Source organism: Muscardinus avellanarius (assembly GCF_963383645.1).
Source record: "Muscardinus avellanarius genome assembly, chromosome: 9".
In the NCBI taxonomy this organism is placed as follows: domain Eukaryota; kingdom Metazoa; phylum Chordata; class Mammalia; order Rodentia; family Gliridae; genus Muscardinus; species Muscardinus avellanarius.
Window position 1 is genome coordinate 52,278,341 of NC_137795.1, and position 72,089 is coordinate 52,350,429.

The 72,089-nt window shown below is 36.7% G+C and overlaps 1 protein-coding gene across 4 annotated transcripts; it reads left to right on the top strand.

Annotated features, from left to right (window-relative positions):
* Positions 1 to 16,025: 16,025 nt before the first annotated feature.
* On the top strand, positions 16,026 to 51,248 carry CD36 (CD36 molecule (CD36 blood group); the record flags this gene model as incomplete). Of its 4 annotated transcripts, none has more annotated exons than XM_080701782.1 (12): positions 16,026 to 16,151; positions 32,376 to 32,536; positions 36,675 to 36,822; positions 37,688 to 37,867; positions 40,140 to 40,231; positions 42,604 to 42,650; positions 45,807 to 45,876; positions 46,958 to 47,145; positions 48,038 to 48,156; positions 49,612 to 49,685; positions 50,247 to 50,301; positions 51,084 to 51,248. In XM_080701782.1, 12 exons carry the CDS (start codon positions 16,032 to 16,034, stop codon positions 51,246 to 51,248), a joined length of 1,419 nt encoding a protein of 472 aa, XP_080557908.1. The 4 variants fall into 4 exon arrangements, with proteins under 4 accessions (XP_080557908.1, XP_080557906.1, XP_080557907.1 ...); XM_080701780.1 differs by having other exon boundaries at positions 16,032 to 16,151; positions 32,478 to 32,536; XM_080701781.1 differs by lacking the exon at positions 37,688 to 37,867 and having other exon boundaries at positions 16,032 to 16,151.
* Between the last annotated feature and the right edge of the window lie 20,841 nt (positions 51,249 to 72,089).

Consider the following 72,089-nt stretch of genomic DNA (forward strand, 5'->3'; position numbering starts at 1 on the left):
ATGGAACCCAGGGGCATTTGACCTCCAAGCTACATCTCCTGCCCTATTTTTTTATTCTTTATTTTTGAAACAGGGTCTCACTGAGTTGCGGAGGTACTCACTAAGTAGCTGAGGCTGTCCACAAACCAAGATCCTATATGGTCTCAGCCTCCCAAGTGCTGGGATTACAAGCGTTCACCACCACACCAGGCTTCACTGTAGGGTTTGATAGATTATTTCAAATCCTTTGAAAACTATTAGCAGAAGCTGCTGGGTCATTCAAATGCAGGGTTTATGCCAAATGGTTCTTTGAACTTTCAAGGTAGAAGAACTATATGTCTCCATTCCAAAAGCCAAAAATGCCACACACACACACACACACACACACACACACACACACACACACACAGCAGGAAGAGGAAATTTTCAGAATTATATTGTTTTCTATGTGGTGAGTTTTGAAGTAGGCTATTGTTATTTAATAGGCTTCTTAACCTTTCTCAGCTTTGCAGATAAGTCTAATTGGGTGTGCTTTGTGTGTCTGCAAACTGCGGGTGTGCATGAACACTCCCTGTATAATGCATTTATCTCTTTCATGAAGCTAATGTTCTAGTGTTGTGTCTTGAAATGTAAGATGACAGAAGGTACAGATGTTGATATAATTAAGTTTTTATTTATATATATATGTATATATATATATATATATACATATATATATATATATATATGTATATATTTGTGGTACTAGGGGTGGGAACCACCAGAGGCTTTCTACCTCCAGGGTATACTCCCAGACCTATTTTATATTTTATTTGGAAACAGGGTCTCACTAAGTTGCCAAGAGCCTGGCTAAGTTCCTGAGGCTAGCTTCAAACCTGTGCGATCCTCCTGTCTCAGCCTCCCAAGCATGAGGATTACAAGTGTGCACCACCATGCCTGGCCTATTATTTATTTATTTGTTTGTTTGTTTGTTTGTTTGTTTATTGGTGGTACTGGAATTCCTGGAAACCCTTCTACCTCCGGGCTACATTCTCAGACCTATTTTATATTTTTAAATTTGGAAACAGGGTCTCTTAAGCCAGGGAGGCTGGCTCTGAACCAGCGCAATCCTCCTGTCTCCGCCTCCCAAGTGCAGGGATTACAAGCCTTGCGCCACCACCCCCGGCTATAATTAAAATTTTAAAAGATAGACTTGCTAGTCCTTTTTAAAAACCTTCATTGGTGCTTTGTATTTACATCACGAGAGGTTCCAACTTGGTGTGTTTCCCTCAAAATCCCAGCCCACCTCATCATGTTAGTGCGATTGGTAGTGATCCTTGCATAGGTGGACACGGCATTATTTGAAGTGTTTCCTTCATCAGTTCTGTTTTTCCACCTCCCCACCTTCATCCCCAGATCCCTTTCCATTATTCTGCTGGTCCCTTTCCTCGTTTATCTGAAGGGGTGTATTTGGATTTTGTATGTTTTTTTTTTTTTTTTTATCTTTGATAAGACATAAAGAATGCAGTGACTACATCTAGCCCAGTTCACCATCTCTCTTGTGAGTAAGGCTGAGGCAGGACCTTGGGTCATGTGATCCCTCTCCTAGAACTCTTGTAATATATCTCTCATCCGCTTTTCAAGTGTGTAGTAATATCTGTTACTCAAATTATACTTCTCTTTTACTTTATAAGAATCAAATTTCATGAGTCTACTCATCTAATATATTCAGCCATAAAGAACAAAGTTATGTCATTTGCAGCAAAATGGATGGAACTAGAGAATATTATGTTAAGTGAGATCAACCAGTCTCAGAAAGTCAGGGTCTTAAGTTCTCTTTCATAAGTAGAAACTAAAGAGAAAATAGGAAAATAAAAAAAGGACTTCAGATAAATGAGAGAGACCAATAGAATAGCAGAAGAGGACTGAGGAAGGAATGTGGGGAGGGGAAAAGGATTGAGGAAGAAAAACAGTCCAAACAGTGCGATGTTCATATGTGAAGGTCTTACAGCCAATCTTGCCAATGTGTAGAAGGAAAGAGAAGGATGAGTGGGGAAGGAAATATATCAAGTGATGTGTGTGTGTGTGTGTGTGTGTGTGTGTGTGTGTGTGTGTGTGTGTTTGCAGCACAAATCTCACTATTAGCTGGGTGTGGTGTGGTGGTACATGCTTGTAATTCCAGGACTTGGGAGGATCACACATTCTCAGCCAGCCTCAGCTATTTAGGCCTTAGGCAACTTAGTGAGACCCTGTTTCAAAATAAAAAAATAAATAAATAAATAGAGCTGGGGTAGTAGCTGGAAGGTAGAATGCTCCTGGGTTCAATTCCCAGTTCCACAAAAAAATTTAAAAAATTACATCTCACTATATGTGTTGTTACGGTGCACCAATAAAAGTATATTTTAATAAAATACTGCTACAAAGGGTTTTTAAAAATTGTAAAATTACTAAAAGAAAACCGTATTTTTCATATTCTTGGGGTTCACAAAGCAATTGGAAGCAGGACACAATTCCTTAAAAGGAAATGACCAAGAGATAATGGAATAAAACTCTAAAAATCTGTATTTTAAGCATATAGTAAAAATAAAGTAAGAAACACACTTGACATTTGTCAAGTGTTTAAAAAGTACAAATGTCAGCAGACTGGCTATTTCCTTTATTAATTACTAAGGAAAAGACAAGCCAACCTCTAGGAAAAAAAGATGAACAAGGATATTTTCATAAATGTTGTAAAATAAAAAGGCCAGTATACTTTAGAAAATAGGTTAAACTTGACTCAGAGTGTTTAAAAAAAACACTAGTGTATTCCTTAAAAATGTTAAAGTTGAGTATAAAGTAGTGTGAATGATGTATGAAGACAGACATTTTCACAGATTTTTGTGTACTTCCAGAAGAAAAAAGAAGAGCAGAGGAGAAAGAGTACAGACTTTGTCCTAGAAATTTTACTTGCCAATTTTTACTGGTTTCTAGCACAGGTTCATAAAGATATAGGTACAAGGTTTTTTTTGTATTGCTTCTTTAAGAACAGTAAACTAGAAATGATAGTATGTTCTCTGTTCATAAGTATGTCACTTGTTATTTAAAAGGTAATACATCGTTCACTATGAAATATTTTGAAATAATCAAATCTAATGGTAATATGAAAGGACCTCCAAGGCAGATAATGTGAGAAAGAGGCATGTTACAGAATATATGCTTCAACATATATTTTATCTCATATATATTTATATAAGTTTAAAATTATTATATTTTGGGGGGTGTGTAACTTAAACTGATTATTTCTGTGGAACAGGATTAGGGGTTGAAAGAGAGTTCTCACTTTAGACCTTTCTACAATTTTCAAACTTCTTGCCTTATTTAATACATTTTCTAAAATAAAAATTTTGCTCACTACCAATAAGTCTAGCAATGATCTATTAAACAAAAACTGTTAGGCTTTGTGTTAAGTCCTTCCCATTATCACCCATAATCTTTATAACAGTTCTGTGAAGGATATTTCCATTGTGCCTAGGAGAGGCAAAGTGATTAGCAACAAGTCACATACTTAAGAAAGTAATGAGTTCAGTGGGACCATTCACATTCTTAGCAGTTCTTAATCCCAATCAAATCATTGCTTCTCTGTGTATGAGTAAGTTGCACAACAGCCTCTCATGTCCGTTAATTCTCATTCATCGTTATGACTATAAGAATCAGCGTATGTCTTATTCATTCAACTAATTAGCAACTGTGACCCTTCTCTGAACTCTTGGGGTTCAGACTTGGAGTGGGCGCATACGTTCCCTTTCTCAGAGACCCAACATTCTAGCCAGTGCAGAAAGAACAAAACCATAATTGCGGAGTTCACCCAACACTGATAAGTGACCTGTGGAAAGTAAAGGAGGAGGAGGAGGAAAGAGGAGGCCTTCGGGGAGGGGGCAGAAAGAAGGGGAGCACTCCTGGAAGTGAGTAGGGGTGAAACCACTGTCAGGCACCACAGCCTTATCAACTTATTGAGTTCTTCTTACCATTCTTAGTTTTCTCCTTTTTGTTTACTAAGAAAATAGGAGCCAGCCCGGCGTGGTGATGCACACTTGTAATCCCAGCACTTGGGAGGCTGAGACAGGAGGATCACACACGTTCGAAGCCAGCCTCAGCTACTTAGTGAGGTTCTCTGCAACTTAGTGAAACCCTGTTTCAAAATAAAGAATAAAAAATAGGGCAGGGGGTGTAGCTCAGTCGAATGGCCCTGGGTTCCATCCCCAGACCCTCAAAAAAAAAAAAAGTAAGAGTAATGGATATGCTAATTAGTTGCAGTATGTCAATCATTTCACAAAGTATATGTTTATCAAAACATCACATACACCTTGTTTTCTTTGGCAATTATACCTTGGTTAAGCTAAAAAAAAAAAAGAAAAGTCCACAATCATAGTAACTCATGTCCAGCAGCAGCAGGGTTCAATTACTGTGTGATCTTTAAAAACAAAAACAACAAAAAAAACAAATTAAGATTTTTTTTTTGTAAGCCGGGCGTGGTGGCGCACGCTTGTAATCCCAGCATTCAGGAGGCTGAGACTGGAGGATCACGGTTCGAGGACAGCCTCAGCTACTTAGTGAGCCCCTTTGCAACTCAGTGAGACCCGGTTTCAAATTAAAGAATAAAAAATAGGGCAGGGGGTGTGGCTCGGAAGTCGAATGCCCCTGGCATCCCCAGACCCACAAAAAAATGTATTGCAGCTATTGTCATTTTAATAAGTTTGTCTAGTGTTATAGTAGATTTATGTAAGTCAAGGCATACCCTCAGATAAAACACATCCTTCCAAAATATGGTGAGTGTATACTCTTTAAGAATGAAAACCCAGCCTTCATTCAAATGGGTGCATAATTTTGCTGCTTTTCTGTTAAAGGTGTCTATTCCCCTCACTCCACAGCTGTTGATTTGATTCAGCAGTGTGCTTTCCCACTCTTAAATGCTAAGCTACTCAGGAACTGTTGTCTAAGGAACTGAGCACTTAACAGTTGCCTCTGGGAATGTCAATTTGATTCCTTGGAGCTCTTGGGAACATGTGACATTTTCCTCTCCAGAGACAGTCAGAAGATTTGGATGGCATTCTCTACTGATTAAATAATGACCCAAGTAAGTTCAGTGTCTATTTAGGCATGTGTTTTGCAAGTACTTTTTCTGAAATACCTTTCTCTGTATTCACATTTTCATCTTAATTCAACTATGCTGTCAATATGTTTAAAATATGCACTTTAAAATAGATCTCATCTAAAGCGTGTTGGCAAGCTGTTTCTAAATTGTATTGGTTTGTGTGTATGAAGAATGAGTGAGGTTTGAGAGCAAAATATATCAAAGTGGCTTAAATATGCGCTAGATATCTGTTAACTATGTATTTGTAATAGAGGTATGTCTTAAATTAGCTGCCATACTACCTTTTTATATCATACAACCAGGATAAATGGTCAATCATAAAGGAATTGTTGTTAATTTCCTAAAATTCCTGTAAGTTGTTCTCTTGAAATGAAATGGATAGATCATGAGATTTCCCATGGCTATTTCAATTTTATCCTAATAGTCTGAAACTTGAAAAATAAAATACTAATCGATCTAATGTATTTTGTGACTTCTTATTAATTTTTAAATAAACATGTCAGTAAAAACAGCCTGGACAAATAAGCAACATTTGAGGGAAAAAAAAGGTTCTAGGGGTTAACTTCCAGTTGTATTATACTGATCACAAAGGAGAGGAATCACTGGGTGTAACATGCCCAGAAAAGACAACCCAGTAACTAATGATAAGGACTGGCTTAAATATGATCTAATGAAATAAATAGATTTTGGACCATTATTCTTAGGTTACTTTATTCCAAGAGCGACTGAGAGGCATTTATCCAGATAGCCTATCAGATCTATGACAGTTTAGCCATCTGAAGATTTTGCCAGTGGAATACTGAGAATCATTTTAAATTTAAAATTAAGAATTCTATTTTCCCCAATGTGTAGCACCTTCTGTCTTGATTTAATATAAATGAATTTTTTTCTTTGAAAGTGACTGAAAATACTTTTTACAGCAAAATATCATTCTCAATAGTATTTCAATTGAAATGTTATTTAGTAGTCATAGTTTGACTGACTTAACAAGCTTAAGGGATTTATTATTTGTAGAAGAATTTTGTGGTATTCATGAAACTTCTGTTAACACTAACAGTGATAAACCATTAAGTTCCATCTAGAACAATAGGCTGTTTCCTTTTGAAGTCTGTTTGCCATCCTTCTTAATTGACAATCCCCAATTGTTTTCAAAATTATTAATCTCAAGGTATCTGACTTATGTCAGATAGTGTAGAAAAGTGCATTTTTAAACTTCATGAGTTTTCAAGTTCAGGAATGACAGGCAAGTGAGAATATGATTCTGTTCCCCAGGGTACCCTTTCTACCCCCATCTCAGTTCAGTGTCTGGAATAGTGATTGTGTAGTCATCAAACACATATTAGCGGTGGCTCAGCAAGTCAGTTCCTTTTGTTTCTCTGGCCTCTGACTTACTTGGATAGGAAGATGGCCAAAAAAAAAAAAAAAAAAAAAATGTGCTACTGAGCATCTCAGATATAGGTGATGGGTCTTCACCAGACCATAAAAATAGACTCATAGCAGTAGCGTGATACGTGAGGGTTTTTTCAGTTCCTCTGGCAACAAACCACACACTGGGATCTGACGTTGTAGTTTTTTTTTTTTTTTCCTTTTTGTTAAAGCATATTTAAACTCTCCACACATATGTAATAAGAGTTTCAGGGTAGGATTTTTCTGCAGAATGTCATGGTTGGTCCTGTTAAGAATTGTCTATTCAAATGTTGCAGTATTTCACTGAAATTTTCTTCTTAAACTTTTTAAAGGTAAGTCATATGATTTTTTTCCTCAAATAAAATTTATGAAAAGATTTTCGATCTCAAAATGATAGGTGACATTATTTAATAAATATTCTTAATGTTATATAACAAGATCAAAAAAGTAGTTACTGTTTTCTCAAAATTCTAGGCTTTATTTTAAAATCAAGTTTGTATTGTTTTCCATGTTGTGAATATTGTTATATTTTATGCTTAAATAGTATTAAACTGTTCAATGGTCATTGCCATTTAACTTCTTGATATTTAATATCTTGTGCTTATCTGTAAAAATTATTTGTTTAAAATGATTTGTAAATCAATTTGGATTATGGAAAAGCTTTCATTTTATAATTAGGCAATATATATGATTAAATTATGATTAAGAACAGTATAATAATATTAGTTTTTATGAATGGCTTAAACTCTTACATCAATATTCTCTCTAGTATGCAATTATTAACTACTTACTACTTTACAGAGTCATTAGATTGTCTAACTTTCAGTCTGACTTGCATTTTTTTGGTGAAACTGATTTTGTCTACATGATAAACGCAACATAAATTTTGGATGTGCTTATTAAGCATTTTTCTTTCATGAACCATACTATTGTAATTGCTATAAAGAATAGGAAAATATCAATTTAAAGCAAGGGCCCCAAATATAATGTAAAATAAAATTTAGTAGTAAAATAAAAGTAAGCCAAAATTAATATTTTTATAATTTATGAAGCTTATTATAAGCATTAGTGAATTATTATCTTAAATCATTATACCAAACTTAAGGACAAATAATTCTAGAATAAATTATAGTAATTTTATAAATAACTATAAATGGCATAAATTTCCTTAATAAATTAGATATTTTCTGAAATCATCAAACAATATATTAAAAGATGTTTTGTAAAGGTTTTAAGGACTTTCCAGTTTTTCCTTATAGGATTTTAAGTCAGTAACATCTGTTGAAGTTGAAAGAAAATACTGCTTTAAATAACAGTTTGCAAAGAAGCCAAAATAAATTTTAAAAAAATTTTAAGGAAGTGAATCTATTGATCGTTAGGAGTTTATAAGAGAAAAAAACACGTAGAAATCTTTTAATCTCCCCAAATTATTATTAAACTAGAATGATAAACCAAATCCAGTACCATCAGATAACAGGTTAGCCTGGAATAAATATTTAAAATTACAATGAAAGAGGTACATGTACAGGGCGTACTTGAAATGTTGAAATTAATGCTGGAGTTTGTAGTTGTTGCCCCTGTTTTTTTATGAAAACTTTGTCCATGTTCATTCAAATACATTTAAATAATGTGCTTTTTTTCTATTTCCAGAATAAAATTAATTCTGTAACTATTTTTTCATTTAAACACAAGATATTTTAAGTCACTGGTCCAATATGTGGCTAAAACTTTCAAGTAGAACTTTCCTAAGCAGTTACTTTTCTGTTTGCATGATTTCCTATTTTTACATATATACAAAATATTATATATAGTTTCTTTATATGTATTTGTGTAAAATTATTTTTAAATATTACTATTTATGTAATATATATACCTTTATTTGATTTTTCAAAAAATATTTATTGGCAATATGGAATAATACTTTTGTGTTATAGTTGCTTAAAGTAATATTTCAGGGGCAGACCTTTTTCTCACATGTGTGGGGTATGGGGTGCTGTTTTTGTTTCTATTTCCTTAACTTAAAGTTTCATATTTCTTAAAAAATAATATTTCATAACAACATTTCAAAATAGCGATAACATTTTATATGGTAGGTATTTTTAATTATCATTTTATTTAAAAATTTCATTTTATTTAACATGTGTCACCTTACTTGATATATAATAAAGGCATATTAGAAAAGATAATATCTCCCATACAAAGACCCAGACTTGAATTCATATTTTCTAACTCAAAGTCTAGAATTTTGACCACTGTAAATCTTATACTATTTTTATGTTTACAGTAGAATTTTGTGAGGGTAAGTTATTATTATTATTATTATTATTATTATTATTATTATTAGTGGTACCAGGGATGGAGCCCAAAGGCTTTCTACCTTCAGGCTATACTACCAGACCTATTTTTTATATTTTATTTAGAAACTGGGTCTCACTAAGTTGCTGAGAGCCTCACTAAGTAGCTGAGGCTGGCTTAAAACTTGTGCAATCCTCCTGTCTCGGCTTCTCAAGTGCTGGGATTACAAGCGTGTGCCACCATGCCCAGCAAGGATAAGTTATTAACATTCCTATCTAGGGTTCAATGATTAAGAATGGTTATAGATAATCCTATTTAAGTCGATATGATGAAAACAATCATTCCAATCCATAGTAATTTCTGGTTTGTAAATCACTAAATTGGAGGTTTTGATTCTCAAATGATGTTGAGTACAGCATGTGAAGTTTTATGTAGTTATTCTATTAATTTTTCAATATTATCACCATAACAAGTTTTCTGATATAAAATCTGATAAGTATAATATAGTGAAGTATATTGTTTTCATAGTATAGAGTTGTGTATTATATTTAGTGAAGTTATAATGTATAGATGTATTGCAGATATCTATACATTTTCTATTGCATATTTTTACCTTCATACATTCTGATGGCTAGAAATGCAAGCATAAGTAAAAGAATTATGATAATTACCACAAGACAAGATATTGGAGATCTTCTTCTTTAATTATTTAAAATTATCTGTAGAACCCTCAAGTTTTGCGGGAATGTCTCCAAGCCCAAGTGAGGAGTGACCGAATGTGGGGAATGGGGGGATAATTCTTACCCCCTTCTTCTACCATCTAGATTTTCTTAGAATGGTCCTTATATTTTGGGATTATATACAAAATGTAACTTAACATAAGAGTTTTATTCTCAATAGAAGTTTTTAAGGACTGACCTAATGACCTTTTGTTTCCACATGTAAAACATAATCAAATTTATTTATTTTTGATGATATATTTGTGTTTTATTAGCTATTCATATGCACTATTTTATTCCATAATTTTATGTAGTAAGATTATCATTAGATATCAGTCATTTGAAATGACATTGTATATATTTGAGACAAGAAAATATATTTTGTAGGCAATTAAAAAAACATCTGTAAAACCCTCCATCCCCTTCTAGGTGGTGCAACGCACCAATGTGCTTCTTTGCTGGGTTCAAGGATACAATTTTTTTTTTCCTGATCATAATCAAATTTAAATGATCAGTTTGTACCTATTTCTATTAGGTTTGATTTCAATATATATCTTACTCATAGATTTAGAAACACACATAGATATGTGTAGGGTATCTGTGTGAAAAGGAATTTAATAAATTTTGAAAACTGATCTCTATACTCTTATTCAACCTATTATTGAATTATTAATATTATTATCATTATTATTAAGATTGAATCCAGGGCATCCTACCTCTGAGCTACACTCCGAGCCCTATTTTACTTTGAAGCAGGATCTCACTAAGTTGCTCAGGCTGGCCACGAACTTAAGATCCTTCTGTCTCAGCCACCGCATCTGGTCCTGTTGAATTAATCACCCCCCAGTAACTACACAAATTACCTTTTATGGGCATGTGGTGTGATATTTAGGTGAGGACTCTATCAAAAGAAAAGAGCAGGAGCTTAATATTGGAAAACAGAGATGTATAGTGTACTAAGAAAAAGTGAAGGAAGGATTGGTTGTGCAGAATAGAAAATTGTAGATATCTACTACTCAGTTTTTAAAAGTATGTTTAAAAAGTCATTCAGGTCCTGACTCTCATTTCTGCTACAAGCACCTGGAAATCGAAACTTTTTCAAATTGCGTAGTACTCATCCCAGCAAAAGTTACCTCTGGGCCATGCCTTTTCTGGGTGGAGTTTTTTAGGGAACGTATATAGGATAAACTACAGATTCTGTAGACATTTACTCTACTGTGCTGGCCTATTTGCTAGAGGGTTTTTGTAATTCAGGCTACCACAGGTTCTGCAAAAGGGGAGTCTATTTCAACCATTTTCTCAAAACAGTTAAAAGATGTTTTGCTTAAAGTTCCATATAGAAACACTGTCAATCTGTCAGGAAAAAAAATCCTCCCTTTTTTTTTCAAAGATAGCTCAATATAATATTCTCACATTTCTGCAGAAGAAATCTACTTATAATCTGTAAACTGAGCAGGAGCCATCTGACCTATAGAATAAAGAAAGGAAAATATAATTTGTGACATCTTAAAACATACCCTTCCAAAGAACTTAAAAGAATTCGCACTAGAAAAACAATCAAGAAATGGGCTACTGAATTGAATAGAAATTTCACAAAAGAAGATACAAGTGGCATATATATATATTATATATATATATATATATATATATATATATATATATATATATATATAATGTTCAACATCATTAGCAATCAGGAGATGTAAACCAAAACTACACTGAGATTCCGCCTAACCCTAATCATAATGGCAATTATAAAAAGTCAGATAATAATAAATATTGGCAAGGATGTGGGGAAATAGGAACTCTTCTATACTGTTGGTGGGATTGCAAACTAGTTCAGTTGCTATGGAGATAAGTGTGAAGATTCCTTATAAAACTGGAAATGGATGCACCATATGATCTGGCTGTACCACTACTGGATATCTTTCCAAAGAAAGTAAAACCAGAGAACTACAGTAATATATGCATGTTCAAAGCAACACAATTCACAATAGCCAAACTATGGAACCAATCTAGGTGTCCACCAACAGAAGAATGGATTACAAAATTATGGAAAACACACACACAATGGAATTCTATTCAGCAATAAAGAAGAACAAAATTATATCATTTGCAAGAAAATGGAAGGACCTGGAAAACATTATGTTAAGTGAAATTAGCCACTCCCAGAGTGAAGGGTCATATGTTTTCTCTAATATGTGCAGGACAGTGAGTAATTGGGATACAAGAGACTCCAGATAATGGAAGAGAAATCTCAGTGGAGCTAAGGAGGAGGAAGACTGAGGTTCATTAATGGAAATACTACCATCAACTATGTGTATACATATGAATATAAGCCAATGTCAATCTGTATATTTGGTATTGGGGGGAAAGGGAAATGGAAAAGGGGCACCAAGTGCTATATGCATGTATGTCATTGTGAACATAATTTGCTTTATGATTTGAGAGTATAATGTAGCAATAAAAGCACAAAAAAAACTGGAAGAGAGTGAAATATAAAATAAAACTTTAACAAATAGATAAGCTTAATATATCTGACTGTTTTGTTTTATTTTGTTTTTTGCGGGTCTGGGGATGGAACCCAGGGGCATTCGACCTCCGAGCTACACCCCCTCCCTAGTTTTTATTCTTTATTTTGAAACTGGGTCTCACAGAGTTGCAAAGGGCCTCACTAATTAGCTGAGGCTGTCCGTGAACCTCGACCTTCCAGTCTCAGCTACCCAAATGCTGGGAGTGCGCCACCACACCCAGTTTATCTGACTCTCTTAAAGAGGAGTAGACAAGGGAGCCCTGTGTGGTGACATATGCTTGTAATCTCAGCATTTGAAAGGCTGAGACAGGAGTATCAAAGTTCACAGACAGCCTCAGCTACTTAGGGAGGCCCTTTGCAACTCAGTGAGACACTGTTTCAAAATACAGACTAAAAAATAGGGCTGGGGGTATATCTTGGAGGTAGAATGCCCTGGATTTCATCCCCAGTACCGCTTAAAAAAAAAAAAGAGTAGATGACTAAAATAATGTTGGACTGTATTTTTGCTTATATATGGTCATGACAAATTTTGGACTGAAGTCTAGCCATATGATTCAAGTGAATATATTATTTGACACTTCTATTTTCTAATGACTTAGCAGTAGGATTGTCTATACTATCTAACTTCTGTTTTAAGTTAGAAGCAGACAGAGCTTAGACAGTGGCTAAGTTTGTCTATTTCTCAATATATCTGGGCTCAGGGTCACCATAAGTCATAATGATGATTTTCCAGGCAATAGATTCTTAAATATTGGGGTTATATATTTTATATAGATTCATGTCATATTTCTAAAATTGGAATTAGACATAGGATTTTCTTTCCCACTTTTTATTTTTCATAATTTTATTGATCTATTGTAATTATATATAACATAGATTCAAATGAGATTCAATTCTATATGCACACATCACTTGGTGTATTTCCCTCTAGAACCCACCCCACTCTGTTTATTTTTAAATGGTCTCATAGCCAGGCATGGTGGAACACACACATGCAATCCCAGTACTTGAGAATAAATTTTAAAAAAATGGGTAGGGTGTGTAGCTCGGAGGTCAAATGCCTCTGGGTTCCATCCCCAGACCTGCAAAAAATAAAATAAATAAATAAATAGTCTAAAAAATCCACAGATTCTTGCAGAAGATCTCCTCAAGCTTTCTAAAAGTAAAGGAGAGAGGCAGGATTGGGGACCAATTAGGGATGAGTATCTTTGGGTTGTCACCAGGACTGTGTCATCCATCACCACGCCTGTACTATTCCACATAAGAATTGAGAAAAGAAACAGGTCAGCTACTTCCATGAACAACTGCTCATCTCCTCTTAGATCTCATCTTACACATGATGAAATTGAAGTAGAGAGAGTTTGCCTGGCTTGCCCACCATCCCTTGGCAAAAGTGTGGCAAGTCCGTCTGTTTAATCTATCTCAGTCTTTTAATCTTAATTGCACAGATTGAATCCCTGTGTTTTGACTGCCACCTTAAGTATGATTTTCAGATATGATTATTGGTTTACAAAACATCAGTATGATATTCTACATTTAGTAATCGCAATGGTTGCTTAAAAGATTATATATCAAGAGAAGGTTAAGGTGCTTTATAGTAATACTTTGCAAAGGAAATTCTATTTGATAATATTCAGACTTTATCAGCATTAAATAACCTTTCACTGCACATGACAACCCTGGTCAAAGCTTGTTCCATGAAAGGGTGGGAAAGCTCTTCCTTCCATTCCATCCCCAAATACTAAAAAGCCAGGCTCCCTTGCTCAGTGAGACCTAAAATTCCACACTAAAAACAAATTGCTTATTTTGGCTTATGTGTTTCCATTTACTTTGGAAAAAATTCTGACACTAATGAACTACTCAAGCTTCTTAGTCACTAGTATCTCAGTGCGAATGAGTTTGTTGATTCCTATGATTTACCATGGGAGAATCCTAAGTACAAGGGAGTAGATAAAGGGAAATCCCAGGAGGTAAGGAAAAGTAAGCTTGAAAATAAGCCAAGAAAATATTTTGCCATTTATATTTCTACATTTGGGGAACAAATCTAAATATTTACTGAAGTAGCAATAAATATTAATAAAATTAAAGAGCTATACTTCTTTTAAAACAAAGATGTGAAGGGAAAACCTGAGACTACAACAAAATGTAATTTTTATTGTTATGTTTGCAATGTTGGAAAAAGCATAAAGTATTCCAGGTGTCCCCTCCACTTCCCCCATTCTCTTTCTTCTACAGTCTCCATCTTATTGGCATTGATGTGCATGTTGAATTAGAGAATATTTGTTTATGGCCTACAAAACACATTCTGCCAGGGCAAGCTCATCACAGAAAAGTCACTATACACAAAATTGCTCAACTGAATACATTTCCAAATACTAATCAGAAGCGATATGTTATTATTGATTTTATTGCAACATGACCCACTCATTCCATAACTTGTTTTCTGTTCATCTTCATGAATAACCACATACTATTTAATGACATCACAAATAAGGTTATTGAGGTGAAATACATAGCTGGACAAACTAGTTGATTCTCATAGAATTAGTATAAAACACTGGAAGTAACATAAATAATATTACAATAGAATGTGTAAAAAAATCTCTAAAACTAGTAGAAACATACACAATGCAATGTCTGTCATTAAACTGACTCATCTTCTGCATTATATATTTTCTTTAAATTCTTTATATCTAAGCCAGGTGTTGCCTGGTATCCCAATACTTGGGAGGCTGAGACAGGAAGATTATAGGTTTAAGGCCAGACTCAGCAATACCATGAGACCCTCAGCAACTCAGATCCTGTTTCAAAAAAAAGAAAAAAAAAAAAAAAGGCTGGGGGTGTAGCTCAGAGGTAGAATGTCCCTGGAATTATAGTGTATCCAGAAGTCATTATTAACAATGAAATTAGCTGGGTGTGGTGGTACACGCTTGTAATCCCAGCATTTGGGAGATAGACAGGAGGATTGCAGTTCGCAGACAGCCTCAGATACTTCTTAGGCCCTTTGAAACTCAGTGAGACTCTGTTTCAAAATAAAGAATAAAAAATAGGCTGGAGGTGTAGCTTGGAGGTCAAATGCCCCTGGGTTCCATCCCCAGCACCACAGAAAAAAAAAAAAAAAAAAGAAAAAAGAAAGTATACTTCTTTAAAATAATGTCATGTTTTACATGTTGATTAATAACGCTTAAGGCATAAACTCATTATTTATAAATATGAGGTCTTCTTTTCCGTTACAATTATGGTAATATTAGTATCTTAGTATTAATTTCCCAACAATATTATTTTTGCTATTTTTTCACGCATTCTTGTCTCAACAGAGTAGCTTGTAAATGATTAAAAGTATTGATTCTAATATTCATCAGATCGTAGCCTGTAAAAGCTATATCTTACTGTTTATGAATAAGGTATAGTAAGAAAACACATGTTTCCATACTTGCCTTAACACTGAGATGGAAATTCCGTCAGCCCAGCCACATTGGGTTTTCAGGAGATTCCTGGAAAGGAGGTGATGGTTGCATTTGAATATAGGAGCTAGACAGGGGGTGAGGTTGCAAGAGCATTCCAGGCTGAGGAAATGGAGACAGAGCCAAGACTACATAAACATGTTTCTCCTTAGATAAGATTTCAACATGGTAATCAGCCACAGGAAGAAAATTAAAGGAGAGTCTCAAGAAAATGTTCACTCTGAGATTATTATTTCTGCCACTGGTAGGTAGTTATGAGCAAGACCAAGGCGAAAGAGCTACAAAATCAGTTTGATTAAAGAAAAAGGAAAGAACATATTTATTTATAGCTGGCAAACTTATCTGCTTCAGCTGTGTGCTTTTGTTGTACTTTGATCTTTATGTACTGATATTTAAGCATATGTTTTATTATCTCTCTAATGACAGAACCAGACCTCACAGAAAACACTTCCATCATACCTGAAAGTCTGAAAAACAAAAAGCAAAAAACAAGTGTTTAACCTTCATCCTTCTCTACAAGAAAAATGGGCTGTGATCGAAACTGTGGCCTGATTGCGGGGGCTGTCATAGGCGCGGTCCTGGCTGTGTTTGGAGGTATTCTAATGCCAGTTGGAGATATGCTGATTCAGAAGACAATTAAAAAGGTACAAGTCATTGAAAGAATATTTCTTACCATTTTATTCAGTCATTTTCTCTTTTTTCCCCCTTTGGGTTCCTATTTTATGTTTCTTGATAAATGATAATTTTGTGCCTTCAACAGGAGGTAATTATGAATCACTGTAGCTGTGCATGACAAAGTGAACATGTGTGAAATGTTAGAAGTAGAATGCATATATATTATAGCTATGTGGGTTAGTAGAAATGATTGTTTTAAATTATATTCAAAGACTTGGCGTGCTTTCAAATGAGAAAAGAGTATACTTTTTGTCAGATAATTATAACAGTAGTTGTATTTTGCTTAATATTGAGAAAAAGTCAAATACATTTGGGTATGTGGAATCTTTGGTAAATGGCTACTTCTTAAGATATGTGTAATAATCTAATATTTTCATAAATATTTTCTATCTACAAAGCTTTATATTTGATTCAGAAAACACTTTAGGAAAAGATTTCAGAAATATGCTATTTATATCACATCTCAGTATATATTAATAAATTGACTACAGTTTTAACTAAAATTAGAGTGAATCAATGACAGGACTTACACAAAAATCATCCCTTATTCTAGTTCATACGAATTAGCCTCATTCATCAGTAGTTTTGATTCCTAGAAGATAGAATACGAGGAAGCAGATCTGCTGAGGTCCTAAATCTGGGATGGCAATTTCAGATGGCTTCAGAAGATTGGAGATAAACTAAGTGGACAAGGACAAGGTGAAATTAATAGGAATTACTATGAACTTGTGTCTTTCTGTCGTGCCCAAAGGCATGTATGTTCATATTTATTTTTTTAGAAAAAAAACTATGCTGGCCAAATAAAACATATCAGAGGACTGGCTTCAGCTCCCAGCCTGGTGAGGATGCCAGTGACCTAGACAGAGTATTAGCAAATACAATGAACAGTGGAGAATGAGAGTTGTAATAGGTTAGATCTATTATTTCATAATGAAATTTCTAGTACTGCCAAGATCTTTATCTTGCTTATGCATTTATCTGTGTTCAACATCTGAAATGCCAGCCATTGACATCACTCCAGCACACTTCCTCTCTATTAGCTGTGTTTCTCACCTGAATCTTCTGCTAAGAGTGGACAGAATCACTGTGTGTTTCAACACAGAGATTATAATATTAATATCTTAGAAAAGACTTCTGAATCAAAAAGTCACAATCTCCCAGTGCACAGAGTTTTAGAATAACACTATTTTTCTTTAACATTATTGTTGATCAAGAGCTGAATATTGCTCATCTAACTATCTTCTTTATGTAGCACATTAGTGCACATATTCTTGGATGGTATGAGTCCTAGCATCTATTTTAAGTCAATTTATAATATTTATTTCTACACTCATAATAGTTAATCACAAGAAAGAGTTTTAAGGCACTAAATTGTGCTGTTGTGCAGTAATCGAGAAAAAGAAAAGGAAATTTTTTTCTCAACAAGCATAAGGTATAACCAAGGAAAAGTATATCTTACCGGAAAAAAAATAATATAGAGACCTGTGAATCTAGAGTTGAATTGTATGTGATATAGAAAAATAAATGCTATTCACAAAGAAAAATCTCTGAATATTCAATAAATTTCAGAAAGAAGGTGAGACTTGTATTGGATTTTGAAGAAGTATAGAATTTGAAAAATTCAAAAAGGGATGCAGTGAAGATTTCAAGGCCTAATTAGTAATATGGGAAAGGTTGTGGAAATGAGATTAAATGCAGTGAAGAGGAAAGAAAGAAGGTTCTATGTGATAATACTGGATTAGAGAGATGATTAGGAAAGCAACAGGGATTAGATTTAGGAAACTTCAAACATCAGACAGGCTTTTTTATTGATATGCTGCAATGTGTTTCTTCTATGTGTTTTCATTATGACATAACAAAACCTGCATTTAAATATTGGGCTAAATGAGAGATTTTGTGCATGGATGCTTCTACCATCTTGTACTCCATTAAGATATATGACTTCAATGCACCAATAAAAAATTAAAAAAATAAAAAAGATCGGTATCATCAAATGATGGACAGTGTTTTTTTAGTGCTTAACAGCAACTCATACAATCTTCACAAATTATAAGAAGGTAAGATTAATTTACCCATGAAGAAAACACCTTAAATCAACTTTCTTGTTCAGCTAGCCAATAGTAATAGAAGTTTCCAAGCACAGGTTGAGACTAGATAACACCTAGCCTTATACACTATGCTTCATCATAGAAAGGTTGGGAAAGTAGGGAGACCAAAGACTGGAAACAAGAAAAAAATTATGCAGGACATGAGCACTGTCAAGGAGAACTTAAGATTCCCTTTGTAAAAGACCTTTGCATAAAAGCCACATTAGAGAACCAAAGGCATTCTGGGCCATTATGGTATATAGAAAAAAAAACAGTGAGAGGCCATGAAGTTTGGATAGAGATCAAATCAGGAGAGAAAGGAGCAAAAATAACAAGCCACAAGATATTCAATCAAGTTACTAATAGAAATGTGTACTTTCGGAAGTCAAAAGAAAGCAAGGGTTTTTTTGTTTTGCTTTGTTTTGCTTTTATGGTATTGGAGATGGAACCCAGGGGCATTTTACCTCTGAGCTACACCTTCAGCCCAATTTTGTGTTCTTTATTTTGAAACAAGGTCTCATTGAATTGCAAAGGACCTCACTAAGTAGCTGAGGCTGGCCATAAACCAAGATGCTCCTGTCTCAGCCTTCCAAATGCTGGAATTATAATCACATGCCACCATACTAGGCTTCAAAGAGAGGTTTACTAAGTGGTTGATGTAAACATCAGTTTTTATTTCAAAAGCAGACAGAGCTCAGATATATTTGATCATTGCTGAAGAGATCACAGATAAAACCCAACAGAAATATTTGTTTTCTAGAGTTTGAATGCAGAATGATTACTATAAGGATCTGCACATATCAGAGGCAGAAAAGCAAAAACAAAAAGGGAAAATCTTCTACATGAAGAAATAGAAACAAGAGAGGATAATTTCTTAGAAGTTAGTAGGAAACCAGAACTCAAGGAAAGACAGAATACAATGTTCTGGCTGTTGAAAGTTAAGAAAGCATTGCTTTGACCATTATCAGTAATGATTGTGAAGTAACAAGGAGGTGGAATAAAGAAATAGAATGATTTTCCTTCTTTGTTTTGAAATCAGTGGTACAAAACCGAAATTGCACGGATGAATGAATTCTGAAAAACTGTATAAAGGATAGTTAATGTCAGGTTGCTATTTAGTGTTAGGACAAGTGTTTAGTATGCATGAAGCCCTGGGTTTCATCCCTAGCCCTCCAAAAACAAGCTAGGGTTTTCTTTGTTTATAATAAAACTGCTTCATTCTTCTTTAAAGAACTACTTATTTATTTATTTTAATACTTTAATTGGTACATTACATTTTCACATCATAAGTGTAGTTCATCGTGCTAGTGAAACACATGCATACAGCACTTGGTGGGCTTTTCCCAGCTCCCTCCCCATTGCCCCATGCAGGATACAGAGATTGATGTTGTTACTCTCACATAGGTACATAATGTCAGTGGACGTGTTTGCTTCATTAATTCTCTCTCTTTCTCCTTCCCCCAAATCAAAACTATTCTTATAATGATAGTGAGGTGTGTATATCTTTGGTGTATAAATCAAATCTCTTGAATTAGGTGTTTATTCCTGCCCCAGAAATTTTCAGAGTTTTGCTGTTACTTAGCAAACATATAAGAATTTGTGAATAGGTGAACTTATTTGTTTTTACTATTGAAACTCATGGAATATTATTCATTTAATTTTCTAGTAGGAATTTGAGAAAGATATTACTTATATGCAAGTATCATTTTGAAAAAATGCTTACTTGTAAAAGTTCAGAAAGTCCTATCTTTTATAATTATTAATAAAGTATAGAGTTGAGGTTCTATGAATTTTTAATTCTAAAATATGACACTCTTGAAACTGTTATTTTAAATGGTCTAGAAATTTTACTTCTAATATATGTTATTTTTGCTATTTATTTTGCTTAGAAAAGGATGTGTTCTGGAGACTTTATGCTTTTTGTGGATTATAAATAAAATCTTTTCCACCAGTATTTTTTACTATGATTTCTAGTAGATATCAGGTTTATGCAATCTTTCTAGCTAAACTAAAAGTCAAAAGCACAAGCTGCCATGGATGTACAAACTACCTAAGCACTTTAAAAGGCCAAAGTTCTGCCATTATATGCAAAAGATAATTTAATACTTGATGTTGCTAATATCACTTGATAAAATGTTCAGTAAATATTTTATAACTCAATTTTAAATAAATTGTAGTTTCCTTGTTATTAACTATACAATACCAAAAGGGAATTAAAAATTTTTTATCCTATTAAAACACTAATGTTCAATTATTTTATAATTTAATTGTATTATAATTTTTTCTCTATTCTTGAAAGGGACAATCCTCTAGTAGCTTGTATAAAAATGCCTTGGGATAAGCTGAGGCTGGCTTTGAACTTGTGCAATCCTCCTGTCTCAGCCTCCCAAGTGCGGGGATTACAAGCGTGCACCACCACGCCCGGCTTCCCAGACCTATTTTATATTTTATTTAGAAACAGGGGCTCCTAAACCAGTGTGACTGGCTTCAAACCTGTGCGATCCTCTTGTCTCTGCTTCCCAAGTGCGGGGATTATAAGCATGCACCACCATTCCCGGCAAGGAAGCGTTTATTTTAAAAGAGGCAATAAATACAAAAATGATTAGTAGAAAAAGCAATGTCATTGGATATTGCTTGATTTATTGGCATATGACTGGATTAGACAGTGAATATCGAGCAGTTGGAGTAGTGTGCAGAGTAAATGAAGTTGGAATTTTCCCTCTAAAGAGTGCACGGAATTTTCCTAACACTAATAGCTAACATTTATTGAATGTCTGCTATTGGGTGAACTTGGTTCTGAAAATTTACATTTAACATTTAATCTTGGTTCAGTAGTGTAGGCTTGTAATCCCACTACTTGGAAGCTGAGAGAGAAGTGCTTACAAATTGGAGTTCAGCATGTAGTAATTTAGTGACACTCTATTTCAACCAAAAAAAAAAAAAAAAATATATATATATATATATATATATATATTTTAAGGGCCAAGAGTATAGATCAGTAGCAGAATGCCCTTGGGTTCAATCCCCAGTACCACAAAACATAAATAAAGTCTCAGCTTTTTTTTTTAATCAATGTATGATGATAAATATTGAAGCAATATGAAAATATTGATAGTCAACTTGGTTCGACTTTTTTTTTATTTTATGACATAGGTTTTAATATTTAGGTTTTTTTGTTGCATTGTCTTTGACTTGAAAATACAAAGTTTATATGGTTCAAATTATTTATCCTGATTTTACAGATAAGGAAGCGAAATACAGTGGTCCATGACTGTAGTCCCAGTACTTGGGAGGCTAAGACAGGATTGCAGGTTTGAGGCCAGCCTCAGGAACTTAGTGAGACCCTGTTTCAAAAAAAAAATAAAATAATACGGAAAGGGTTGGAGTATAGCTTAGAGGTAGAACACCCCTAGATTCAACCTTCAGAACAAAAATATTCATAATTAATTTTGCACTCTTTCTCTCTAGCTCTCTCTTTCTCTCCCTCTGGCTCTTGTTTTCCCTCTCTTGCTCTCTCTCCATGTATCTATATATGGAGGAAATTAAGATACAAAGAAGTATTTTAAATGGATATTAAGAGACCCGGCTATGGATCAAACTTGTAGCATCTAGTTTCATTGTTAGCCATTCCACTCCATGCTTTGAAAGAAGAAATCACTACATTTTATCTTAGATGTAGTAGAGTGGGAGAACCTAATTTATGTATCTGTTGTCCATGGCTCTGCTCTGAGTGATTGATTAGGCACTTGAGGAATAAGACATGTTTTCTGCCTTTGTAATTTTATACAAATACATGAAGGGCCTTTCAATAATTATGCTAAATTTGCATACTTAAAATTTTTTTGTCTTTGAACAAATAGTGGGGTTATAAAAACCTCAAAAACTGGAGTGAGAAGACCTGATTTCTTTCACTATCTGCTACAAAATTGTCCTCTAACATTGAATTAGACATTTGTTTTTACTAATATCTATTTCCCTCTCTCTCTCTCTCTCTCTCTCTCTCTCTCTCTCTCTCTCTCTCTGAACATTAGATGGTTCTAATTCAAGAGCTGATAATTCAATGCATTCATTTCAATTTTTTAGGTTTCAGTTTTTCCATTGTAAAAGCCATCTCCAGCAACCAATGAAGGCAGAAATGATTTATATCTTTTAGAAAAAAATGAATAATACAAAATCTTTTGGGACTTAGATGCACATAGATAGGAACATATTCTGTCTTGACAAGCACATCCAGTCACAAGCCCTCTTTTATTCTGTAAGAATGTACTGTGTTCTTTTCATTCGGGATTAAAATAAAATAGGTTCTTTGAGAAACACAAAATATTGGATATTGTAGTTAGATCTTAAGATTCCTATAGTATACGCATAATGCATGTGTATATGTTCTCCCTTTTTATAGTGTCTCCAAATATGTAAATTAAAAGTTTTCAGCGGTCACTTAGCTTTCAACTTCAACAGCTTTACCTTTAGAAGAATAGTCAGAAACATTTGTGCAATTTTGTCTTAATATCGGTTTGGTTGGTGTAGAAATAATCCTTTTGGGAAGCAAATAAAAGGGTGTTTGAGGACACTTTGTTGTAAAAAGCAATAGAGATTTGCAAGTCACTTTAGCAACTCTTGTTCCCGGGGAAAGTGGATTGCAACAGCACCAGATTTTGTAATTTCATTTTAACTGGATGCCCAGTTCTTCCCTAAAGAATTCCCTCATTCTCTACATTAAGCAATATAAAATCCTAAAAATATGTTGTATTTTACTAACTAATTGCAGATGATGACCAAAAAACTGCCAGCAGTGATAGCCTGAAACAAGTAAGTTGACTAGGATAAGGGTCAGAGACCTGAATTTCCCTCCTGGTTCTGCCACTGCTTGCCCAGGTCATCCTTAAGCCAGCCAGCCATCTGGTTTCTCAGAGTGTCAGTGCACTCCACTAGAAAAGGTGTTAATGTTCTAAGTCCTTTTCTGACTCCATCATTCTATGAATTGGTGTTTCCAGGTGAAGGGGGAAACTAATGGGTGAGATTGTTCCTATATTCCTGGGTCTCTTAATAAGGCTCATTGTCTGTGAAGTTTTTTTCTTCCTCTTGCACACTAAGGTAAGTTGGAGTGCATGAACCTGGGCATTCTTCCCAAGTGCTCAGCTGACAATACCATCTGATATGAATGTCCTTTTTGGGGGCTTAGTGGCTATAGCTTCTTAGACTTCCAGGGAAAGTACAGAGGTAACTCCCTCTTTTTATAGATGATGAGATGAACCCTCCAGGGTTAACGCCTTTCCACTTATCCCAAAGCTCGTAAAGTCAGGAAATGGGCTTCTAATACAAGGTTTTGAAATTCTGTCATTGGTAATATTTTCTGTTGTCCATTTTCAGTACAAAGGGCATCTGTGATTTTTAATCAATTTCACACAAAGAAAGAAATAGAAAAATAAGGCAGCTTCTCCATCTTACTCCTTTCTTTAAAAGTAATAATGCAATAATGATGAATTAAGCAGTTATAATTCCTAGAGACATGAACCAAAGAATAGCTGCAAAAATATTGAGAATTAGGAAGGCCGTATTTTTATTTTCCATCCACATGTATTTTATTTATTTAATAAGTATTAAATAATTATCTCTGTATTGTCAAATTTAAAAAAAAAATCTTTCAATACCACTATTTTGTTTAGGTTTGTTTTGTCTCATCCATACAGCTATTTAAGGACAGAAGATTCAACCTTATAATAAATTTTTTGGATCAATTTTAATAAAATGTGTTTAATGAATCCTGTTACTGACTGTTGAAATCTTGCCACAAGCCACTCTAAAGCTTACCTTAAAAGTAACAGTCATAGTCAGGTATGGTGGTACACACTGTAATCCCAGTACTTGGGAGGCTGAGACAGGAGAATTGCTGGTTCAAAGAAAGACTCAACAATTTAGCAATATCCTGTTTCAAAATAAAACCAGTAAATAAAAAATAGCTGGGGGCATAGCTTGGAAGTAGAATGCCTCTGGGTTCAATCCCCAGTGCTAAAAAAGGAAAAGAAAAACTTGAGCCTCTGCTTCTGTATTACACAGTGATTCTCTTGGTGAAAGGCTAACCATAAGAGGTTGTTAGAGTACATTGAAAACATTCCTGCTGCAGGTATGCGGTAAAGTTGCAAAAGTTCTCCTGAGCAAGATACTCACTCGAGGCTGGTCCTTTTGTTAGAAGGCCATAAGTATTTCCTCTGTTCTTGTCCACCGGAAGAAAGATTTCATCCAGAGAATGCCAGTAGGGTAGTAGGGTAGCCCTAAGAAACTTTATTGGATAAATTTCACAGGTGAGTCTGGAAGCAAAGTAAGGTGGGAAGGCGTCAAGAAGAGAAAGGAAGGGAGGGGAGCATCCTAAGGAGAAGGAGAGAGAGAGAGAGAGAGAGAGAGAGAGAGAGAGAGAGAGAGGAGAGAGGAGAGAGAGAGGAAGAAGAAAAAGAAGAAGAAGAAGAAGAAGAAGAAGAAGAAGAAGAAGAAGAAGAAGAGGAGGAGGAGGAGGAGGAGGAGGAGGAGGAGGAGGAGGAGGAGGAGGAGGAGGAGGAGGAGGAGGAGGAGGAGGAGGAGGGGGAGGAGGAGGGGGAGGAGGAGGAGGAGGAGGAGGAGGAGGAGGAGGAGGAGGGAGAGAGGATGAGAATGCAAGCTTGCTGCCTCAAGATGGGCTTTTAACCCCCTGCCCCAAATTCTACCCCTTTTCATTTATATTGATTTTGAGTTTTGGGGCCACAGCTTAGTGAGTCTGCACTGGGTTGTACCATGTGGGAAACCTGAAGCTGCTGTGTAATAGGCTGGAAGTCTCTAACCACAGTTGGGTGGGGCAGTTCCTATCTTTCTTTTGAGGAAGGCATTCCTGTTCTATTTACCTAACTACCCAACACCCTCCCCTCTCAAGAACTAGAGGCCCTGACATCATTTGAGGGACATGGGGGAAGGTTTGTGTTTTGTAATTTCTTTGAGCTGGACAGGAATGTAGACAAGTCAGGGCCTCTTGCTCTCTGTCACGGCAGGGTCTGCTGGAAGGCAGACCAGCCCAGGGGTCTCCAATAGTATTTGGTATCCACTGCAGAAAGGGGTTAGCGGTTCAGCCCAAGTCTCATTTGAAGTGTGGTAGTCTGGAGTTGGGAAGAAACAAATTTTGTTAACAGGTTTAGGAGACAAGGGCTAAAGAGTAAGAGCAGAAACATTGGGGCCAAAGGCCCAGTGAAAGGCAAGATTCAGGAAAACCAGGACTATGTTTTCTTCCACAATATCCACCCCTGGGTAGCTCGTTTTCTTAGGTTAGATGCCCTATTCTGTTAAGTGTGGAATACTTTCTTATCAGTTAACATAAAAAGTAACAATCTTCCTGAAGCATAAGGCACAGTACTCGTTTGGCTGCTATAATCATGTGGAATGCTCATCTGTTTTAAAGAGAAATTCCCTCAAGAGAGTCAACCTGGCATTAAAGGTCTGTGATTGCTTTGGCCATAATCTCTGTCATTTGCTAGTTCTAAAGATAGGTTTTTATAGATTAAGAAGGAGGATATTAAATGTCCTATCTCGGTTGCCATTCCAAGTGATGCCAAGGCCAACCAGGGAGAGAATAAGATGGGTTGCTTGTTTGTGCCTGGTCTCTGAGAGAGAGAGAAAGGACTCAGATATAGGCAGGGATATCACCAGAGGTCAGGGATGTAGAGAAATGCACCAGGGAGAGAAATGCAAGTTAGCAGACTCTAGTCCAATTAGATGGTAAGCAAATATGAGCTTGGGTGTCGAAGAGGAAATAGACTCCTTAGATTTTGTTGCAAAACTGTGTGCAGAAAGAAGCTAACTCTGTGCCAAAGTCAATCAGTAACCAGATTGGCTCCCTAGGATGCAATACTCAGCTGCCAGAGTGGACACAGCTAGTGGGACCAAACAAGGGGTGAGGGGTTGTGCTGCACCAGATGTCCTCTTTTCCCAAAAGAGCATGTCAATCACTATCTATAAGGAGATCCCAAGCGGGCCCTTGAAGGCCAGGGAATTTTTTGCAAGTTGTGTCTGCACTGGCCTATGTCAGTGGCTAAAGAAACATGAGCTGGGATGACCCAAACACACCTGAGTGAAGTCTGATGAGAGCGATGACAGAGCAACAGTAATACTGGAAGAAGAGAAGCACACTTGGCTACTAGAACCCAGGGTAAAAGTAAAGTATATGTAGGAGGAATCAATACATTAACTTTTGGACAAGTTTCCCATTTGGATTCTCCAGAGATGCTGGCACTTAATACAGATAGGAGTTTGACCCAAGAGAGTCATAAAAAAAAAAAAAAAATCAGGGAGCCCAAGGCTATCGGCACTCATGAAGATAGGGATAAAATGATTGGCTTGCCTGGGTTAAGTATGTTACCACCTGGAGACAAAGATTAGAGATTTTTTTGTTACCCCTTGATGAGTATAAGATACTTCAAGTGTTGTTTGGGCCCAGCCATAAGGGTCAGCTGTGTAGGCTATTCCAATCCCCTGAGGTGAGAAGTCTAAACAGAGCAACAGTCACAGGTATAGGAGGAGTTAATAGCTTGTAGAAACTTTTGAGCTGTTTATGCAATAGGAAGATAGGTGTGACAGAATTAAGGCCCAGTGAAATACATGTTACAGAGAATATAAATCCTAACAAGAAGGGAGGCATGTTCCATGGCTGAGAGCTGGCGATGTAGTAAGATGATAAAAGCCAAATATTAGAGGAGTAAGATCCCCAGAATAGGTGTCCACTAGTGTTGGGTGTAGGTTAAATTAAAGGGGACCTACTTAGCCATTTGACTTTTGAAAAGGAATCAGAGGTCTTTTATGGACATGCAGGTATAGCTGTGTGTGGGTAATTCTGAGGAATGAACAACTTTATCTGGTATAGTCCACAGCTTGACCCTGGCATGGTGGATCCAGCTGGCAATTACAGACACCTTGGTGGCTGTAAGAATGAACAGGAGAACAAGGAAGGGTGCTTTTCAAAGTGGAGCTAGTTCTGAGCAGAGTACCAGATGAAGTACTTTTTCCACAGTAAGGCTGTTTCCTGACAGATTTTTGAGGTGAAGTTTAAGGTCTAGTTGGCTCTTTCTACTTTGCCTGAGGAACCTCCAGGAGGAGTATAGATTTTGGGACATAAGGATGGCATGTCCAATAAACTTTATAATTTTAAAAAGTCTCTTACCTATGAACAAACTCTTATCTTTGGCTAGAGAGAAATTCAAATAAGCTCCCAGAAACTGAGGTATATTCATTCCCAAGAGAGGGCTGGGGCAATAAGTAAAGTAAATAAGTAAAAATTACTCAGTGAATAGAAAATTTTCTTCTGAGCAGTACAAAAAAGTATAAATTAGCATTTTTTTTCATATTAGCTGGCAGGAGATAGAGGAAAGGACTCCAGAAGAGGAAGTTAACACAGAATAGCCAGGTCCTAACCTTAAAAGAAATTTGGGGTCCTACTTCTCAGATCTAAGGCTGCCCCAAATTGGACCTCTTTGGTGCTCTCTGATGCGAGAGTCAAATGGAGTGAAGGGCACTCTCAGTCCAGGTCTCTTGATAGGGGTCTGACCTGCGCCCCCTTTGGTCCTTGGGGCAGTCTCTCCTCTAGGAATCTGGCCTTGGCATAGAAGACAGGGTGTTTAGGGTTCTTTGTTTCCTCCAGACATTTACTTTATCAGTGTCCTGGCTCCCCACAGTGGCTGGCAGCTGCCTTGGGGAAGGATCTTTGGGGGGGTCAACCTGGAGTTGGCTGTCAGACCTTTAAAGCAGCGAATTGTTGGGCCCAACTTCTATCTTTTATCCTTTTTCTCTATATCCTGGTCTTGGTTATAAAGGACCAAGAAGGCTGTTTTTGTATCCAGGTAAATTTGGGTAAAGAATTTATCATTTAGAATTAATGTCCCTTTAGGGGAGTTAGGTCTAAGGGTGGTATACTTAATAAAAGCTTGTGGGACCTTTCCAACGTCTGGGGAATTTTTTACTGAGGCCGTAGTCTGTGGTAGCCATTTTGTTATAATATACAGGCTTATCTGGCTGGGCTTTTTCTCTCAATACAGACCAAATGATTTTTCCCTAGTGTCTCAGTGGTAGAATACTAATGGGGATCAGGTGGAGAAAATATAGTAATCAAATATAAAACTCTGTAATATACTACTTGGTCATTTGTGAATTTTTTTGGATCTGTTTTACCTAAGATACTGCAAAGAAAATGGAGCTTCTATTGTAATAGTTTGTTCCCTTGTGCCTGCTACCTCCTATAGAGCACATATCTGAAAAACAGAGGAGAGCTCAGCATATAGTGGGAGAAGGCACTTGTTAGATTTTGTCTGAGAGTTCCCTGGTAGAGGGGCAGAGGGCTTTGGGTCAGGACTTTGAATGCTACTAGATGGATTCCTGGTGTAGTTCCATTAGGAATTTTGTCTTATTCCCTGTGTTGGTGCCCAAAAAGGAAGATGAGAGGCTTACTAATGTCATAATGAATCTAATTTACCAGCTGTACAAAAGTCAAGGCTGTCCCTTCTTAGGATCAAAAGGCCTGGATATATGGAACCATGTCCATATTTTCTAATTTTGCCAGGAAAGAGGAGTATGTTGTTAAAATCAAGGCCTGAAGGGTCATGCTTCTTGATTATCTGATTGGTACTGGGGCCAATTTGCATTGGAAAAGAAGATGAGCCTCTTTCCCCTTTCTAAAATACATCCTGAAGGAGAATCTGGAGGTTCCCTGGAGATACCATGCTCAGAGGAGAAGCCTCTGGGATTGGAAAGTGGCCATTCCCTTTTCCCCTCAAGTACATGACCTTTTGTACCCAAGGCCCTAGGGCATCCCCAATGGGGCCCAGAGACCAGGGATCTGGTATACTGTCCTGCCTTGCCAGACACCAAAAACCTGCCTGCTTAGGCTCCTCAAGTTCCTCCCCTGTCACATGGGAGGAGGCAAAAATTTGTTAAAAGTTTAAATTTTCCCAAGAAACATTTATTTAAATTGAATTTATCTAATTTAGAATGTTATTTACAAATTACCCCTGAAAATCAAGATGCTGGATGAATAGTATTAACATTTATGCAATTTTTTTAAATCAAAGAAATGCCTTCAAAGAAATGAATATTGTAGTGTTATTTTTTTATTTTTTTTATTTTTTTTTTGTTAGTTAGTTTTTGTGGTACTGGGGATTCTACCTCCAAGCTACACCTCCAGCCTTATTTTTGTTTCTTATTTTGAAGCAGAGTCTCACTAAGTTGGGAAGGGCCACACTAAGTGGTTGAGGCTGGCTGCAAACTGTGATCCTCCTGTCTCAGCCTCCCAAGTACTAGGATTACAAGTGTGTGCCACCACACCTGGTTGAAATTGTAGTTCAAAGTATCTTGCAGAGGCAAATGAGACCTTGATTTAGCTAGCCACTTAAGAAGAGAAAGAATATGTATTAATGATTTCAAAGACATTTTGATCTTTATTTTATGAACAAGTTTAAGGTCACTTATTTGCTATAGATTTAATTATACGAGCTAAAAAGCATTTAGATTTATGATTTTTAAATTTATTAGCATTCATTTGTGTATAAGTCATTTTAGTATCTTATAGACAATATATAAAACTTAATAAGCAATACCCCTCTATACAAACACAAACACACACAAAACAAAATCTTTTATCAACCAGGTATTAGGTCTCCATAGGCAGGAGATAGATGTTCTCTACAGAGAGTACCTGCCAATTTTAGAGCTTCCAGAAATCAAAGCATATTCTGTTGCAGATTTTACTGTATGGCACAGACACAGGAACAACCCAAGAAGTTAGGCGTGCTGCAGGAGGAGTCAGTCACTCATGGGTGACCATCAGTTGATTTTAAATTTCCACTTTGTCTCCTGTGGCAGGCAAATTTACAACAAACACTCCCATTTTATCTCCTCTGAGGTTCCCAAAAAGGGATGATCTCTGCTTTCCGAATCCAGGATGAAACTGAGAGGTAACATCAGCCTTAGTAAGAATAGCAGGGGAGAAGAAAAAAAAAAAAAAAAAAGAGGGCTAAAAAGCCTCTAATTGGATAAAGTAAAAATAAATCAGACTTAACCAAGCTTGCAAGACCAGAGGAATTGATTAGAAGAAATTACCATGACTCAAAGGGCAAAAGGAAAATTTTCTTCTAAGGTAAGGGTTAAGGCTAGATGGTAGGTCCAAGCCCAGCACATGTGTGAGAGCAGAGAGCACCAAAGATGGTGCCTGGAGGGCTGCTAGGGGTGGAAGGACCCTTACTGGTGATCACGGAAATCCTGCCTCGGGCAAATCACACATGTTTTGTGGTCCCACACACTTCTAGGCAGGTCCGCCTGGTTTTATCTTTCTAGGAGCCAGAACTAGTTATCAGTGCTAGTTACCATGCCTTAGTTTTCCCTTAGATCGAGTTTTAACCTGGACAAAAAACAACAGGCTTTATGATTTTCAATAGTTTTCCCATCAAAGTATTGTATAACCTTGTATATAAAAATCTTACATTGACTAGAAACCCAATTTTTGGCACTTGTACTGCCTTTAGTAAAGATCCCCAAGCAAAGCTGTCCTATGTTATCTTATATTTTAAGAAGCCAAATGCATTTTAAAACACTTAGTGTATCTTAGATTATCCAATTTTAACTGTTACAAGTTATCCCTGCAGTCAAGACATTAAACAAAAATGTTAGTATTTTAAGTCACTTTTTTCCTGTTTAAAGGCATTTGAAAAACCTTATTGGCTTCTTATCCAGGGAGAAAAAGACATTTTTATAAACCATGTGGCCTGAAGCCATTTAAAAATGCCACTGGCTGTCCTTGTGGATATGGGTTATAATGGCATCAATGGGGCAGGGAAAGGAAGCTTCCCTACCCTCAGGACAGCTTGGCTGGATGCTAAAAATGGCGCTAGGCCATGCTCAGTGGAGTTGGCTGGCAACCTCATGATAGTGACCAGCCAGGGAGGTGCTGGTTTGGGAACCTCGGGGGGCCACAGAGTTTGATTTACCCACGTCCTTTTCTGATCTGGCAGAGTGGGTTTAAGGAGAAAACAGGCTTATAGTAGCTGCTAAAAACTGTGAATGGAAATATGGGGACAGGAGAGAGAAAATGCCTGCTGCTGTAATTAAAAAAAGAGGCCAGAAGTTTAAAAATGGTAGAGGGTTTGGGGGAAGAGCCAGACACTGGCAGCTTAGTGGCAAGAAAAGTTAGCAGTGGGGCAGGGAAAATAGGGGCTGAGCCAGGCACAGGATGTGGCAGCTTTGCCTATGGAGTGGGAGAGCTGGGGAGAAGCAGAGGCACCATGGATTATAGATCCAAGTACCACTTATGTTATAGGGCCATGAGTATTTCCTTGATTCTTATCCACAAAAAGAAAGATTTTATTCAGAAAATGCCATAAAAATTTTTATTTATTTATATTTTTTATTTATTTTTTTTCAATACTAGGGATTAAACCCAGGGAAATTCTAACTTTGAGCTATACCCCCAGACTTACCTTGTATTCTTTATTTTGAAACAGTGTCTCACTAAGTTGCAGAGTACCTCACTAAGTGGTGGAGGCTACCCTTGAACCATCGTCCTAGGGTCTCAACTTCCCCTTGTTAATCTGAGATTACAAGCCTGCTTTACCATGGCCTGCTTATAAGAAACTTTATTGAATAAATTTTACAAGAGGGTCTAGGAACAGAGTAAGGGGGAGAGGTCAAGAAGAAACAAGAAGGGCTTCCCAAAAAGGAGGAGGGAGGGAGTAGGAGAGAGGGAGAGGAGAGAGAGTCTACTGCCACATAGTGGGCTTTTATCCCCATAGAAATTCTACCCCTTTTCATATATATATTAATTTTGGGTTTCGCACCACAGCTTACTGCATCGGTCCAGGATTGTATCTATCATGTGGAAACTCTAAAGCTGCAATGTAATAGACTGAAAGTCTTTGACCCCAGCCGGATGGGGCAATTTCTGTCTTTCCTTTCGGGAATGCGTTCCTGTTTTGTTTTGTTTTTTCATTCTGCCCTGTTCTATTTTCCTATCTACCTACCTAACACTTTTATCCTGGCTGACTACAGATTGTATACAAACTCTTAAAAGTGCTACAATGAAATAACACACGCTTTTTTTCTTTTACATAGGAAGTTGTCCTCCAAGAAGGTACAATTGCTTTTAAAAACTGGGTTAAAACAGGCACAGAAGTTTACAGACAGTTTTGGATCTTTGATGTGCAAAATCCACAGGAAGTGGTAGTGAACAGCAGCAAAATTAAAGTGAAGCAAAGAGGTCCTTACACCTACAGGTGAGTCCCCTGAAAGGAGTGGCACTCTTAACTCCAGCACATAGATTGCTGAGAAAGTTCCCACTTGCTGCAAGCCGTTGTGTTGAAATGTACTTATATTCTCACCAATACTATAGACATATAAATTCTTAGACCTTACCCCAACCAAATGAATTGGAGCCCTGCAAGGAATTTAAAAGCCCTCTGGGTGATTCTGGTAGACACTAAATTTTGAGAACCATGGAACTAAGCTGACTTTTTTTTTTTTTTTTTTTTTTTTTGGTGGTACTAGGGGTGGAACCCAGAAGCTTTCTACCTCTGTGCTATACTCCCAGACCTATTTTATATTTTATTTGGAAACAGGGTCTCACTAGGTTACTGAGAGCCTCACTCAGTAGCTGAGGCTGGCTCCGAACCTCAGCCTCCCAAGCACGGATTACAAACCTGCACTGCCATGCCTGGCCAACTAAGCTGATATTATGTAACACTAGTACCTGCTGAGGATTTATATTCAACCCAATTTTCAGAATATGTAGGTATATATATTTATCTAGTAGTTTTACTCTTCTAGTTTTCTGTTTACTGAAAGTAAATATACTATACCTTTTACCCATCATTCCATGAGGATTTATCAGAAATGCGAATAGAATCTTAGACTGTTAGAACTTAGGGAAATGGTTAGCCAGAAGTTTCATTTTGCAAGTAAAAATCCTGATAACATCAAAAGTGAAGTGTCCTGACCACCATGTTCACACTGATGAGAACCGGTAATTTGGATATTTGCATACATTTTCTCCTGTTTAGACTCTTTTTTTCTATCAAAGTAATTAAAGGGAATATTTACCAAACATTAGGCATATATCTATGCTATCTACATGGAAACATAGATAAGTCCTCTATGTCGTTTATTATACAAATATGTGGCTCTCACCAAAGGATGATTAAAACTACTTATATACCCTGATAAATTCATATCACAAAATTTTATATTTGTAATTTTTATAATTCACAGTTTTAGTTCTTACCTGTTTTGAATATTCTATGATGACATAATTTTAAAATTACAACAAACTAGTGATAGCTGTAGCAGTACTCAAAGCGCTGCACACTGTTTGTGAGGTACAGACTGTGTTGGTGCTTATATTGTCATGGCAATTTCCCCCAGCTCAGCTGCATCTAAAGTCATATCTGTGAGCACTCACTACCTTGTTGAAGAAGCTTAATATTCGTTACAAGGAAAATCTTATCTTGGAAATATATTTTTGTTGTCTTACAGTTTCTAACAATGATCCTTATAAATATTTTCTTCCAAAGAAAAGTTATACCTATCATGTATACCCACTGAAAATATGGAATTCGTATAAGGCCCAATGAATTTCTCTGCATAAGTAGTAATTTGTATTACTTTTTTTTTTTTTTTTGGTGGTACTGGGGATGGAACCCAGGGTACTTCTACCTCCAGGCTACACTCCCAGACCTATTTTATATTTTTTATTTGGAAACAGGGTCTCTTAAGCCAGCTGAGGCTGGCTTCGAATCTGCAAGATCCTTCTGTCTCAGCCTCCCAAACACGGGGATTACAAGCGTGCGCCACCATGCCCGGCTTTAATTGCGTTTTTTTTTTTTTTTTTTTTTTTTTTAACAGATGAGTATCTGTGATGGAGAGAAATGTTGGAATTTGGGAATTTACCATGATTTTTGTCTGGTTTTTGGTTTTGGGTGAATCATGTTTTTCACCTTTAGGATATTATTATATTATTTAGGATATTATTATATTATTATATTATATTATATTATTATATTATATTTAGGATATGAGTAAACATAAATATAATTACTACCGAGTTTAGTTCTCCTCTGATAGGTAGCAGCTAATGTAATTTTTATTCTTAAATCCTTTAACCTTTCTCAAAGGGACCAAACAATGGTAGGTTAGATATACTTAACTCGCTTGTTGAAGCAATAGAGGGAGAGATGGAGAAGAAGAGTTTGGTTTAAAGCTGAATTTTATAAACAATAAACTCATTTTTGCATAATAATTTTAAAAGGATTTCTTGTCAACTACAGGTTATCTTATCTCATGGTATCACCAAACTGGAGTCTTTTTTGATTGTTTGCTTGTTTGTTTGTTTGTTTGCCTGGATGCCTCTAAGAAAGGGGAAAATATTACCTTTTAGAAAAATGTTAATACTTTGAAAGTATGTGTTCAGTTAAATATGTTACTCCATAAGTTATACTCAGAATCCAGTCAAAATTAGAATTATAGAAAGATGTCCCATCTCAAGGAAAACTGGGCTAATTTGGCCAATGACTGCTAAAATGAGTTTGATGAAACTTTGACTGACAAGATGTGACATGAGTCAAAGCATGAAATTGCCTGAATGGAAACCTTAGTTATAGTGCAACCTAAACCGGTCCTGTGAATACTATAATTTCTTAAGAACAGTCTCAGGTAAAACACAAATAATTTTTAAAGTTGTCTTTACTTTGACAACAAAAAATTCAGGACACACACTTCCCTTGACCTCATTAACACTTCCCCAAACTTCTAATTTTTTAAATAAAAATATTGAGTGACTATGTTTTTTTTAATACTTTTGGTGATTCCTTATAGTGTCACATCATAATGAATTTTATGGTGGTAGTGACATCATGTACACAGCACTTGGTGAGGATTTTTCTCTTAGTGAGTGCCATCTACTGGTATAATGTTGTAAATACAACATTAAGGAAGCTTAAATATGGTTCACTATTATTTTGCTATTGTTTCAGTGATGTGTATGCATAAATGTTCCAAAAATTACAATAGCTTGATATTAAATATGAATAATATATATTCTAATTTAAAATAGCAATTTAGAGAAAATTTATTGCTAGTACATGGCTGTCTTGAGTTCTGTTTCAGATTTTTATATTCTTTGTGTATCTATATACCTCAAAGGAAAATAATAAAGCTTAGGTGAAAGTACACTAAAATATTTTTCTATCTTATTTTAACATCTCCTTTAAAACAACTTGAGCCATTAATTTATTTCTTCATAAAGAAATAGTAAAATACTGAAAATTCCCTATGTATATCATGCCCTGTGCTTGGGAAACAAAACAGTCATGATCCCCATCCTATAAAAATTAATATTTTTATGATATTTAAAGATTTGTTTTTATTTAAGTCACATGATTTTTTATTCTTTACCTTAGTTATTCATTCATTTTATATAATAGATATTCAAATACATGATTGGGTGATAATTTATACATATTTTATCTCAGCGGGTAGCTTGCAAAATATTTTTTCCATAATAGTCATCCTTTACTACATTGGAAAAAAGATTTGACATCCTAGAAGTGTTAACGCCAATATCTTACAACTAATAAATATTCAACTTTTAAGGGCAATGGAGATGAGCTTGTCTATAGCTCTTAAAAGAGGAAGTTATAGTCTATTATTTATTTCTAGTTTTCACTAAAGTAATATGAAGAAGATGGAAAAGCCAGTGCTAGATAGACATTGTACTTTCGGAGTTCCTTCTAGTATGAGAAAAGGGATTCCATATTACCCTGCTTAACCTCTCCACTGTCTCCTCCTTTCCCTTGAGATAGACTGTCATTTAGAGCATCCTATCCTTTTCGATTGACATCTTGCTCATTTAAGTGACTTTGTTCCCCACCATTCTTTTTCATCTAACTATACAATTCAATTTCAAACATTTGTATTTCCCCAAATGCATTGTGTTCTTGATTTTATAGATGCTACTTTCTGCCCTATTTTACCTAGACAAACTTGAATTTGATATTACACCACTTACCTAGAATTGCTACCAAAATGGATCTTGACTCTCAAATTGTGCTAGGACCAACCAAGACGAAGCTGGATTTGAATCTCTTCTCTTTTTTAGTAGACTCTGTGAGGATGCCCATTATAACACACTTCTCTCCTGCTATTCTCATTTTCTGTTTTCTAGTTCATAGCCCTAAACTGATTAGTTTGCTAGAAACCTAGCTGTGGCTAATTTGTTAGTTTAACCCCATTGTTTAGCATAATTTCTGATATATTCTGTATGTTCAAATAGTATTTATTAAATAAACAAATGACTTACAATTTAATATTTACATGAGATAGTTTTTTTTTTTTTTAATTTGTTACTGCTGTCCTTTTCAGAGTCCGTTTTCTAGCCAAGGAGAATATAACCCAGGACGACGAGGACAACACTGTCTCTTTCGTCCAGCCCAATGCGGCCATCTTTGAACCATCACTATCAGTGGGAACAGAGAATGACACTTTCACAGTTCTCAATCTGGCAGTAGCAGTGAGTACACAGACAAGTTTATTTTAAAAATACTTTAAAGCCAAGAGTGGTGGTACACACCTGTAATCCCAGTACACTGGGAGACTAAAATAGAAAAACCACAGGTTAGCAAACAGCCTTTACAACTTAGTGTGGTTGTCACTAGGTTTTATTTTATTTTATTTTAAAAATAAAATGTGTCTGGGAGTGTAGTTCAGAGGTAGAATGCCCCTGGCTTCAATCTCTAGTACCATAATAATAAATAAATCAAAATACTCTGGAACCCACCACAATTTCATCATTAAAGTCATCACTAAATTTTAGTTTGCCCTTTTTATAAAAATGTGTAGGATGTTGTTATTTTGAGCGGAATTGTGGTCATTTGGAAAGATGACAAAATCATAACAATAAGCTGGGTGTAGTGGCACACGTTTGTATTCCCAGTACTTGGGAGGCTGAGACAGGAGGATTGCAAGTTCACAGCCAACCTTAGCTACTTAGTGAGGCCCTCTGCAACTTAGTGAGACCCTGTTTCAAAACAAAGAATAACAAATAGAACTGAGAGTGTAACTCAGAGGTAGAATGTTCCTGGGTTCCATAACCAGTACTGAAAAAAAAAATCATAACAAGAAACAGGATTAGAAGATTACTTCAAGAACATCATTAAAAACAGGGCTTCACTTAGAATGCCATCTCCTCATGGCTGGCAATGAGGCAGAGAAATGTAATCATTTAAAGATTAAATAAGTTACAGTTTTAGTGCAGGTAGGATTTTGCAATAATTTAAAAGATATAGCATAAGAAGAGTTTGAGTCTAGTATTTAATCCATTTACTTGTTAAATGCTATTTTATTGGTGTTCTAAATAGTGATTTTTTTTTTTGTAGGCTGCACCCCATATCTACCAAAATGCATTCGTTCAAGTGGTGCTTAATTCACTTATCAAAAAGTCAAAATCTTCTATGTTCCAAACCAGAACTGTGAGAGAATTGTTGTGGGGCTATAAGGATCCATTCTTGAGTCTGGTTCCATATCCTATTTCTACCACAGTTGGCGTATTTTATCCTGTAAGTATAAAATAGATGACATATTGTTATTTTTTCATTGGATTAATATAGTTGTTATCTGGCAAGATATAATCTTATAATCTAATGCAAGTCGTATTATTTATAATACAACTGTGAATATATGCCCCAATTGCTTTTTTTAAAAAGTCTCCCTTGGCCAGGAGTGGTGGCACACACTTGTAATCCCCGTGCTTGGAAGGCAGAGACAGGAGGATCATGCAGGTTCAAAGCCAGCCGCTCTGGCTAAAGAGACTCTGTTTCCAAATAAAATATAAAAAATAGGTATGGGAGTTATAGCCCGGAGGTAGAAGGGTTTCCATCCCCAGTACCACAAAAATAAATAAATAAATAAAAAATAAAAAGTCTCCCTCATATGGTTTCAACATTCCTAGTTGTAAATTTACTTAAATAAATTAAAATAATGTTACTTTAAAATTTAGTCAAGTTCTACTCTTTTAGAATTTGATTTCTCTTTCCCCAAAATTAAGTTTGAATTGTTTTAGGCTTGTGTTGAACATATTAATCCTATGGTTCCTTTTTGTCTAGGTCTCTCATAAGTTTGACTTGAGTTTAAAAATTTACCACAAATTTGCACATTTCAATAAGTCAGGACACCTTATTTTAGTGGTCCTCAAATATCATAAAATGGCAGTTTGGAGATTAAGAAGAAATGTATGTGCTAGATGATATATTTAGTTATAGCGTTAAGTTTTGAATTGCCAAAAGAATGAGCTGATCCTATTGAAATTAAATTTTGCCTATGATTTTGTTTGTCACTATAGGTGAGTAACAGCTATATTTCTCAGTTCTTTATTGTTGTTTTACTTGTAGATAGTATTTAGGATTGAAATGTTCAAATATTAGCTGGGAGTGGTGGCACACGCTTGTAATCCCAGCATTTGGGAGGCTGAGACAGGAGGATCATGGTTCACAGAAAGCCTCAGCTACTTAGTGAAGCCCTTTGCAACTCAATTAAATCCTGTTTCAAAATAAAGAATAAAAGTGTGGGTTGGGGGTATAACTCAGAGGTACAATGCCCCTGGATTCCATCCCCAGTACCACAAAAAAAAAAAAAAAAAAAGAAAATGAAAGAAAAGTTCAAGTTGGGTGTGGTGGTTCATGCTTGTAATCCCATGCTTGTAATCCTACCATTTGGAAGGCTGAGACAGGAGGATCTCAGTTCAAGGACAGCCTCAGCTACTACTCAGTGAGGCCCTTTACAACTCAGTGAGACCCTGTTTTAAAATAAAAAGAATAGCTGGGTGTGGTGGTGCAGGCTTGTAATCCCAGCACTTAGGAGGCTGAGACAGAAGGATTGCACAGGTTCGAAGCCAGCCTCAGCTACTTAGTGAGGCTCTCAGCAACTTAGTGAGACCCTGTTTCCAAATAAAGTATAAAAATAGGTCTGGGAGTATAGCCCAGAGGTAGAAAAGCCCCTGGGTTCCACCCCCAGTACCACCAAATAAATAAATAAATTAATTAAATAAAATAAATAAATAAAATAAAATAAAAAGAATAAAAAGTAGGGATGGGGAAGTAAAAAGTGTGTAGCTTAGAGATAGAATGCCCCTGGGTTCCATCCCTAGTACCACAAAAAAAAGTTCAAATGTTAATATAGAAAGCCTTAAGGAATTAGAGATTTAATTATTATTTGAACTCAAATTCTAATATCTCTCTCTTTGACTAATTAGAAAAATATCTGCCTAATCTTTATCATTCTAGTAGCCACTTATTACGAAAATAGAAGGGAGAACATTAGGGTCAAGAAAGAGGATCAAGGGGAGATAGTAGAGAGTGAAATTGGTTGAGTTATGTTTTATGCATGTACAAATATGCCACAGTGAACACCACTATTTTGTATAATTAATATGTACCAACAAAAGTGTTTAAGTAGCATAACATTTAAACTAGAAACCTATCATTGTTCCCAAAGCTCTTGTTCAACGTGCCCTCACCATAGCAAAACTGGTAATCAAAATAGCCTCATGACCTAATTATGGTAGAGTGCTCAAGTGTTGATCACACCAATTTTTGATACTCATTTTCTTCTTTATCTTGGCATCAGGCACTTATTTCTGGGCAAATTTTATATCCTACCCTCTAGAAAATTAAATGTCATAATTTAAAAACCTTTTCATATTGTATATTTCAAATAATATAAAATAACTGAGCACAGAGTGTTTGAGAAATGAGAAAGTTAGTTATATGTGTTTTAACTGGGAAAATATGACTGATTCTGTAAGTAATTTTTTTCTTGTCCCTATTGTTTTAGTACAACAATACTGCAGATGGAGTTTATAAAGTTTTCAATGGAAAAGATGACGTAAGCAAAGTTGCCATAATTGACTCCTATAAAGGCAGAAAGTAAGTATCCAGGGAGAGTGGGTATGCGTGTTTACTAGGTACACTGAGACAGCAATGGGGCATTCTGAAGGCCCAGAATTAGGTCTGGTTGAAGGTCATCAGCTCTGAAAATATTAACCCTGTAATTGTGCCAGCTGGTATGTTCAGACTAAATATCAGCCCTATAAAGGGTTTGGCTTGCTTTAATATGCAGATTCTCTTAAAGAAATGCAAGCTGGGCAAGGTGGCATGTTTCTAATCCCAGTACTAGGGAGGCTCAGACAGGAGGACCACAAGTGCAAGGTCAGCCTCAGCAACTTAGGGAGACTCTGTTGCAAATAAAAAAAATCAAAGTGCTGCGGGTGTCACTCCGAGGTAGAATGCCCCTGAGTTTAATCCCCAGTACCACAAAAGCAACAGCAAAGAAATGTCACAGGACTATTTTCATTTCTGCTGCATATTCAGCACTAACGTGCATTTAGACAATTAAATCACATTGAAAAGAAAATTAATACAGCAACTTAATGTCTAGTAAAACATATCTTGTTTCAGTGTTTTGATAATTGAGCATGTCAAATAAAAATTGTGTGTTCCAGCGGCATGTCCTAAAGGTATGCATGAAGATGGAGGCTTAATGAAACCATGAAAATGATTTTGTGATTTTCCCTCTGCAGATTGTCTTTAAATAATTTTCTGCACTGATGGCTCAGCTTTATTTTACATTTGTAAATGCAAAAATGAAATTGGTATTTTGATATAGTTTTGGAATATATTTTGATATAGTTTTTAACTTCATTAAATATAAGGGGAAAAGCCTTTTCCTCCCCTTGCTCTTCATAAGTATACTTGAGATCAATTATTTATTGGCATGGAATGAAATAAGCAAAGCTGAAAGAGATCAAATGTTTGTATCAACATAAGTAGCCACTGCCTCAAACTGTGTTTTTGTCTAATGGTAGCATACAGCAGTTACATATTTACTGATGTAGTAGTTTTTCTCCTATGGGGATCAAAGCTTCACATCTTTTATATAAAAGTCTGGTAGAGGAAAAACAATTCTAAGTTTATTTCAGAGAAAAATCACATCAATATCCCTCGAACAACACATTTTTCACTTTATTTCCATATTGAAGAAAGTTGCTAAATGCTTCTAATTAGAGTAATAATTGTGCATTAGTTTAAGATTATAGGTTGATTTAAATCCTCATTACAAGATTAAGCATGATCAACAGTGTATTCTATTTGAAAATTTAGCAGAAGATTATGTTGATATCTCAGTAGATAATGTGTTAGGAGTAGCAAAAAGTAGTTTTTTCATCACCAAAAAGTACCTGAAGATGCAGGAAAACTTTTACTACTATCTCTCATTTCCGCATCTTTGTCTCTCACTGATTTAAACACGCAGGCAGAAACTAATAAACTCTGTTCAACTTTATTTATTTATTTATTTATTTATTTATTTTATGGTACTGGGGTTCCTGGAAGCCCTTCTACCTCTGGGCTACACTCCTAGACCTATTTTATATTTTTGAAACAGGGTCTCTTACGCCAGCGCGGCTGGCTTCGAACCTGCGCGATCCTCCTGTCTCAGCCTCCCAAGCGCGGGGATTACAAGCGTGCGCCACCACGCCCGGCTCTGTTCAACTTTAATGCTAGTCCATGCAAAAGTTAAATGAGGAAGAAGTTAAAATTAAATATTTATGTTTTGCATTTTTTTAGGGTCTGGGGATGGAACCCAGGGGCATTTGACTTCCAAGCTATAAGCCCTGCCCTAATTTTCTTATTCTTTATTTTGAAACAGAGTCTCACTAAGTTGCAGAGGGCCTCACTAAGTAGCTGAGGCTGTCTGTGAACCGCAGTCCTCTGGTCTCAGCCTCCTAAATACTGGGATTACAAGGGTGCGGCACCACGCTCGGCTTATATTTTGCATTCTATAGACATAAATATCTTTCTTTTTTTTTCTTCATCCTCTTTGATCTCATACTGAACATATATAAATAAACCACTTAACACTTTTTCTCTTTTTCACTATAAACATTCAAAATACTTTCAAATAATTAATTTCTCATTGGAAGAAAAAATTCTCTAAATAGAGATCTATATTTCAAATAAATGTTTTTCAACTTTTTCCTTTAGAACTATATATACATTTCAGGTTATTTCTGATTAACTTAGCACTTGGAAGTTTTAGTTTATAGCCTTCTAACTATAAGGTTATCAGGTACTTAATTTTTTGCAAAAGGATGAAAATTTCAAGTAAAAAAAATAGGTTGAATCAATGAGAATATTTCTTAAACTTAGCATTTTTCAATAAATATTATGTTAGAAGTACTGAATCATAATAGAAAAGTAATGTGAGTGAATGTCTGTTCATATTCCTCTTTATTTCTCAGGAATCTCACCTATTGGCCAGGTCATTGTGACATGATTAATGGTACAGGTAAGAACATTTGCAGTAATGATCACCTTCTTCCACAAATCTCTCACCAAACCTACAGTATTTTGAAGGTTGAGGGGATGTATTTAACTGTTTTTATTACCAAAATACTTCCGTTTCCATTTTTATATGGGTTTAGTAAGGTCTGGTTAGTGTGATGGGATTTCTGAAGATTAATCAAAGAGGAAGATTAATCCAGTAAGTAACCCTTACTAGGTTACTAGGGAAATGTTTGTTTCGTAAAAACTGCTTAATGAATTGCCATCCTACCAACAAAAATAAGTAGTTAAGAAAACCAAACTTGTAGTTATAGTTACTATTCAAATCTTTTCTAAGCACTATACAGATGACTTATAATTGGAAAGCCTTAAAATCAACATCATTAGAGAGGAGAAACCTACGTGAGATTCAAAGCTGAGGTAGAGTCAGTAATGTGACAAGAAAGAACCATCCATTTTAGATAAGATGGTCAGAATGAGAGAGGAAAAAATAATAAGTCAGTCTAGTAGACAAGATGTCTACTAGGCATCTAGGAACTAGATGTCTGCTATTTATGAAAAATATATGTATAAAAGTGAACATTCTGAATTAGAATTGGAGAAAAGGAACTAAAAAGCTAGATTTAGGGTATGGTTAGATCTGTCTTAGTATTGTGCTTGAAAATGTGAGACGCATAGGACTATTAATTTAAGAGGTAAGATTTTTTTTTTCTTTTAAAGCAATGCTTGGGAATAAAAAAAACACGAGATAATTGAAATCAGAAGTAAGCATCCAACTACTAAGAAGTATTGGAATAATGTTTACAAGACAGGCAAGGGATTATTCTATACAAAATGATTTGATAATGAAAACGTTAGAAAGGGAAGCATAGGAAATGTGAACTTTTCCAAAGGTATGATTTTTTTGCATGTGTAATTTTTTCTCTTTCTTATAGAGGAAAAGAAAATACAGCAAAGGCACTAATGGATTTCCTTGGTAGGGTTTTGTGCCATAGAAGTAATGCTTTCTAGGCGCATTTCTGCAAATATGTTGGCAAGGGCCTCAGTACTACTATAACTCTAATAGTTACACAAGCATAGTGCACAGTTCTTAGGGAAAGAGAAATGAACTGCACATAAATAGTAGATAACTCTGAGTATTTTAAAGTATCATTAAACAATTCAGTCAAAATTAAATAAGTAGATAAGCTTAGCAAAAGGATGTAGAGGATTCATTAGTGACACTGATATACACAAGCATCAGTTAAAAGATGTAAGAGGAAAACAGAGGTAAAATGAAATAGGAGCAGAGGTAAGCTGAATAGGGCAAGGTGCAATTCCTGTGAGATTTTTGGTGACAGGATGAGGAAAAGGATTAATGAAATGATTCTAATGTGTTTTCATTATCATTAAGAAGTATATCGTCTACCTTCAGTAGGATTAAAAAGTGAAAGTATTAATATTTGTTTTGGAGAATGTTTGTTTTGGAGAAAAAGCTCTGCTAATATGAGCTATCTTATGGTATAGTCCCTGGGAATCGCTAGCAACAATTATTTCATTGATGTTTTAATGATAGTTAAAGTTAAGACTGGGAAGGTAGCTGTAGGCTGTGTCCTTACAGGAACCCATAAAGAGAATGGGATTACAAATGTGTGCCATCATGCCTGGCTATATTCTATTTTAAAACAGCATCGTGCTAAGTTGCTAAGGCTGGCTTCCAACCTGTAACGTTCCTGTCTCAGCCCAAGTATTGTGATTATAGGCATGTACCACTGCACCTGGTTAGTTTATTCCTTTTAATGATTTCAGCAGCATTGTGAAGTAGGGGTGAAGAGATTTTCTGAGAGCAGACCAGTAGACTCATGAATAACTGGACCCTCCCTGTACTAGTTACTGTTCCTGAACTGTTGTGTAAGAATATAAAGAAAGGCAAATAAAATGCAGCATTTATAAAAAAACAATTAATTAGTTAATTAAACTATAAGATCCAGGCCTCTCAATGCCAGGATCAAGTATTGATCACAATATCATTGTAATCTTATTATATTTTATCTATCTCGTGAGCATAAATGAAGAATAACAATGTCTCACCATAAAAACAATTGCCAGTAAAAAAAAAACTTGGAATGCATAATTGAAGAATAGACACTACTATTTTATTTTATTTTATTTATTATTATTATTATTATTATTATTATTATTATTATTATTATTATTTGGTGGTACTGGGGTTCCTGAGAGCCCTTCTATCTTCGGGCTACACTCCCAGACCTATTTTATTTTTGGAAACAGAGTCTCTTAAGCCAGCGTGTCTGGCTTCAAACCTGTGCGATCCTCCTGTCTCCGCCTCCCAAGCGCGGGGATTACAAGCATACACCACTACGCTCGGCCTGATACTACCATTTTAAACAAATACATTCACTGGTGGTTCATTTCTGTGATACTCATTTGAGAAGCAGATGTAGGAGTTACCTCATTATCTCTTCACTTATTCATTGTGTTCTATGGATCATCACTGTAGTAGAAATTCAATAAACTCAATCAATATCTTTTTAAATTTGATGGATATGTTTTCAAAACATTTGCACAAAATTCTATTTAGTGAGAGAATTTTAATACATGGATTTAAAAATATTAATCAGCTATTAGTGCAGAAGAATGAATCACTAGTAAAAATGAGAACAATGTCGCTATAGCTGGAGTTCTAACTGAATTTTATGGCAAGAAAAGTGCCATTCTGCAGATGGGGTGGGACATCACAAAACCACACAAACACAACTTTAGTAACATGTGATTTTACCACTTTTGGTTTTCTATTTTATATCAATAAATATGCATGTTTTATAAATTTGTTATTGAATATTTAATATATGGTTTTTAGCTACATATGGTTAACAGGTACTTAAAAATATCTAGTATGAGTGAAATACACTATCATTAAAAAAAGCATAGTGGGTCTTGAAAATATAAAATATCTTGTTTTTATTGATTACGTATTGAAATGTTATTTTGGAGATATCTATTTATTACTTTTTAAAGTAACTATAGTATTGAATAATTTTTAAATTACATAGGTGGTTTGTATTATATTTTTGTTGGCTGTGTTAGAATAGAGACTTCTAGATTTTTCCAGTATGCATATCACATCTAATCACTCATCACTGGCTTGCTTTTAAAACAGATGCAGCTTCATTTCCACCTTTTGTTGAAAAGTCTCGAGTATTGCAGTTCTTTTCCGCTGATATTTGCAGGTAAGAGAAAGACAGCAGTGTACAACTGTGAGTAATTTTTTTTCTCGTGATAAAATGAAGATCAGGAAATTGTATCTAATAATTACATTATTTGAGAGAGATAAAATTACTTAGGTGTTTTTCTTGATTTTCTGATAACTACAAAAATATGAAACTAAAATATTTATTAATTTTTTGCAGAGTAGCTCTTTACATGTCAACTTTTTAAATGCAAATCATTTTTCTCACCATTTCTAAAACTGAATTTTCATTTCTTGTAACAAACTATTAGTATATTTAATAGCAAATCTAGAAAAAAAATGCCCAGTCTTTCTAAAGATGTCCAGAAGAAGATGATGCAACTATTCCAAAACAATGCTAGCTAATGTCATCTCCTGCCACTACAACACCTTTTCAAATTGATGGGGTTCAGTAGATAACCCCAAAAGCACTGGAGTTCATGCTGCTACCCTGGAACCTCAGCCCTATTCCTAAAGACAGTGAGATTGTAGGGAAGAATTTATTTGCTCAAACTTTTCCTTAAGTGTAACATTGCTGAGAACAGTGTTGTTGTTGTTTTTTATATATATATACATATATATAGGGGGTTCTGGGGATTAGAAGGATCCTCTTGAGCTATAGCGCATTGCCTAGGTTGTGGCGGACTCTTGGCAAATGACAGAATATCAAATATATACCTTGGTAATTGAGTGGCTTTTCTCCTCAAGATTAAGTTTTGAAAGACAGAAGCTTTATTTCATCTAAATCAGGTACAAATGAAGAATTTCAAATGTCAAATAAATGTTTAAACTGTACAGGAAATTAGTTTTGAGGCATATCTTTGGTATATATATATATATATATTCCATGGTAGTTCACAAGCAAATTTGCCCTTCGAAGCTTTTGAGAATAAAAGAACATCTTACACTCAGATATTGAGTTCTTAAAATTTTTCAACAACTTTTTTCTGAGACTTTCAAATTCTAAGAATAGTGCATGTTTTTCTAAGTTAAAGCAAATAATATAAAGTAAGAATAAGAAAGAAAAACATGAACCTCCAGAATGTGGCTCCTTGAATGAAACCATTTCTCTCCCTGTTTAGGTCAATCTACGCTATATTTGGATCTGAAGTTGACCTGAAAGGAATCCCTGTGTATAGATATATTCTTCCAGCCAATGCCTTTGCAGCTCCAGCTCAAAATCCAGACAATGAGTGTTTCTGCACAGAAAAAATTATCTCAAATAATTGTACATCGTATGGTGTGCTAGACATCGGCAAATGCAAAGAAGGTGTGTAAATATGTTTGGTATCATGGTTCATGGCATGGTTTACAGTATTCTTTACAATAGAACCTTTACCCAGAATCTCTATCCAAAGTATAAAATTAAAGAAAGTAATCATTGTAGAAGAGTTGGTGACAAAAATTTGATGTTGGTTTGATATTTTTATATGTGCTTTTATTGGTATATTATAGTCTCACATCATAAAGTGTTGACAATCTTCAACTGTATGTCCATGTTGCCAAACTTAGTAATTATAGGAGAATCACACCAATATTACTCATTGCTGCTTTCATGTTTAGGGAGAAGTGAAAGTTCCCAGAATATTCTGAGCATCCCAAGTTATCCCTCTGCCATTGTTCTAGAATATTTTTTTCTAGAAAGTAGTAAATGAATGTATTTTCAGTATGTTTCTAAAATAAGAATTGATTAACCCAGTACTTGTTCTATCTGGCTCATATTTTTCATGTAAGGGGTGCAATTGAAGAAAGAAAAAACTCATAAATTAATTATCAATCTATAGACATATTGCTGCCTAAAACATGAATAAATATTATAAATGAGTATGTATATATTAAGTAAATATGAATATATATTAAGTATATATATTTAATAAGGATATATATTATAAAAAGCTTGTGTTTAGCAGCTAAATTTTGCATATTGAACATTAATACCTAGAGAATGAACAACTGATATAACCAATGGTTAGTAAGATGATGCATAGTTTTATGTTTCATTTGTGTACAATAGTATTCTGATATAGTTTTCTAACATCAGCTCTAATCATTGTTCAAAACCATGTACTTTTTAAATCTAAAAAGCTTCTTTTTTAAGGAAATAGTTTCTAAATGTGAAATGAAGTGATTTATTTCCAGCTTACTCTTAAAATTGTTTTCAGGAAAGCCTGTGTACATCTCACTCCCTCATTTTCTACATGCAAGTCCTGATATTTCAGAACCTATAGAAGGCTTAAGTCCAAATGAGGAAGAACATAGAACATACCTGGATATTGAACCTGTAAGCATATTTTTCTTTATTTTTTCAATATTGGGGACTGAATCCAGGGGCATTCTTCCTCTGAGCTACATCCTCTGACCTATTTTTCTTGGAACATGGTCTCACTATGTTGCAGAATACCTCACTAGGTAACTGAGGCTGGCCGAGAACCTCCGATCCTCCCGTTTTAATCTCCCAAGTACTGGAATCGAAAGCGCGTATCACCACACTCAGCTTTATTAAAAAAAAATGAAATTGTAAGAAAATAATCTTTCAGTCACACCACACTTTTGAGTCATATTCTTAATCAATTATTGAACCTCTGCCAATGAAAATTACATTGATATCTTCCTATTGCATATAAGTGTCAAAATATTCAATTTTACGTTCAGTATGTGAAACTTTATAATCCTTTTTAAGTTATATAAGTCAAGAAAATTAATGATAAATGAGTCTAATTAGCTTAAAACACTTCATATATAAGTATATATATTTATAACATGTTACTGTTTTATACTTACATACTTCACTCTAGGTATTGCTTTTATGAGGTACTGTATGCTATGAGGGATTAAAAGATTTTACATGTAAATTTAGGGTAAAATTTGTTATACTCCGCATAAAGAAAAATCTCCAACAATTGCTGTAGTTCACCACTTTTAATCTTTAAGTTATTTTAGTGTATTTTTGAAAGTTTATTTATTTATTTTTATTTTTATTTTTTGGTACTGGGGATGGAATCCTCCTACCTCTGGGATACACTCCCAGTCCTATTTTTATATTTTATTTGGAAACAGGGTCTCTTAAGCCAGTGAGGCTGGCTTCGAACCTGCACGATCCTCCTGTCTCCACCTCCGTGTGCAGGGATTACAAGCGTGTGCCACCACGCCCGGCATATTTTTTGAAAGTTGAAAGAAGAGCTGGGGATGTAGCTCAGGGTTAGAGCACTTGCCTAGAATGTGCCAGGCATTAGATTTGACCTCAGTACCACACACACCAAAAAGAAATAGCTTTATTAAATAAATAAACAAAGGAAAGAAAGAAAAAGAAAAGAAGGGAGGGAGGGAGAAAAGAAGGCATACCTCTTCAAACTGATTCATGAATTTATGAATCAGTATATTTTTCATCAGACATAATTCAGGAATTAATCACTTGGGTTCTTATATTTTATTACTGCTACTGTCATTGAATACTCAAAACCATTTTAGTAAATATCACAAATCTAAGTGAGATCTTGAGGTTAGGTTGAACAAAGAAAATGTTTGTATGCATAGATACGTATGTGAATACATTATATATACCCAGAACATACTTAGTAGTAAACAGATTCAGTTGATTTTTATAAGCTTCAAGTAGTCCTCTTTCAACTTAAGTTTTTCTTACATTGTTGCTGTGAAAGCAAAAGTAAACATTGGATTTTGTAAAATAATGTTTTTAAAATGAGTTGATAGTCATTTTAGCTTTTTTGCTTTTCAGATAACTGGATTCACTTTACAATTTGCAAAACGACTGCAAGTCAACATATTGGTCAAGCCAGCAAGAAAAATTGAGTGAGTCTTTTTAGTAAGGGTATCTTTATAGGATTTATAGCATGTTTTAAAGAACGTGAGCAAATCCATGAAAATATAAAGAATATTAAATGTCAGATTCTTTAAAATAATGTCATTGTGTGATAATAAATGCATATGACAGCTTTGACTTGTAACTTACAGTCATAGTAAGTGTTTTTTGAAATGGCATTTATATATTTTGGAATGTTTTTAATTGGATTTTGTAGTGGTAGCTCTCACTTTATTAGATAGTATTCCGGTGATGATAATTTCTAGATCATCTTTTACTTTTCTGAATACTATTTGTCAAAAATTAAAATGAGTGTCTGAAAAAAGTCAATCTAATTAGAAATCTGTATTAGAAAGACTTATGAGTGAAAGGGTTAAGAAATAGCTATATTAAAACTTAAATGATGCAATGCAGAGGAAAAAATCAAGAAACTTAACATACAAGAGTGACTGAGTTCTGGACATTTATTTATACTAGTTGTTACTAAGATTTCTGTTATATATGGAAATATACTGGTATATTTTCATAATTATTTTCAATGTATATTACAGAGCATTAAAGGCCCTGAAGAGGCATTATATTGTTCCTATACTCTGGCTTAATGAGGTTAGTATCCTCACTTATTTGTTATTAATAATAGTCAACATTTTATATTAAAAAACCCCTTTAATGTTTAAAAATTACATTTGCATATAATAAAGTAGTATTTCTATTGCCTGTATAGATGAGTTTACACATTACTGATCGAATTTATTTGAGAGAACCAAATCACATAGAAATATTTGTTAATTCTCAGGGTTTTTTTTAGGAGAAAACACTTTAAATTATACTTAAAAAGCATCTATTGCCTATTTTTCTTGTCATAGTGCTTGCTATAGGAAAGAGATATGCATCCATGTAAAACCAAAGAAACCAAGACTCACTGAGCATAATTGCGCTAATAAAAGCCAACTATGCTTATAAGGGCCAAGTTAGAGTAGAAGTAGGCAGTCTATTCTACTGCCTAAAAAGCTATTTTCAGTGTAAACCTCTGAATTGATCAGTCACAGAAAATGCATCTCATAAGCCTTCACAGTTAGTGGAACTGTTGACATTTGAAGTCTCCCTGTGTCACTAGGAAGCAACTTTTGAAAAACTATGAATTATTTCAGAGACTGTTATGAAGATCAAAAAATTCCTAATACACTGAAGTGTGATATATAGTATATTTAAAGGGAGGAGAATTATATTGACATTTGTCTTTGGTTTGCAAAAAGGCCTTGTTTTATAGATGCACATAAATAACCCTTCTACATGTTTTAAGGAAAAGAAATGTACATAATTTGAGCATTTGAACATTTTGTTTCACTAATCTATGCAAATGACACTATTTATTAATTTAATTATAGACTGGTACCATTGGTGATGAGAAGGCAGAAATGTTCAGAAATCAAGTGATTGGAAAAATAAAACTCCTTGGCCTGGTGGAAATGGTCTTGATTGGTGTTGGAGTGGCGATGTTTGTTGCTTTTATGATTTCATACTGTGCATGCAGATCAAAGAATGTAAAATAAGTAAGTATACGAAAGTATATATTGCTTGAATAATATTAATTCATTAATTATTTGTTTTAATTTTATCAAAAAGGGATTGTATATTAGGCCACAGATTTTTCCAAATGGCTACCCAACTATTATTTCTTAATATATCCTCCAGTTTTTAAGGTAATTTATACAATTAAGACACAAATGAAGACTGAATAAAATTTCAAGCAGAACACTAATCTACATCCCAAGTTCTGGAAGAAATAAAGGAAACTATGTAAATGTGGCCATTATAAAGTTAGCACAAATACAGCTTTTGTCCAAAATATTCATGCTTACTTATTTTTGTGGCTAATTATCAAAGCCACAAATGGATAAAAATAGATAATTTACTAGGAAAGTTATGTAAAGTTAAAATTGTGGAAGTTTAGGTAGAATGAAACTTATAGGAGAATAAGAAGTAATCAAAAACTCAAAAGACTATAAAGATAAAAGCTTATTTTGATAAAGCATGGAATTAAAACAAATCACAATAAAAAGATAAAATATTAGTAAAAAAGGGATGGTTGCTGTAACATATTAGTCTCCCTTGTTCAAATCCATGGTGTGCACTCTAGATAGCCCAAATCAGGTTCTGATGAACAATTAAAAATCACAATCTAAAAATTTGAATATAACAGTACTAGAAAATAGAATTAGTTACTCAGATTTGAGAAAGGAACAAGTAAATGTGGAGACACTTAAGAATCTTGGTAAAATTGTAAAAAAGGATTCAGGCCACTGTGATTTACCTATTAGTGCTCACATTTCTTCTGTATATTAACAGAGTAATGCCTTTGTTTAAAAGTAGAAATAGGCTTGTTATGAAAATCACAACTTCTAAATAAATTTTTTATTCTACTCCCAATAAAATTATTGAGCCTAAATTGCTTTATGTTGTAGGAATTCTGAATTTGCCACTGATTAAAAAAAATACGTTTGAATTATATTATCTGCCAGACCCATGCTAAACATTCACATTTTACGAGGTTTGTTTCATCTATTCCCTAAAACAATTTCATGAGTTTCCAGTAGCCTGGATTCATGAGCACTCATTCTATCTTCTGGAGACATTCCAGAAAATCATAGCTTCTAATATATCTAAAGTTGAGTACAATCAAAATTTAAATCAGTCAGCCGGGCATGGTGGTGCATGCCTGTAATCCCCAAGCTTGGGAGGTGGAGACAGGAGGATCATGCAGGTTCGAATCCAGCCTTGCTGGCTTAAGAGACCCTGTTTCCAAATAAAAATATAAATAGGTCTGGGAGTGTAGCCCAGAGGTAGAAGGGTTCCATCCCCAGTACCACACACACAAAAAAATTTAAATCAGTCAAATTAATGTTTTTTAATAAATTGGAATTTGGGGACCAATTCTTCTTTTTTAAGAGATTGAGAGTATGTGTTTTGGGAAGCAAACCAATATTTTGTACTGGATCATTTATCATTTATGTGACTGCTTATTCACTGATAAAAAGACTGAAAACCCTAGCTAGACTATTTGGACAAAATGCACTTCAAATACTAGTCTAACACATGAATATGCCATTAGTCAAACAATAACCAAGTTATAAGGAAACAAAGGTATTCATAAAACCAAGTATATAGTAGATAGAAAAGATCATTCACTGAAAAATCGAGTAAAACACAAAACTTGTTTGAATACAAAAGCATGCTTTTTCAAAAGACAATATATTAGTTATAAAAATGTATTAGTTATAAAAATTTTTAATTAGTTATAAAAAAGACAATATATTAGTTATAAAAATTTTCTTTAGCCAGGCGTGGTGGCGCACGCTTGTAATCCCCGCTCTTGGGAGGTAGAGACAGGAAGGTCGGCACAGGTTTGAAGCTAGCTGCACTGGCTTAAGAGACCCTGTTTCCAAATAAAAATATAAAAAATAGGTCTGGGAGTGTAGCCCAGAGGTAGAAGGGCTCCCAGGAACCCCAGTACCACACAAAAATTTTTTTTTCTTTAAGTATCTTATGTTTAACTTACCTAATGAAATTATCACTGCTTAGTGATTCCTGTATGTCAGATTCTTTGGGTTTCATATATGATTAAATTATAGAATAAATAAAAGTAGCCATAGTGTCTTTATCAACAAATATATATTAGTTTTGATTATACTTGTAACTATTATAAAGAAAAATCACTGCCTTTATAAAACTATGTGTTTTTCTTATACAAATAGCATTTTTTCATTTTTTTCTTAATCATATGGTTTTATAAGTGTTAAAAATACCAGAAATGTATGTTTCCTTTAAAATGCCTCAGTTTGGGACATTCTAAAATTGTATGTCTGGTGAAATTTTAAAAAGCGAGATTTAACAAAGAACAATTGAAAAAGCAAAAGACAGATGTACAGGAAGGAAAAGGCATAAGATGGTAAAACTAAAGTGTATATTTACTCAGTGGATCCCAAAGAAAATAAGCCAATGGGCTGTTGAAAGTAGTATTATACACACCTTTATATGAAAGCTGGTCTTGAATTGTAAATCAGCTTTCCCTGTACCCTTGAATGGCACATCTACCACCTTAAGAGTGAAATCCATCAGAGAGTTTCTCTCTTTTTTTCTTTTTCGTTTTTTGCGGGTCTAGGGATGGAACCCAGGAGCATTTGACCTCTGAACTACACCCCCTGTCCTAGTTTTTATTCTTTATTTTTGAAACAGGGTCTCACTAAATTGCGGAGGGCCTCACTAAGTAGCTGAGGCTGTCTGAGAACTGCCATCCTCCAGTCTCAGCCTCCCGAATGCTGGGATTACAAGTATGCACCACCACACCTGGCTGTCTTTAGTTTGAGATATTAGAATACATAACAGAAATTATCATTTCTTGGATATATAGACATTGAATATTTTTATTTCACTACTTTCTGATAATAACATTTCTTCTTCCTTACAGGTAGTAAATGAATCTACACTTATGCACCAGCTACACCAAGACCTTTGGCAATATCAGCCTCCAAAATGGAGATATAATGCTTTATTTTTACAAACCACATCTTATCGTTTAGATGAATTGGTGGCGCTCTTTCTACATATATATATTGCACTAAGCCGTAGCACATTTCAAAAGAATTACGATGTCCCAAACTCTGTACTTTGAACAAAAACCAGCACCTTTTAAAATTCATCGTCCACACTATTGTGTTGATTTCAGTTTCTACAGACCTGCTTCTAGCATGAACTGGTTGTTACTGATTATGATTCACTCTTTGGTTTCCTGCTGGCCAGTTCAGCAGAGGAATGGACGTTCTAAACAAATGCAAGGCCCCAGCTCCTGTCTTCCTTATCCAAGGGAAAACAGCATCATGTTTCACCCTCCGAGTGCCCCTGTTCACTTGCAATGAACAGACCTCAGAACTGTCAGTGCCTTGCATTTCATGAGCATCAAATATTTTTAAAGACATTTAAGAATGGGGAAAAATGAGTGGCTCATGAGCCATTCGTGATACCTTAAGTTTCTTTCTCTATGAAACCCTTTGTACAGCAATAGCAGATATCGTAACCATTTTTTACTTTCTAGCAATGAGCTTATTTGTTTTGTCACTGACCGACCATGCAAATGGACATCATTTTTAGCACACTGTAGCTCTTTGTATTTTAAAGACTTTTTATTTACTATGTTGTATATCTCTTCTCAAAATCTCAGTAGGTTTTGGTCTTTCTACTCAGTTGCAACTTATGTGTGACAACCTCAGAATGCTGTTCTACCATTAAAAGATGTAAATGATGTAACAGAAATATTGTATGGAACACTACATATAGAAGAATATGCATTAACCTATTTGTTGTAATATTTCTTGCTTTCATAGTCCACCTCAGGTGTACTAGTGTCTACCATTAAAAGATGTTCTTCCTTCAGTGCCTGTGTTTTGTGTACTTTCTCTTGTCCTATAAAATGTTTACCCTAATTTCTGTTTGAAGTGTACACTCTGAAGCCATATTTCTTTCTGTAATACTCTTTCTGCATTCAATTTTAATGGGGTTTTTAGGCTATTTTTAATCCAACTGAGAGAAGATCCAAAAAATAAAACTTATTCTTTATAGCAGAAGAACATGAGTGTAAGAGTGTTACCTGACATTCTACCACCAATCTACACTCCCAGCCCTATTTTTTATTTTTTATTTTGAAACAGGGTCTCACTGAGTTGCAAAGGGCCTCACTAAGGATTATCTGAGGCTGTCTGCGAACCACAGTCCTCCTGTCTCAGCCTCCCAAATACTAGGATTATAAGCGTGCACCAACACGCCCAGCTTCCTTCCTTTTATTTAGAGAAACATTAACAGGTTATCTTGCTTTGTTTAGAAGTTAGTGGTTTACCTGTGGCAGAGAAAGCTAGCCCTGAAAAGCTCCAACATAGAAAGGGAAGGCAGATTAAATACTAGCTTGTATTTTGCACACAGACAGCTACATAACAAATGAATAGTCACTTGTCCATTTGGATAACAAAGTTAAGAATAACATGCCATCTTTATGCAGATATTTAAAATTTATATGCAAAACCCCAAACTAGGATACCAACTCTTTGTAGGGATCTTTGAATCTCTGACAGTACCTGAAACAAAATACTTGTCTCTTCAGAAGAGACAATTGTACACCAACAAATTAGATGACCTAGTTGTAACATATAAAATCCTCAACACAAGCAACATAAGTCTCTCATAAAAGAAAAAAAATAAAGCCAAAGACTATGCTTTCCTGATGAACTCTGCTAAACACTCAATGAATAGTTACTATAAATTCTTTTCATATCTTCCACTCCAAAATAAAGAGAAGGGAATACTTATACACTTATAAGACCAGCATAACCCTGATAACAAAATCAGAACAAGACAACAAAAATAAAACTACAGGCTAATATCCATTGAACAGGGATGCAAAAATCCCCCCAAAAATGTGAGAAAATCAAACTCAAAAGCACAATAAAACGATCATTCACTGTGATAAAGTGACATCCATCCTTATTATATGGGATATAAAACATTTTGGTTTTATATCATTCCAATTTCTAGTGACCTGGGACTATTGTTCTTCAATAAAGTCAATATTTCCATAAACATTTGCCACAACGCAATAGAGGCCACATATGAAAAGCTGACGGCTAACATTTTCAATGGGGAAAAATTATAAACTTTTTTCTAAAATCTAGAACAGAGCAAGGATGCCCTCTTTCTCTACTTTCTCAGCATATCACTGGAAGTTCTACCTATAGCATCCATACATATAATAAGGTAAACCTGTCCCATTTGTTTCTAAGTCTCCTTTTGTTGAGGGGGGAGTTTTTCTTTTTATTCCTTCTATATTTTATTTGAATGTACTAGATTTTCATGGTTGATACTTTTTTTTTTTTTTTTTGGTGGTACTGGGTTCCTGGAAGCCCTTCTACCTCTGGGTTACACTCCCGGACCTATTTTATATTTTTATTTGGGAACAGTGTCTCTTAAACCAGCGCGGCTGGCTTCGAACCTGTGCGATCCTCCTGTCTCCGCCTCCCAAGTGCTGGGATCACAAGCGTGCACCACCACTCCCAGCTTCATGGTTGATACTTTTGAAGACTATTTTGTAATAAAATCAATCTGAAGTTCATTTTAGAAGAATGATGTAGGAAAAATGCTAAGTTTTTTATTTGGCTTTTAAATTACAGTTGCTTTTGTCCTAGTCCTTCAATTACATAATTAAATGAAGATTATAAGTTGTTATACTGATTCTAGTAAAAACACAAAGGTAAATGCAACTATTACAGATATCTAAATAAGTAATAGATTATCCACGAAAGAATATTATTTATATAAAAATTATTGATAACATACCTTCACTTATGTCCATACACCAAAATAACACCTGTCTACAGTGCACTCTTTATTTATTTTTATTTTTTTATTGGTGTATTGTAGTCATACATCTTAGTGGGGTACAAGATGGTTGAGACATACATGTGCACCTCACCCAATTAGCCCTTACCCAATTCCTGCCCCATTCCTTCCCCCCTCCCTCCTTCTCATGTTCAGCTTAGTGATTGACATTGATTTGTTTGTTAAAGTACATCATGTGCATTAGAGATTTCCCTCTTCCTCTCTCCCATCCCCTCAGGTTGCCTTATTCGCTCATCTATAGTATCTCCTTTATCTAGAGTTCCTCCTATGACCCATTTTCTTCCTAGCTTCCGCATATTAGAAAAAGCATCCAATTTCTTATATTTTGTGACTGACTAATCTCACTTAGCATAATGTCCTCCAGTTCCATCATTTCCCTGTAAATGATGTAATTGTGTTTTTCTTTATGGCTGAGTAAAATTGCACTGTACACATATCCCATAGTTTTGTAATCCATTCATCTGTTGATGGACATCTTGGCTGGTTCCATAATTTGGCAATGGTGAATTGTATAGCTATAAACATAGATACATGTACATTAGTTTGGTAGTTTGGTTTCTGTTATTTGGGTAGATATCCAGAAGTGGTATTGCTGGATCATATTGAAACGGGGGGTTTCTTGCGAGAAAACCCCGGCGAGTTCTTGTCCACGGAGAGCGAAGAATGACACCCGCAGACCTCAGGAAGGGGAGTAAAAGGTTTATTGGAAGCAGCAGGGAATGGGGCAAGGGTGGCTGAACACCCCCAAAGGGGCTGGAACTCTGGGTCCAGCAGCTGCCTTCAGGACAATACTTGAGAGTAGCCCAAGCCGAATTGCCTTCAGGTGCAGACTGCTTTCTTCCGGAGTCCACGTGATCTGCCAGAAGGGAATAGAGAAAAGTGGCCGAACACCCCATAGGGGCGGTCGGAACTCCGGGTCCAGTAGCTGCCTTCAGGGTCACTACCCGAGTGTCGCCCGAGCCAAGTGCCCATCAATTGCAAACTACTTTCTCCCAGAGTCCACGCGATCTGCCAGAAAAGAGGTACAGGTCACCCCTAGGGGCCTGGTCAGCCATGATGTCCAGCAGAGGCCTTCAGGTCACTACTCGAGAGTCGCCTGAGCCACGTGCCCTCAGATGCACTCTGCCTTCTCTCAGGGCCAACATGACCTGACCTGCGAGAGAGAGAACAGCTCCCCAAAAGGGGAGAGGGTCCCGAGCGGGAAAGTCCCCGCTTTTGCCATCTGACTAGCCAATGCCTGACGGCTTGCAAGTCCATTTGTGGTTAGGGTGACTGAGATTCCAAGGAGAATTTGCATGGGACATTTGCAAGTTCTTTGAAGGGTCTCCTTTCAGGAATGCCAGACTTGCTCGGTGGGTTTGTTGATTAGGAAACTCAGGATGACTTTGTGAAGCTTTGACCTTCTTATCCCTGAACCTTTAGAGTTTCAGGTATCTGTTGACTCTCAGGAAACTCAGGATGGCTTTGTGAGGCTCTGGTCTTCTTATCTCTGAGCCTTTGGAGTTTCAGGCATTTGTTGCCCCTCAGGGAACTCAGGAAATTAACTTTTTTCTACCGAGGCCTTTTCCCTATCTGCCTATTTCCTTTCTATCTCCTCAATATGGTTAAGTTTGTTCCTATTCTTCTGAGGATCCTCAATACTGTTTTCCAAAGTGGTTGCACTAATTTACAATTCCACCAACAATATATTAGACTTCCCACTTCTCCACATTCTTGCCAGCATTTGTTGTTTGTCTGTTGAGAAATTCCCATTCCAGTCGGAGTTAGGTGAAATCTCAGTGTAGTTTTGATTTGTATCTTTCTGATTACTAATGATCATGATTTTTTTTTTTCCGTGATACTGGGGTTCCTGGAAGACCTTCTACTTTGGGGCTACACTCCCAGACCTATTTTATACTTTTTAAAAAAAATTTTGGAAACAGGGTCTCTTAAGCCAGCGTGGCTGGCTTTGAACCTGCGTGATCCTCCTGTCTCCGCCTCCCAAGCGAGGGTATTACAAGCGCGTGCCACCACACCCAGCATGATCATGATTTATTGGCCATTTGAATTTCGTTTTTTGTGAAGTGTCTATTTAGTTGACTTGCCTGATGGGGTGTGTCTATACAGCGCCTAAGGAGATTCGGCCTGAGCGGTCTACGGCCTAAGGCAAAACTTTAAGTAAAGTGATTCAGCAAAAAAGGGGCAAAGATGGCGCTTGAAGGAAGCTAGGAAGGCGTGGTTTTCCCATTCATTATGGGTGGGGAGACTGAGCGGTTTTTCCCTTTCTACCTTTAAAGGAGCTTTCCGCACACATGAATGGCTCAAGTACTGGCCTGGGATTAGCTGTAAACTACGTGCTAGTGTGATCTTTATCCCGGATAGGCTAGGCTATTTCTCATGGAAATTCCCCTCGTGGCTTGGTACTATATAAAGGATGGCTTGGAGAGAAATAAATGAGATCTCGCTTGACTTGACTCCCGGCTCGTGGGTTTGTGTTCGAGTCATCGGTACTCATCATCTCGCCAAGCCCCGTCAGCTGTCGGGCAGGATTCCCGACACTTGCCCATCTTTTGATTGGGTTATTTGTTTTCTTAGTGCTGAGATTCTGTTGTTTGATATTGCTATTATAATTTTATATCAGGGATTTAAAATGATGGCTTATGTAATAGAATCACTATTTTTTCTATTTGTGAAGTATATTTTACTTCTATTTTATTTTCTCAACTATTTTATATACTTTTATTGGTGTACTGTAGTCTCACATCACAATGTAGTTCAGAGTGATAGTGTCATATATGAACATAGAACTTGCTGAGCTTCTCCTGGCTCCCTTCACACTCTCTCCCCTACCCCATACATGATGTTGAAATTGGCATTGACAATTCTGCATGTGCAAATAACATCAGTAGAAGAGATTCCTTCATTAATTCTCTATCCCCTCCCTCAACCTTCCCCTAACCACCTTCCTTTCTCCACTGGAGTTTCTTTTACATTATTCCTTTGGTATCTAGATTACTCCCTAGTTTTCACATATAAGAGAAAACCTAAGACTCTTCACTTCCTGTTACTGGCTAATCTCAAACAACATGTTCTCCAGGTCCATCCATTTTTCTGCAAATGACATAACTTTGTTCTTCTTTCTTGCCAAGTGTAATTTTATAGTATGTATATCAGGTATGGTGGCATCTGCCTGGGAAGTACTTGAGAAGCGAAAACAGGAGGATCACAGGTTCAAAGCTGGGCTCAGAAATTTAGTGTGACTCTGTTTCAAACTAAAAAAAAAATAAGGCTGGGAGTATAGCTCAGAGGTAGAAACCCCCTGGATTTATTCCCCAGTATTACTAAGTAAAAAAAAAAAAATACCCCCCACATATCCTATCTTTTGCTCAACTGTTTTAAGATGACGGTGCCTTGGGCTTCACATTTCACAAATGCTCTATTCCACATGCTCATGGAGGCAAATTGTGACATAGAAAGTACAAGTGTAAATGTTTTATAGTTTCGCTGCTTTAATTACATGAATTCTGAGCCAGCTGCCATAGCATCATGTGGAAACTTGTTAAAAATGCAGAAGAATATCAGGTGCTACCACAAACTTGCTGAATCTGCATTTTAATGTCATGCACAAGTGATCCATACACCAAAAATTTTTGAAAAGCACTTACGGAACTTATGTTAGCACTATACTAGCTGTAAGCATTTTATTTGACCCATTGCTGGTATTAGTTTGATTTATTGTTAGATGGGCATAAGAGATCAAAGCCATATGAACCTATTGAGTTAAAAGGAAACCCATCAGGCTTGAAAATGTTGCTGTAGATATTCCACTATTTCACTACTGGCCCTGTTGAGCTTATAAAATGGTATTTTCAGAGAGTAATGAAGCTAATCTATAGGACAGAATAGAGAAAGTGGTTCTCACACCACATTTTATGGATTTGCTACATGTGCTATTTGATCTTCTTGACAATATTCACAGCAAATACATTTGTATAAACTAGGGGATAAGTTAGTGTCAGGAAGAGATAATAAAATTTGAGATATGCCTTAGAATTTATCTGAGTTGAAAATTATTCACTTGAATAATGAAAATGTTGAGGATTCGATTTTATATATTACATAGACATTGAATATTATAATATCTACAGAGCTTTGCTAGGGGTTCCAAACAGGGATAATGCATGTTGCTGCAGTAGAGTGGGAAATTGGGCAGGCCATAAATAAAGAGAAGAAGAATACAGAGAGAGTGCTTGTTGGTGGTGGAAAATGTCTTCACAATTATAGACAAATGAAGGAGGCCAGGGTGGGAGGGACAGCTGAGCTGGGCTCTATCTAGGCTCAATGTGACAATAAATAGCTATTTTTCTGCCCTCATTCTATCTTTGGTCTACACATTGTAGGACTATGGCATTTGTGGGAAAATGGGCATGCATAACTGAGAACAAGGTAGAAAGTATGTTGTGGGTAGTTTCATACATTTTACCTTCAATGAGTTAAAAAAAAATGATTTAGTGATTAGAACGTCCATGAAAATCATCTTAGAATGACAACACACATTATTTAAAAAGTGTGAATATCTTCCTCTCTCTTCTCTCTCTTGTCTGTCTCTCTTTCTTATCTCTCTTATCTCTCTCTCTCTCTCTCTCTCTCTCTCTCTCTCTCTCTCTCTCTCTCTCTCTTGTGGTACTAGGGGTTGAACCCAGAGGCATTCTATCTCTGAGCCACACTCCAGCCCTAATTTATTTTTTATTTTGAGTTGCTGAGGGCCTCACTAAATTGCTGAAGCTGGCCTCTAACCTCCAATCATCCTGTCTCAGCCTCTCAAGTACCAGGATTACAGGTGTGCACCACCATGTTCAGCTTTCTTCATCTCTTGATACTGATTAGAGTAGAATTTTAACTTTCTCTTTTCTGGAATCTATTTGAAATACCAATGTAGGTTGACTTTATATTTTTTCTCATTGGTACCTGGAAACTTATTTTTAAAAATAGTAGTCCTATGAGTTTGTGAAGCTATGTTTATATCAGCTAATAACCCACTCATTTTCCTTTAGTCTCTGGCCTTCTCATCTTAGCCCTGTACCAGCATAACTGCAACCTGTTTAGCAAAGTCCAGGGAGACCCCAGGTTCATCAGTGTAGTGACCAACAAAGAGGAAAGAAGGGTTATTTGGATGCAGAAATTTCTCCTGTACATAACCTATTGTGAGGTTGTCTTTTACTTTGCTGCATTATTTATGTTGCCTGTATTATTTAGGACTATTCAGCTATGCTGATAAAGAAAACTAAAACAGATAAAACTAAGTTTGGAAGGGAGTAGGTAGTATACAAGTTATACATCAAGTAGAGAATTTGTTGAAAATACGAAAGGATGGAATTGCCAGACATAGATGAGCCACTAAATATGCTATCATAATAAACTATTTTTATATGCACCAAGATATCCCCCTTGTCCCCTGATGGTACCATGAAAAAAAAAAAAAAAAAACAAGCAGCGAACATGGCAGTCACTTGTTCTCTCCAGCTATAGCCTTGTGTGGTTGCCCCTGTGTCTCCCCAATACAAGTGTAGACTTTGAAGTGAGGCATCTTCTATATTTCGGACTCTTTTCCCCTAACCCCTAATTCTGATATCAGGATCTTCTCCATGCCATTAGAGGAGAGGGCATATGGTTATTAGGTACCTCTGGATTCATATACAGCAGCATCTCCACCCAACTTGTACCCTGTCATAAGTTTGTTGTCCTTCCCTTTGGTCTGATTTTTCTCTGTGTATTTTAGGTTGGTTAAAAATGTTATTTGAGAGCCAGGCGTGGTAGTGCATGCTTTCAAAGCCAGCCTCAGCTGCATAGTGAGGCGCTCAGCAACTTAATGAGATCCTGTTTCCAAATAAAATATAAAAATAGGTCTTGGAGGATAGCCCGGAGGTAGAAAGCCTCTGGGTTCCATCCCCAGAACCACAAAAAAAAAAAAAAAAAATGTTATTTGATAATATTAAATCGATCTTTGAGATATTCTATTTCAAGTCCTCTGGGATAGTGACTGGCAATATATTTGGAGAATCAAGGTAATTTCCTATACAACACTCTGGTTATTTTGTTGAGATTAAGAATACATTTCTGTTTATTCTATAACTAAGAATGCAAAATATAAAGAAAGTACTATACAGGTTTGATAAATAAATTATAAATGGTATGTTAAGGATAAGGTTTAGATGGCAAATAAATTCCTTTTAGCCAGTATTAGGTAGTAGTTTCCTACATACCCACCCTTTTCTAGCCCTGCGATAAAAACTGATAAATTGTGTAAACAACATAAAACTGATTTCTTTTTGGAAGGCTTCTTAGAGCTTTTAATGTGCTATAAATCTAAGAGGAAAGAAATACCAAAGTTTTTGTAAACATGAATCCCTTTTGCTGAAGAATAGTTACTTTGGAATTCAGCATCCATTTTAAAAAAAACCTATTGGCTGTTGCTATTTTGCATGATTCTCATCATTTATTTTTTGACTTTTCAACCATTGTAAGATAGCCACACATTGAATTTGTGCATGATTAAAAGGTGCCAAGGACAGGAAGAGGCACATATTTAGAGCTTAGTACTTGAAGTGTTTCTTTCTGTTCCCTCTCCTCTAAATTTCCCTGGCATATTAACCCTCCAACCACAGCAGTAAACAAACGCCCAGCTTTCACTCTGTGTGACACACAGCACATTCCTGAATGACATAGCTGCCATTTGTAAGCTGAATGCCAATTGTTCCTTCAATTCCTGCCATAACTTTCTAAAATTCTCCTCTCTTACATCTCAGATATCCCATAATTCCTTAAATTCCTATCTCATTCTTCCTTAGACTCAATACTGCATTCTGTGGCAAACTTACCATCCTACAAATATTTATGTTAATCCATCATGACAGTCAGGAGTCATCAATCTACTAATGCTAGAAAAATTTTGTTCATTAGAAGAAATTTGGAAGCCATGTAACAGTAACAGGGATGGTCCCTAGACAATTTGTCTACCCTCTATATATCTTTAGATTCTGATAATTAGGAGGAATAATGTAATAAATTCTGCCAGTTGTCTATGGATATAGAAGTGTCAGATGTTAATCCTCAGAAGCATGGAGGAGTTTTCAGGTCTTTGTCAACTGTTGCTACAGTGATGCCAACAAAGAAGATAGTACGCTGCAGCCAGCCTGGCTCTATGACTCTAGAGTCAAGCCCCAGCTGGCAGGCTTTAGGCATGAAACTTACTTAGGCAAGCAGAGTGCATTTAAAGAAACTGTCTGCTGTTGCTATTTTTCTTGCTTCTCATAATTTATTTCCTGACCTTTCTTTACAACCCTGTAAAATGGCCATATATTTAACTTATGAACAATTATGAGGTCTCGTAGACAAAAAGGAGTGCATATCGAGTGTTCTAGGTTATGCCATGAGAAATTTTTTTTCCTTCTGTACTGGGGATGGAACCCAGGGACATTCTAACTCCAAGCTACAACCCCAGCCTAATTATTTTATTCTTTATTTTGAAACAGAGTCTCTGAATTGCAAAGGCACCCACTAAGTAGCTGAGACTGTCTGCAAACCATAATCCTCCTGTTTCAGCCTTTCACGTACTGGGATTATAAGCATGTGTCATCACACCCTGCTGCCACAGAGATTTTGTAAAGCTACACAATGGTGAAAAGCTTATTTTTAAATCATATTTTGAATAATAAAATATTTCCCCAAACTAGATGCTTTTCAGGTTTTCTTTTTTTTATAATTCACATGAAGCAATTTATTAATAATAAGTTTGGGAAAAGGCTTGTTTCCTGGGGAAAGTCTGCCTCCTCCCAGGCAGGGCCTCTCCTCGGGGATCTGTGTGGAGAAGCCCAAGCAGTTGGCAGTTGGAGCGCGTCGTCCTGCAACTGAGTCCTCTGGGCAAAGTCCTGATCCTGGGTGCTGGTTCATCCACCTGATGTTCCTGGAGCTACTTTATTCCTTTAGAGTCTGGGGTGCCTCTGTCCCCCTCCCTCCAGACCTACTCTCTTTCTGAAGAGTCTGGGATTCCTCTGGCCCCCTGTCTCCAGGGCCACCTGTTGGTTCCAGGGGCCAGGATGCAGCAGCAGCAGGCTTGGATGAAGTGGGCCACAGTCCTGGTGACCCGCCTCCAGCCCTGGGAGTGGGGGGTTGCGCTGGGAGCGGGGGCAAGGGGGGGCTCCTGGGTGGGCAGCTGAGGGCAATGGCAGGCAGGCTGTGTGTTCTGCCCTCCTGGGGCCAGGGTATGCGGAGTTCTGGCTGGCTGGCTGTCCTCTTGGGCAGTAACGGGAAGGCTGAGGGATCTACTGGGGATGGAGGCGGCACCACACACCGAGCCTCCGGCCGGACCTGGACGTATCACCCTGCCCCATGTTGCCCATGGTGGAGGATCATAAGATAGGTCCCCATCGCAGAATTAAAAGTCCTGTTCACCACGGCCAGCCAGGTGTCTCGTGGGTGATAGCCAAAGCAGTGCATGAGTCCAAGGACTGCCAAGTTGGGACATTTGGGGAGCAGATCCCTGTGGGGAGATGAGTACTCCTTACCCAATTAGAGCCACGGGTATTCCAGGACTTCGTCCATGGTGGCCCTCAACCTGGGGTTTTCAGCCAGAAGACGGACGAGTAGGCTTCTTGACCAGCTGGTCACATGAGTGGGCAGGTAGTACTCTTCCCACATCGTCTGGTGCCACAGCTGCTCCTGGAAGTCCCACCCTTTGAATGGGCCGGAGCCTATGAGCATGAAGTAGAGGACCATCCCCAGGCTCCAGAGGTCTGCACCTGTGCCATAGGCTTCGTGCAGGCAGACCTCTGGAGCAGAGTAGCCCCTAGTGCCACAGAACTCGGTCACCTCTTGCCCAGGCCGGAAGTGGTAAGCCAGCCCAAACTCGATGACTTTGGCATTTGTTTGCCAATCCAGGAGGATGTTGTGCGACTGCAGGTCCCTGTGCAGGATGTGCCTCTGGTGCAGGTAGTTCACCGCACCTACCACCTGCTGGAACAACCTCCTGGCCTCCTTCTCCTGCAGCATACCCAACGCCTGCACGTAGTGCATCAGCTGCCCCCCACGCCACCACCCCCACTCACGTGCCCCATCACCAGGTAAACGAAGTTGCCCCTGACCAGGACCTTGAACAGCTGGACAATGTGTGGATGCCCCACTGCCTTCAGGATAGTGATCTCCCTTCGAAAGAACTGCTTGTGCCTACGTGTAGGCAAGGCCTTCACAGCCACCTGGATGCCCGTGAGGATGTTGGCGAGCCAGTCTCACCTGGCCAAAAGCACCCTTGCCAATGTCCCTCAGGACCACATAGATGTCTGTGAGGCCATCCTCACTGGTAGAGCTGGCTGGGAGGCCTGGCCAGGCCTCTCTACGCTCTCTCCTATCACACTCCATCAGAAGCTGTAGTAACAGCTAACGACACTGTCTATATAAACCACCACCAACAAACCAACAATTGTACAGCAAAATAACAAACCCAAACCAACAAATGTACACGCAAAACAGCAAAGCCCAAAACCGAAACCAACAAATCAGATCAAAAGCCACCAACTGTCAAATCTCTAACTGTCTGGGAGTCCTGCAGGACCCAATGGCCCCTATGAGTTCACGTGGCTAGTCATGGCTGGGCGTGGCCCTCTGACTTGCCTTGGGTACCCATGACCTTTCCCACTTTACTAAGAATAAGAAGGACTTTTTTGCTTTGGTTGGTTATGCAGGCTGAGGCTTACTTGTTTAGAAATTAAAATTTGTAGGATGCTTCAATTTTTTTTTTATTTTGAGTAAAAAAATATCTTTTTACATTTAAAGACCTCATCATATCTACACTCAAGGTATTCTATTTCTTTTTCTTTCAATTTGAAATGATTGATTTCAAAAGAATGGTATAATAATACTCGCATCATGAAAATAAAACACTGTTCCCTAAGACACTTGAGGTCACATTATTAACATGTATGGGGCTGAGGGGAAGGGAGCTTTCATCTGAATTGCCCCATAAGGTCCTTATCATATTAATTTTTAAATTTTATTGGTGCAGTGAGGTTCAAAGTGATTTATACAGCACTTGTTGTGTTTCCTTGGACATCCCTCCCGCTCCTTCTCCTCCTCTCTGTACGTGTCAGTGAGATGAGTAGTGATACCTTCACATAGGACATGGCACTATTTGAACGGCTTCTTTCCTCACGCCGCCTCCTGCCTTCCCTGCCTCTCTCCCACAGTCCCTCCCACCATCCACTCACTGCTCTTTCTCCTCAGTGACCCAGAGTCCCTTGTTTTCTATTTTCTCCCTTCTTTTGTCAAGATGCTGTTTTCAAGGCCATAAAGATCAAATGTCAGCACAACTGAGATGTGCTGCTTTCCTCAGTTGCCATCTTCTCAGAAGTCCCTAATTTTTATTTTTATTTTTCCATATTTTATTTTATTTATAAGTGGAACATATTAAAAATGGTGTACATTTAAATTGTGCTCCGTGCCCTCTCCCCCACCCCATTTCCCTTCCCCCTCCCAATAAAGAGTGTCCAGGTTAACCATGTTATATTTATACTATTACACATATTCGGATGTAGCTCCTCCATTGAACAACCTCAGCTTTCTTCCTCTCCTATCTTTCCATTCTAATTTTGCTGAGATTTCCCCTCCATCATCTGGAGTCCCTCTGGTATTGCCACTGCTCCCGAGCTTGGGCATAACAGAGAAAACATATGTCCCTTCTCCTTCTGTGCTTGACTAATCTCACTTAACATAATGTTCTCCATTTTATTCCATCTTCTTGCAAATGCTGTTATTTTATAGCTGAATAGAATTCCATTGTGTGTATTTCTCATAATTTTGCAATCCATTCATCTGTTGATGCAGAGCTAGGTTGGTTCCATATTTTGGTTATTACAAACTGTGCTGCTATGAACATGGGTATGCATATGTTAATGTAGTTCTCTGATTTCAAGCCCTTTGGAAAGATAACCAGGAGTGGTATAGCTGGATCAAATGGTGGATCTATTCCCAGTTTTCTAAGGAATCTTTGCACTGATCTCCATAGTAGCTGAACTACTTTGCATTCCCACCAACAGTGTAAAAGAGTTCCTCTTTCCCCACATCCTTGCCAGGAACTGTTGTTCTTTGATTTCTTTATGCTTTCCACTCTGATTGGGGTTAGATGGAATCTCAGCGTAGTTTTGATTTGCATCTCCCTGATGGCTAGTGATGTTGAACATCTTTTCATGTATCTATTGGCCATTTGTGTCTCTTCTTTTGTGAAATGTCTATTCATTTCAGTTGCCCATTTCTTGTTTGGGTTGTTTGTTTTGCTAGTGTAGAGTCTTTTGAGCTCTTTGTATATTGGATATTAGCCCCCTATCAGAGTGGTGGCTGGTAAAGATCTTCTCCCATTCTGTAGGCTTCCTCTTTAAGTTCTTGATGGTTCCTTTGATGAGAAAAAACTTTTTAGTTTGATGACATCCCACTTATTAATTCTTGCACTAATTTCTTGCTCTTTGGAAGTCTTATTGAGAAAGTTACTGCCTGTACCTATATGTTGGAGTGTTGATCCTATGTCTTTCTCTAGTGACTTCACAGTCTCTGGTCTAATTTCTAAGTCTTTCATCCATCTCAAGTTGATTCCTGCGCATGGTGAGAAGTGAGGATTCAGATCCAACTTTCTACAAATAGATAGCCAGTTCTCCCAGCACTATTTGTTGAAAAGGCTGTCTTTTCTCCAGCATATGAGTTTGGCCCCTTTGACAAAGATCAATTGACTATAGATGTGTGGGTTTGTTTCTGTATCTTCTATTCTGTTTCACTGGTCAGGCTGCCTATTGTTGTGCCAGTACCATGCTGTTTTTACTACTATTGCTCTGTAGTATAATTTGAAGTACAGGATTGTGATGCCTCCTGCCTGTTTCTTGTTGCTGAGAATTGCTGTGGCAATTCTGGGTCTTTCCTTTCTTCATACAAAATTCATGACTAATTTTTCCAGGTCTATGAGAAATGTTGTTGGTATTTTAATGGGAATTGCATTGAATCTATAGATCACTTTTGGCAGAATGGACATTTTGATGATATTTATTCTGCCTATCCATGAGCAAAGGAGATCTTTCCATCTTCCAAGGTCTTCTTCAATTTCTTTCTTTGCTGTTTTGTAGTTTTCTCTGTAGAGGTCTTTTACATCTTTGGTTAGGTTTATTGGTTTAGAGGTTATAGTAAATAGAATAGTTTTCTTTATTTCTTTCATTGTAGATTCATTGTTGCATAAAGAAAAGCAACTGACTTTTTGGGTTGATTTTGTATCCTGCAACTTTGTTGAATTGGTTAATCAGCTCCAGCAGTCTTTCGGTTGAGTTCATTGGATCTTCTAGATAAAGAATCATATCATCTGCAAATAAGGATAGTTTTAGCTCCTCTCTTCCTATTTGAATTCCTTTGATTTCCTTCTCTTGTTTGATTGCTGTGGCAAGAGTCTCAAGGACAATATTGAAAAGGAGTGGTGATAATGGGGATCCTTGTCTTGTAGTCAGTGTCTCTGCACTCTCCACCCTAGACTCAGGCCTGTGCTTCCCTATGGCAGGGGTGGAGGATGTCCAAAGTAGTCTTGGAACCTCCCCCTGAGGCCCTGTGCAGTTATTGCGTCTTGCTGACTTTTTCTGTGTCTCTGGAAATTCTAACTGGGCTAGCCTGTGGGGTCCCAAGGGCACAGGGTTGCTGTAGGGTCCCTGGATGCACACAATTACCGCCAGAGACTGCCAGGTCCCAGGGCGCGGGCTGGGTACACAGCTATCATCGGACCTGGGCGCGGGTAGGCGCAGATGCCTAGCACCTGGTCCTGGGCTTGGGCAGGGTGCACAGGGCAAGAGCCCAACCCAGGGCGGGGGCTGGGCGCTCTAGACTAGCGCTGAGTCTCCGGCTGTGGGGCAGGTGCAGACAGCCAGTGGTGGGTCAGGGGTGTGGGGTGGGCACAGACAGGTCCAGTGGCACAGGCGTAGGGCAGGGTCTAGCACTGGTCTCTGGCTCAGGCAGGGGGCATGAGGGTAGGGCTAGGTCCCAGGGCATGGGGCGGGCATACACAGCTAGTGCTGGACCCGGTGCCTGGGCTGGGGGCCCAAGGGTAGCTCCCAGTCTCCAGGTGTGGGTGGGGCACACACAGCGCTCACTGCACGGGAAGTGGGCAGGGCCCTGAGGTTAGCGCCCAGGTTCGGGCAGGGCACACGTCATACAAGGTGAGCGCTGAGTTTAGAGGTGAGGGTGGCACAACAACTAGCGCGGGTCCTGGGGCACGGGCAGGGCTCATGAGGATAGTGCTGGGGCTTGGGGCGGGAGACAGGCACCCAGGGCTAGTGCCGGACCTGGGACGCACGCTAAGACCCACAGCTTCTCTGGACGCACTCAGATACCTGGCTTCCTTGATCCAGGTGTGTAGAGGACTCACTGTGCTACTGTGGTCCCATCTTTGGTGAGCACACAGGCTTCTGGCTTGGGCGCCACTCCTTGCTTAAGATGTTGGAGCTCTCTGTCCGTTTTCAAACTCTTGGGTTATTTTGCCACCGTGGTGTCAGTCATGTCCAGGGATTGCGGTTCCGGCTGGCAGCCCGAGCTCGTGCCGGCGGGCGGCCAGGCTGTGTCTGCAGCAGATCAGATGCCCAAACTTTGTGTTTGTTTGTTTTTTTCAGTGGATCTCACAGTTCAGGGTTTCTGGATTCCTTCCGCAGATGTTCCTGGATCTGTTTTGGTTCCGGTGATAAATTTATTTTGTTGGTTAAGACGCTGCCTTCTAGGTAGTTGAATTTCAGCTACTGAGAAGTGCTGTGTCCCTCAGTCACAATTTTGAATCCCCTCTCAGGTTGTTTTTGGAGCCAGTGATAGCCTATGTTAACACATCTGTTGCAATGTCTTCACAGAGCTGTTGTCAAGTCAAATTGAGTTTACATGTGATAATTTACTAAGATTAGCAAATACAGCTATGTACTTTTTACGTAGATTCAGCAGTTCTCTTAATTTTATTTTTAATGATTTTTATTATGAAATGAGATAAGTGTCATCATTTTTAGCTTTCTACATATTTCTGGCCTTTGAATCACTCTCTCACATGGATCTCTAAAGAAGAGTAGGCAAAGTTGGGCATTGAAACAGAGTTATTTTTCTTAATAACAGTAATTTTTACTGCTGTTTAGTAACTTTGTAGTAAATCTACAGAATTTTGTAGCCAAAAGAGAATAATACCTGATTTTGCTGAAGAAAAATAATAGAAATTTTAAAAAGAAAGAAGGATAATTGTCACATAGTATGATAGTCAAAAACTGAATCATACTAAAAGTCAGAATACTCACTTTTTAATATAAAAGCTCTGCATAAAAGTGATCCGAAAGTGTAAGGTGAAGATGAAGACTGAGTTTAGAAACAGATTGAAAAACCTAATGCAAGGCCTGTTTTAAATGTGATTTGTAATGCTGCCACTAGATGGCACACAAAATCCAGTGTTAGAGTAGATGTGAGAAGGGAAACGAAAGGTTGTTTCTTTAATAAAAGATTATAAGACTACATCTCTGACTTTGACATGTTTATTTTAATATTTAAGTAACTCCTATCACTAATCTACCTCAGTGTAACACTTCCTATATTTTTTAAATTGAACCCATGGCATGTCCTCATATTAAAAAGTAGAAATTATTTGTTATAATAGAAAAAGCATAAAAAGACACTTGAGTCATGGTTGTAGTTTTGATGATAAGGACAGAGCTTGATTTTAGTAATATAACTTCTCTGAACTTCATCTTCCTGCCCGTGCAGTGAGAGCGGTGCCTCACAGTCCACTACTAATTTGTGGAGTTGTATGGAAAAGTACCTGTAATCTATAAAGCATCACACATGTGTTGGTTATTGTGTGTGAATGTGTGTGTGCATGTATGTATGCCATTGGTGGCTGAACCCAAGGGCACTTTATTACCAAGCTACATCTCCAGCCC